Raw genomic sequence first — 64,249 nt, forward strand, 5'->3', positions numbered from 1 at the left:
GTAGGGTAGCTCAACTGCGTTGCACCCATCTTATCTCTTTCCGAAAGTCAATCCCATCTTGACTCCCAGGCAGGATCAAACTATGATTTGAAGTATGATTGGGAAAATGAGTGGTAGAACCTGGTGAACCAGGTGTACGCCACGTGGAATAGGATCCCTCAAAACTAGCAATGTGGGATTGAAGTGTCTAGACTCTTTAAAACATGCGTATAGCCTTATTTTTAAATATTTAATTACAATGAACATTTAATAATTTTATTTTCTTAAGACAACCATTCTTGTAATATTTTAGACTCTTCAAATCATGCGTGGGGCCTTATTTTTGAATATCTAATTACAATGGTTATAATAACGAATGCCATGGGGTAATGTATAAAAGTTCCCACTCCCACTCAATTTTTAATTATTTATAATTAAGGTTTTCAATTCATGATATAATGCATGCAAAACGCCTTGATTTTAATCCAATTAAATTTAGAAAATATCTGGACTTTTAAATGATTGACTAATATTTAATTTGAGGCACACTTTAAAACTAATTTACAAAAATAATTTTTCGTTTCCCCTTGAGTGCCCTATAATTAATTAGTAATCAAATCCAATTAATTTTCATAATTTAATTAATATAAATCAAGTCATTTAAATAAATATCATGGATCCAATGCATGAACAATAATTAATTAATAATTATCTATTCCATGCATTTCATACATCACATAAATATATAAATGACAGATAAAGCAAATAAAATAGCCCATGGATTTAGCTTTTAACATTTAAATATTATTCTTGCTATACGGGCGTCCACCAATAGCTTGTAAACACTTGTAGGAGGCTAGTTACACCTGGAGAAGCAAAACAGTGCTTAGGGCATGCCCGGAAGGTCCTGCATGTGCTGGCACGCACCTCTGAAGGTTCCCAGCGCCTGCCACATGCTCCCACATGCCTGCACCTGCTGGAAGGAGGTTGCAACGTGCTTCCACGTGCCTGCACGTGCTTGAGGTAGCTGGCAGCGCATGGCACTCCTACATTAAATACTGCAATTTCTTATTTTATAAAATCAATTCAAACTCCCACCAATTTTTCCAAAAAAAAAAAAACAATTAAAGCTCACCTATAGACCACTCCTATATTATCGTCAAAGTCTTTGGATTTGAGACTGCTTTAGTTACACTCCGATACTTGATGAATATTTTGTAAATAAATTCATATTCGATAATTCCAATTGATAAGTATTTTATTATTATTATATCAAAAAAGAATAACAAACAATAATTAGAACAAAATTGATAGAAAACGAAAGATAAATAAAATATAAATATAATAATAAGACAAATAAAGAGAAGGAAGAAGAAAATAAGTAACTAATATCTATCCAAAAAAAAAGTAAATAATGATAAGACTATTTTCATAATATATAATATTTATATATGATCAAATTGGATTATATACGTTTAACGTAATATAATATACTATATTATGTCGAATCGAAAAATTATCGAATCAAATTGATCATAATCTATATTTAATTTGTTTAGTTAATGAAATTTTCATTTTAGAACGTTCACGAGTTATCGAATTCAAAGTCATTGGATCAAATTTGGATAAAAATCTGATCTATTAACACATTTAGCTTATTTTCTCATTGAATTTAAATTCCATATATATAATGAAACAATTGTCCTTATAAACTATTATTGAATTATGATGATATCATAGCAATAAATTACACAAAGTCAAATTTTAAATCATCTAAAAACAATCTTCTGTTTTCAAAATTGAAAATTTAAAATTGTGTTATTAAAACTGAATTGAGCAAGCTCGATAACTCTTGCCACTCACTTTAAATCTATGGTCCATTGGTGAAAGGAAGATGATAAAAAATTGGGATTATTATATATAAATAGTGTTAGTGACTCATATTTATCATTTGATGGAGTTAAAGTCTCATAATTTTGAAAAAATAAAGTTGACCAAAATGTTAGCGTGAACATGAAAAAACAGTGTTCATTTGTTTAAAGGTACCACTTTTAGGCACATATGTACCACTTTTGTTTTAGGCATAGAAATACCACTTTTATGCACATAGATACCACTTTTTTGTGCACATAAGTACCGTTTTTTATATACGCATCTACCATTTTTTTGTATAGCATAAAAAATGGTACCTATGTGCCTAAAAGTGGTACCTTTTGACAAATGAACAGTATTTTTCTACGTCTACGTTAGCATTTTAATTAATTTCATTTTTTCGAAATTATGAGACTTTGACTCGATCAAATGATAAATATGGGTCATTAACACCATTTATATGTAATAATCCCTAAAAAGATCTAGTTCTGGCACCATTAATTGATGACGCAATATTGTATTGTCATAATTGATGGCATCATTCATGCTGTCGTTCATACTATTCTAAGTCACATAATTCTTCTAAACCGATGGCACCATTAATTGATGACATCATTCATGAAGTCACTCATACTGTACTAAGTTACACAATTCTTCTAAACCTATGTCACTTTCACCCTTTGCGCCACTCCCGCTCTCACGTTTCGATTCTTTTTCTATATGTCTTAAATTTTGCCGCTCCCTCTCTCACACTCCACACTCCACACGTTCCTTTTTTTTTTTTTTTTTTTTTTTTTTTTGTATGTCTTAAATTTTGCCGCTCACACTCCACACGTTCCTGTTCTTTATTTATTTATTTATTATTATTATTATTTTTTATGTCTATTGTCGCATTCATACTCTTCTCTCATTCTTGTATGACTTTGTATATTTTAAATTTTGTTGCTTTCACTCTGCACATTACGATTTATTTATTTATTTAGTTATTATTATTTTATTTTTTTGTATGTCCACTGCCGCTTTTGTACTCCACTCTTACTCTTGTATGACTTAGGTCATACATATTTCATATGGTACCATACATACTCCTTTGCTTTGTTTACGTAGGTGTATATAAATATATGTATTTATGGGACCCGATCCTCTTCGGTTTCTTATCATGTTTGAGTACATTTTGTGCACTATTAAATGATGTAAATCTTATGCATATGGTGTATATATAGATATTTTTTTTCCTTTGAATATTCGAACTCTTATCATCTATTTTAGAAAGTAAAAGAAATACCATTAGGCCACAAGACTCTTAGTGTCTATATATAGACGAGTTTCCCTTCAACTTACTCATTCAAATTCAACATTTTTCTCAGGCCGCTGTAAAGACAGGTATATCTCTTTGTTCCCCTTATGGATTTGTAGAGGCTCCCTCAAAGTGATTAACACTGGTCAATTTCTATTAGCTTCCCGATAGCCTTTCTTAATTTGATCTCTTTGCATTATATAATACTCTTTTTATATTGTTATTGTGATGATAAACCATGAGAATCAACCCATATACACATATATTATGTCTTACCCATCTTGATCTTGTGCTATTTAAAAGACAGCTTAAGCTTTTATGTCATCATCTATGGAGCTATCGGCCCGCACACTCCAATTACTTATTCAAATAAGAGAGACGGCGAGAAAGAAAAGAAAGAGAGGAACAAGGGTAGAGAGAGAAGGACAATACTTGTCTACTCACCAATGAGCAGAATCATTCTAAAAACCAATTATGTGTTCTAATAATAAGTGGACACATCAGCTTTAATGACAAAATAAAAAAAAAAAAAGTAATTGAAAAAAGAGAATAAAGTTGGATCGATCCGTTTCAATTGGGTAACTGACAACCTGTATTCAAACCCTATTTTTTTTTCTCTCTCTTTCACCTATCCCAATTTCTCCATTGTTATTCTTCTTCTCACAGGTCATCATCAATCAATAGGCCTTGTTATTGTTAATTCTCTTCTATTGCGTCTTCAATAGGTTTGTAGATGTACCTCGGTTGGATTATATAATTGATGTTATTTGTAACATCTAATGTGATATATAAAATATTTTTTTCTGTAAATAAACAAATCAATCAGAATTTTTTTTTTGGGTAATTAATCAACTAGAATTTTTTTACTAACACGATCATAGCAAAAACTTGAGAGCTCTATTTATTTTTCTACCAACAAAGTTATTACATCAATTGCATTCTTGACCTCTAAACATACATACTCAACGATACATATCCAATATACAAACAATTCGTACTAGAAAGCATATATGATCATAATAATAGTGATCAAATAGGATCAGAAGTTTAATTTCTTAGAAAGTCGTGAGAAGAAGCCGAAAAAGTAACCCCACAGCCCACCCTTGCCTATTGAGTGATATGAAGCCCGAGAGATTTTGCAAAAGTGTTCGCCTACTTATTGATGATGTTCCATGAAAGACGAGAGGAAGAAGAATAGTGGAGAGAGGACGGTGGCGTGAATCTGGGAAGGGAGTGAAAGAGAAAAAAAAATACATAGGGCTTAAATATAGCTACCCAATTGAAACGGGTCAATCCTGCTTTATTCTCTTTTTTTATTACTTTTTTTTTTATTTTGTCATTAAAGCTGATGTGTTCACTTATTATTAGAACACATAATCGGAAAGTAGAATAAACCTACTCACCAGTAAGTAAGCAAATATTGTCTGAGAGAGAAATAGATAAGACAGAGTGGGAAAAAAAAAAATTGAAATATTTGTTTTTTTATTTTGATTTATTTGAGTAAGTGTCCTTATTTGTCTAATTTGAAAAATATAGGGGAGTATTTTGGAAGGGATTTTTTGCACAAACTGTATATAGCAAGGGTTTTTTTTACACTTAAAAAGTATGGTGAATCGGTGATGCATATAACAAAAAATTCAAGTTTAAATATTATTATTATTATTATTATTATTACTATATTGGCTAAATTCACACAATTAGGCTAATTGCATAAAACTCCCTTTGACTTGGTTAGTAGGGGTATCTTTAGCAAAAAGTCAAAAAGTTATCCATTGAGGTGCTTTTTTTATTTTATTTTTTATTTATTTATAAAAATGGAGGTCTACTGCAAAATGCTACAAGTTAAGAGGAGTTTATTGCAGTTTTGTCCTTGAGCCCATGTTCAACTCCTGTGTCGGTGTTCGAGTCTCTGTTCGTAATTGTGAAAATTAACCTAATAATTTTATTTTTCCTTTAATCAATAGAAATGTTAATAATTTTATACTGCATATCTCGTAAATCATAACTCATATCATACAATACTACGCACGTAAGTTTTATTTCGAAGCATATATAACTACGAATGTAAGTTACTTGTTGAATGTTATGATGATTAATTCAGTTATTATACACACTTTTTCAAAACTATATATTAATAAATGAAACAAATAATACGAGATGTATCTTTTGGTTAGTTAAAAAATATATCTAAACAAATAAATACACATCTCTATAATTTTTATATAATACTTTTGCAACCTCATCACTCTCTTAGTTTCATTTACTATTGAAATATCATTGAAAAAAAAAAACTATTTATCATATATAAATATATATCTATATATAACTGCTACAGTGTGTTTTACGATATATTTTTTTTATTAGCATTTGTATTATACCTATATACATATATATATATATATATATATATATATATATATACATTTTTATGATTTAATTTTTTTAGGTTAAACATATTTAACAAACAAAAAAAAATAAAAAATAAAAAAGACTCCATCTATTAACACCATTTTAACAACCATCTACGTTAAAAGCTTAAACTGTTAAATTGTTAAAGAGAGTCTAACTCTAATATTTATATCCTTCAACATATATTTGGTTAATGATGCCTTGGGTTTCTTTCTATTAACAGAGATGACTGTCTGCAAGGATGTTGTTATAAAATAAGGATCGAATAAAAGTTTATGAGTACAAGAGAAAATTAATGACAAGAAAAATAAATAGGCACGCACAAACGAGATATGGGTTTATACGTGGTTCACCCTCACAAATAGGGTTACGTCCACTACAAGAAATGTGGGCTTTTACGACATAGTATTTACGGGGCTTCTTTTTTTTCCCTCGTGATTACCACCATTTATGGAGTTTTTAAAAGAATCCTCGTTATAGGACATGCTTTCACGATGATTTAGTAAAATCCTCGTAGAAAAATATTTTTACGGTGTATTAAAAAGCTCGTGAATATTTTGATATATTTACGGCATATTTGTACACCTTTAACGGGATAAATGTTTTTCGTTGATAAAACACTCATTTGAGGCCTTTTTTTCCCCCCGTAAATAAGCAATTAATAAAATTAGTTAAAATATATATATATATATATAAATGAACTTAAGTTCTTTTACGGTGTATTGAAGGGGCCGTGAATAAATTTCACATTTAAGGCGCCTTTTTTGCCCCGTAGATAAGCCAAAAATAATTTACCCCCTTCATGCCATTGGCGGGAAATTTAGAGCCAAATTTTTTTTTACAGTGTATTAAAGAGCCCGTGAATAAATTTCACATTTAAGGCCGTTTTTTTGCCCGTAGATAAGTTTCACATTTAAGGGGGCTTTTATTTCCCCGTAGATAAGCAATACTATTTTACCAAATAAAATTTTTCCCCCTTCGTGCCGCTGGCAGGAATTAACTTAATGCTAAATAAATAATTTTTTTTAATAGAAAACATAATGAAAAATTAGTCTCACCTTATGAAACGATGTAGCTTTTGTCAATAGTGTGTCCAACTCTACACAACTCTGCTCTTTCTCCTCTATCTCTCTCGTCTAAGCCCTAGCTTTCTTTCTCTGCTCTCTCTCTCTCTCTCGCGTCGAAGCCCTAGCTTTCTCTCTTTGCTCTCTCTCTTTAGATGAAAAAGATGCGAACAAAATGATGTTGTAGATTCAATATAGTCTCCCTATTCGAGTTATCTCTCTGGTTCGCCTCTCTATTCGAGTTCTCTCTCTGGTTTGGACACGAGAAACAACCATTTGGAGCCACAATTTCTTTGAATTTCAGACAGCTATACACATCAATTTGGAGCAAAAAATCAACGTTCGTCTATCTCTTTCTATATATATATCTATTAGTTTTGATTTTTTGATTAAGAGTGTTTTATTTAATTTAATTTTTTTTTTTTTTTTTGGATTTTTCTATAGTTTTTTTTTTTTTTTTTTTTTATGCAAATACATATTATAGGGTTTCAAAATTGCAAGTGAAATTGTAGATTTATTGCAAGTGAAATTGTAGATTTGGAAGAACTTAGGAACTAATGAAAAGTTCTGCTTGTTTGTTGTTCTTTCGTTTGCTGATTTTTGGTGTCAGTGTGCAGATGTAGTTCGCTTTCCATAGTTGCTTTCACTTTCTTGAACGGTTATTACCAACTGAGGATAGGTTAGTAAGTTCTTCTTTTTCCTCTTTCCTTGGGTAAAGTTGTCGTCTTTTGCTGTACAAAGTACCTTATCTATATGTCATTGTGTTCCTGCTTTATATGTTTATGAGATTCCAAATTTTAAATTTTTTTTTCTCTTGGTTATATATAATGATATATTTACGCACTCTTCTGTATCTATATAGCATAATATATGGAATCCTAAATGGGAAGAGGTGATATTACTTGGTTTAAGCCTTTGTTATGAAAATTTGTCAATGGAAGTAAAAACATGTATTATATTTTTGTTTTCCTAAACAAATTATTTAATAAAGCAAGATATTTGAATATTCCATTTAGAGAGTTCTGCCTCTTCCCTTTAGTTGTGTCCCTGAGAGGCTTCAGCTCAATCCTTCTCAAGTCAATTTGCGCCAAACCCTTGTATAAGCAAGGATATAAACAATGGAGCTTGAATGAAGCAGCAAACAGCTTATAACAGACTTAGTTTTGCTGCTTCTGTGATACCTCAAATCAAAGGGTATAAATGACAATTTATAATGTCTCAGGCCTTGTACATCCTCTCATAACCTTGCATCTTCTTCACACAGAAGCTTAGATGATAAGCAAATCAATAATTAAATTAAATTCAGTTCCAAAATCTGCTCACAACAGGTTTCTACAGAACCTAAACAAGCTGAGGGTAAAACTGTAATTTTAAGGTTAGACTTCCTTGGATTTAGATCCCACACCACTGAATTAACATATTACACTTACTCAAATCGTAATATCTCAGTTTATAGCAAGGTAATATCAAATTACATATCATAGTGAGATTCACAAGTTGATTTCTAGAGCAACACTGTTCTTAGAGACTGAAGGGTTATTTCTCAGATACATTCTTTTATTTTTGATTTTCTCAGTCATGTAATATCAAATTACCATTACACAGATAAAGAACATAGCAATGAAACAGTTGAATTTTAGTCACAACACTCACAACACACACTCAGTAGGCTTTTTAAACTTAAAACCTTATTTAGTGAGGTTTATGAGGTCAAAACAAGAACAAACCAATTTTCTGGTTTATGTTATAGCAAGATTATATCATGATAAACTCAGTTCCAACAGTATAAACCAGAAAAACAAGTTAAATTGAGGGTTTGAGATATGAGATTCTATACCAGCTTCGATATGTGTTCCCAAATGACTTCAGCTAATATAAACCACCAAGATACACTTGCTCACCCCTTGTTCTAGTTTAAGAAATAGCCACATGAAATTTTCACCTTCTCAGCCTCATTTTTCACCATAAAATCAGCTTCACAGCCCTTTATGGTCTTCATTAGATCAACACCTTTGTATGTTGATTCCAGAGCTCAAACACAGCACAACTCTTCAAAGAATTACTTTAAAATCATCCTAAACTATTAGCTTCCAAGGACCTTTTCATTTTTAGCTCATGAGGTTCATTGTTGGCTCTCAAAAAGTGCACACTCTCAGCTCTAAAGCTTATTTTCAGGTTCTCTCTTGTACACCCTTCTGCTAATGCTATAACAGCATATATATATCAAGAAATTACTGCCCTAGTGTGGATGAGTATTCTCTATCACTGGCCAATTGTAGATATTGATATAATCTGACATTGTAGACACTGAATAGACCAAATAACCCATGTTCAGCCCTAGCTTATATCACACAAACCACCTTTTCTGCAGCCTACATTGTCATTGTACATTGTTGATACATATACAACTAAGAGCTTCATTTTTCTGTCATTATCCTATCACTCTAGGACCACTGTTCACGTGGCTCAATGTAGGGGGTCCTTTATTGCACAATGAAAATACTAGGAAATACCAGAATTGCCCTCAACAAGGATATATATTGCTGCAATGGCTGTGATGTATATATATTGTGGTGTATTGCAGCATATAGTAAGAGTATAACACATACATACTCATGAGTATAATGACTAAAATACCCTTGTGACTGAATTACCCTTGTGATACCAATATAGATAGAATAACCATGAACCCTTTTGGTTAACATTTGACATTAAAAAGGCAAACCTCACTTAGAACCAACAAATACAAGACATTTTCCAATCCTTCCATCCCGAATTCTCCAAGAAAAAGGGGCTCCAATGCATCCATTGAAAATGATGAACTCGAACTGTTACTTGAAACCCCATCCGATCGCTCCAGTAACCTTTGTATCTCTGCCTCAGTGAGCTGTTCCTTGAGCTTTAGTACCTGTTTAAATATCAAGTCTTGTGTTTATTAATTACGAGATTAATGAGTTTAAAAACATAAGAGCTAGGAATTATAACATGGGACCATGAAATGCCATGTGTTGCTCCACCCAGCTACCTTAAAGAACTATGTACGGACTCTTGTGAATTGATGAAACATGTAGAACTGTTTTGCTTTCTAGTGCCTTGGGAAACACTTGTGTTCTTATCAACTTTCCTTTTCTCTTGTTGACTAGTCTACTTTTATAGCAATATTAGCTACCTCAAACAAATATTACTCCATAAAAAATAAAAAATAAAAAAATAAAATAAAATAAAATAAAAAATTATGGTAGGGTCTAGGGAGTGGAGTGCAGGAGGTTTCTTTTATATGCGAATATAAATAATTTTTTTCTAATAATAAATGATATTGCTTTGGTACTAGGAGACCCACTTAATTATTTTTAGTATAATTTTTTATAGGATTATTAAACATTACTATATGGCAGTCCTTTAACTTATAGGCCATGCATGTCTAAACATAGTGTTGTTAATTAATTGTTGTTAATTTATAGTGAATGAAAATCTCTCACAGTTGAACTTGTAGTTTTTGAATAACTGAGAAGTTAATAAAGTATATACCATAAAATTAAGAAATACGAAATTTAAAAATTTAACGAGAAACTGAACCTGTCCTTTTTTTTTTTTTTTTTTTTTAGTGAGTTCAAAAAAATAAAAATGAAAAGAAAAGAAACTTAGAATATGACAAAAAAGTACTCCAGACCACAGCCAATCTGGATCCCATTTCCAAATTATCCCCAACAAAAGGAAAATAGTGCTTTCTTTTCCCATGGTTTCTTTGCATCCAAACGGGGGTACTAGAGGATAATATTATAGAAGTGTAGTAGGGACATGATAGACTTTATCATGAATATAGTTATATATTCTTCTTGCTAGAATTTTGACAATTTTTTTTTATCTTTTGTGATAGGTTACTAGACAAAATAATTAAACAAATGGTGATAGATAAAGAATGGATGCACATGACATACAAGTTATTATATGTAGTGGAGTGTGCTTATAAAAGTTAATATTGTCTACACTAATTTTATGTTTAATTAAATGTTAAAGCTTTAATTTTATAGAGTTGATCCAAAGTATTTAGAAGGAGCACGGAGGTTTGCTAATCAGGTGCAAGCGAATACGGGCCATCCAGAAAAGATTTTATGCCCTTGTAATTATTGTCTAAATGCAAAGCACCAACACTTCAACATGGTTTTTAGGCATTTATTGGAAAATGGAATAGATCAATCATACACGATCTGGTACTTTCACGGGGAAAATCTGAGTGAATCTCCCCAACGTGGAAGTGATGTAAATGATGTTGAAATGCCAGAGACGTATCAGATGTATAAAGATATTTTCTTTGATGGTGGTGATGATGTTTCGGATCCAAACTATGAAATAATAGAGGCTGGGTTTAAAAAGGAGTTAGAATATGCTGAGACCCTTTTATTTCCAAAATGCACAAAGTACACAGTTATGTCTGCAATTATTGCCCTATACAAGCACAAAGCAACAAATAATTTATCCGACACTGGTTTTGATGGACTTCTTCAAATGTTTGGGGATATGCTTCCAAAAAATAACAAACTTCCTAAGAGCTATTATGAAATGAATTTTTTTTTTGAAGACATTTGATTTAGGATATGAGAAAATAGATGCTTGTAAGAATGACTATTGTCTATTTAGAAAAGAGAATAAGCGCATGACTAAATGCCCAAAATGTGGTGCTTCGCGGTGGAAAGAGAATGAGCGTACTAAGAAGGTTCAAAATGGTGTCCAAGCTAAGGTATTGCAGTACTTTCCAATACCAAGGTTTAGAAGAATGTTTTGATCCCCTGAAATAGCAAAACAACTAACGTGGCATTTAACTCATAAAAGTGGGGATAGAAATATGCGACATCCGGTTGACACGCCTGTATGGCATACGATAGATAAAAAATGGCCTTCTTTTGCATCAGATTCATGAAATTTAAGACTTACCCTTTCAACTGATGGGTTTAATCCATTTGGTGACCTTAGTTTGGCATATAGTTGTTGGCCAGTAACATTGGTGGTATATAATCTTTCGCCACTTGAACTCATGTCTAAAGAAAATATGATGTTGACACTACTAATCCCAGGGCCGAGGCAACTAGGGAATGATATAGATGTGTATTTGGAGCCACTTATAGATGATTTGAAAGAGCTATGGGAGAAAGGCGTGAAAATTTATGATGCATTTGCAAAGTCCACATTTAATTTGAAAGTAATCTTGATGTGAACAATTAGTGACTTTCCAGCTTTTAGTAACCTCTCTGGTCATGTTACAAAGGGTAAAAAAGCTTGTCCAACATGTAGTGATGACACATGTTCAAGGAGGTTGAATTGTAGCACCAAGACCGTTTACTTGGGTCACCGTCGATGGCTATTTCCTACTCACCCATTTTGAAAAAAGAAGAATTGGTTTGATGGAAGTGAAGAACATAGGTGGAAGCCTAAAATATTGTCTGGGACTGAAATTCTTCATGCTGTGAAAAATATTAAAAATGATTGGGGTAAAAAAGAGAAGGGAAAATTACATATCAAACCAAAAATTGGAAAGAGGAAACAAAAGACAAAAAAGGACAAAAATGTGGCATGGAAGAAAAAATCCATATTTTTTGAATTACCATACTGAGAGGTAAGTATTTGTAATAGAAAGTTGTTTTTAAAAAAAAAAAAAAATTAAAATATTATTTATTTAAGTTTATAATATGTTTTAAAAAAACTATTATTCCATTATTTGTGTTTTAGGTATTACTCGTTTGCCATAACTTAGATGTCATTGTTGACCTTAAGGATTTCATCCAATGATAATCTAGTTGTTTTGATGATAACAAACCATTAATGATGTTTAAGAACTAATGTTCACATTGAGTGTTATAGATGACTTATATTCAAAGAAGAACCTCAATGAAGATCATAAAGACCATTCCAAGTAATCCATTATTCAAGATCACATCAAGGAAAGAAATTGATACAAAGAAGAGTTGAAGTTGCAAAGAAATATAGCTTGGACTACAATGAGCAAGAAAGCAACTCAAAGGAAGGAAGAAAGCGAGACTACCTCAAAGCCTAAAGATCATGGACAAAGCTTGAAGAAAAGGGTAGATAGGATGGTGAGTGTTTAGGATTCAATGTCAAAGTATCTATGAATCCATTTGAAGCTCATCTCTATAGGACCATGCATATCATATCATCATTCATATGCTCCTATATCCATTAGCAATAAACTATGCACTTCATTCATATATAATTGTCATTTGCTAAAGAGTGAGTTAGTTCAAGCTTGCATAAGCTTTGAAAGAACTCAACACTTGAGCTAAAATGCTAGGACCATGCACATCAATTACATCATTCACTTTGGTCTATAGAAAGTAGAGTCTAAGGCTTAAAACTTAATTACTCATCTCTAAAGCCTTAGTAAAGGACATTAGGACCCTAGTATGCACTTGATGAAAAACTATCTTTCTGGCCAAGTATGAAAAATGGCTAAGTGTGAAAAATAAAATTTTGAAATAATGATTATTTCAAAATAATTTTTCCCAGTAATAACTCTTTATACTTCAAATAGCTTAAACTGATTTTATGGAATTTTTTTCATCAATTCTACATTGGTATACACAAGGATTCATTTTTACGAAAACTGTCAGAAATCCAAATTTGTACTAAAATTGAATTTCTACATTTTGATTTAGTTGGATTTCAATTTTCTAGTATTTTTTATTGAATCCAAATGGGGGGTACTTCCTTATTTACATTGTAAACTTAAAGTAAATGGACATATAAAACTTAAATGTTCTTGTCGGATCTGCAGATTTCAAAATGCAACGGCTCTATTTTCCTTGACCTTTGTGCATTTATCTCCTAACAGCTACATTGAGCTTGCAAACTCTATAAATAGAGTGGGGAAAGCCTGAATAATTAAGAGACATCATTTGAAAGACTTCACATTGCATTAAAGAGAGCTTTTGTTCTCAATCTTCTCTTCATCTCTCTCATTCACTCATATACAAATCTTGAGAGATTTAACTAAGGATTCAAAGGGCTTTTGCTCTAATTCGAATCTTCATAGAGCTTTTGTTCTATTCTACACTTGAGAGATCTTATTGAATTCATTAGAGCTTTTGTTCTTCACTTATATCATCTTCTCTCATTCATATCATTTATAGAGTTTAAGCTTCACTTGTATTCATATATACTATAGTTGAGAGCTAAAAGTTTGTACATCAATCTTTGAGAGATATTTCTTGTGAGCTTGCACTTGTATATCTATATTCAATCTTGTACTTCAATTACAATCTTTTCTACAAACTTGTAAGGGTTGGTGTGACCCAAAAGAAGCCTAGGAGAAGGGTGTTCTCCTAGCAAGGAAAAGAAGCAAGGTCTTGCTTCATGTAAAGGTTTGTTCTCCACCCGTAAGGAGAAGCTCTATTGGATTAGGAAGTCTCAAGAGGGATCTTGAGCCGAGGAGTAGGAGTTTCCGAACCTCACAAAAATTGCCGTGTTATAGTTTGCAATTTCTCTTCCCTTATCTCTTTTACAATTGTGCTATAAATTGTTTACTTTCATATCTTGATTTCATATGTTGATTATTGCACAATAGGTTATATTGTTGATTAGAAATTATATTTCTATAATTTGTGAAATTTGGCCATTGACTCTATTCACCCCCCTCTGGCCATTGACTCTATTCACCCCCCTCTAGAGTCAATTCTTGGGCAACAGTCATGTATATTGAGAAAAATGTTTGTGAAAGTATTATTAGCACCCTATTGACCATAAAACGAAAATCAAAGGATGGACTCAAGTCTCGTATGGATTTGGAGGAAATGGGCATCAGGGGGGATTTGCACCCACAAGATTCAAAAAGGAAACATTTCTTACCACCAGCACCTCATACACTAAAGAAGGAAGAAAAATAGCTTTTTTGTAAGCGATTACAACAATTAAAGCTACCAGACGGCTACAGTTCAAACATTGGGACACATATATCATTGGATGAATACAAGGTTGTAGGGTTGAAATCTCATGATTATCATGTCCTAATGCAACAATTACTACTGGTAACGTTATGGGGAATTCTACCAAAGGGTGTAAAGAATGCCATATTTCGCCTATCTGCATATTTTAATGAAGTATGCCAAAGGGTGATTGATAGGAACTCAATGGAACGACAAGAAAATGAAATTGCTGAGACATTGTCTATGTTAGAAAGATTTTTTCCTCCATCTTTTTTCGACATTATAATTCACTTGACTATTCACATCGCACGCGAAGCTCGTATTTGTGGACCAGTATAATTTCGTTGGATGTACCCATTTGAAAGGTACTAATATCAACTTTTTCTTCTTTTATGTAGTTAGATATTTAATATTTTAACATATATATAATTTTTTGTTTTTATGTGTTTTAGGATGATGAAGGTTTATAAAGGATATGTTAGAAATAGGGTGAGACCCAAAAGATGCATAGCTGAAGGCTATTTGGCTTATGAGTGTATGTAATTTTGTAGTGAGCACATCAAACAAGCTTCTAAAATAGGGGTGAGACATTCTCGAAATGAGGATTTTGAAGGTGAGACAACAATAGATGGCCGTCCAATTTCGAAGGGAATTTTGAAAATCATGTCGAATGACATGTTATAGATTGTTCACCGTTATGTCTTGTTCAATAATGCAGAGCTGGAACTATACACAGGGTAAGTCTGATATCTTCAGGACTTATTAATTTGTTATAGAAATAACAATGAAAACTTACCTATAATGTTTGCCTCACAAAAAACATTTGGAGGAGCTTAAGCAGATGGACAGGCATCTCATAAGGAATGCAAGAGCATTACAAAAGAAACATATGGAGACTTTTTGTTTGTGGTTTGCAAATGAAATTAGTGCAGCTGGTAGTGATGTGTCCAATACACTTATGTGTCTTACAAATGGGCCTAGAAGAGAAGTCATTTCACATTTGGGATATATTGTTAATGGACAACGATTTTACACCAAGGATGTGGAGAGAAGCACACAAGATAGTGGTGTTTCGCTTGAAGCGGAAACTATATGTCAATCTAGTGCAAGAGATACAAATCAAGTTCTAGGAAAAGTATCTTACTATGGTGTTTTAAAAGATATACTTTTGTTAGATTACCACACATTTAAAGTGCTAATCTTTGATTGTGAGTGGGCAAACATTGGAAATGGCATCAAAGTTGAAGATGGATTTGTATTAGTTAACCTCCATGAAGGTCAAAGTCAGTTTCAAAGTGATCCCTTTATTCTTGCTTCACAGGCTAAACAAGTTTTTTATTCAAGGGAAGATGAAACATCTAATTGGTATGTTGTACTTAAAGCGCCGCCAAGAGGTTTTAATGACTTGGAGTCTTTTGAAGAAAATAGTTATGCATCTTCTATGCCATTAGATGTATCAAGATTGGACTCAAATGATGATGATGATGGCAATGAAGAGTATGTGCGGTTGGATTGTGAGGGCATGACCGCGTAGATGTATCAAGATTTACTGGAAGTCATTTTATTTTATTTTATTTTGGAACTTTGTTTATGTAATAGCCTTTTACTGTCTTATGTTACATAAATCAGGTTTTTTGCATTCTATTGTAGTGCTTTATGACATATCTTTTTGTAACTTTACACCTCACTCACTTTTTTTATCTTTTAAATATTACTCCATATAGGCTTTACTTTTGTTTAAATCACTTGTACACATGTTTTGTGGGTCCATCTGAAGGTGTAGAACACCCTCAATATCATCTATATTTGTAAGAACATATATGTATTTTTTATATTTAAACATTCTTATGCATCTTGTATTGTCTGGACCTTGACCAATACACTGATATGTAGGGGAAAAATGACATGTAATGTTATGCTTGAAATATCTATGGCTTGAAATACTTTGTTTTTTTTTTCTGAAACTTTTTGTTTTTAAAAATAGTTCATTCTCATTAAAAGAGCAAAGGAGTAAGAATTAAAGAGGGAAAAAGATAGATAAATTTCAGCATGCGTGGTCCCGCAGAAGTAAGTAATTAATACATCGATTTTAAATTATATTTTTGTTGCCTCATATTAAATTTTAATGGTTTTTCTTATTTTCTTATCTTGCATATGTTCTCATATAAAGTCCTCTAAAGTGGGTGCAAAAAGAGGACTAAGAGAGAGGAATTGTATTGTGGCTGCATTAAGGACTTCGGGAAATGAGGGAATTACTATATCAGATCGAGATTCAAACTCTCCCCATACACAGTTAGGTGGACAATCTAGAGGTTCTAGTGGGGTTCCAATCGATCATGATAGTGGAAGCACCTCGGCAAATGATGCTTCAATAACTCCCTCTACTCACAAGGGTCCTCGTAAGGGTAGAGGTCCATCAATATTAACAAATGCAATAGTAAATGATAACGAGTCACCACTTCCGATTGAATTCAATGAAAGAGGGCAACCAATTGGTGAGAATAGTAAAAAAAAATTTACTGGCATGACATCAGAATAATAGCACGACATAATGTTCCAATTAGCTCAAAAAGTGGAAAGAGGCTTCAGCTGAGAAAGAACGACTCATATGGACATCTATAAAGGTATGTTATTTTCTTTCATTTTATGTGATATATTTGTTTCGTTCTAGGTATTTGTCCTAAGATTCAGTTTTAGAATTATAATTAACATAAAAGTGATGACTAAATTTAATAGCACACACCACTATTTATAATTGGACCTAAGCCATTAATGATAGGAAATTTTCCCAAAAATTACTAATTGTTTGATTTTTACACTAAATGTAGCAAAATTTTGAAGTCCCTGATTTTCATAAAAATGATGCTTTTAGAAGAATGGGAAAGAGTTGGGGTGATTACAGAACATGCCTTATAACCGACATATATAAGTCAAATGGAGATACAGAGGCTATTGATTCATTAAAGCTTGACAGTATACAATCAATCGATGAATGGCAATAGTTTATGAGTAATCGACTTTCTGATGACCACAAAGTAAGTAAAATATTGATCAAATTATTTTCTCTAATAACTTTCTTCTTTAGAAATTAGTAATTATATAATTTGTTTATAGCGAAAGAGAGAAAAATCTCAAGAATTATGAAAAAAGCAAAAGATGCCTCACACAACAAGTCGTAAGGGGTATGCTCGTCTAGAGGGCAAAATGGTAAGTAGAACTGATTATTCCATCTTTCTTTTCTTCTTTCATTCCATGCAAGGATCTTGTTGTTTGATTTTGTACATGTGTCAGACATATTTTGTATCGATATTTTGTATTTAATCATGTACTTTAGAAGCTTAATGGTGCATTATTAGTGGAAATTTGAGGAATATAAGTTATACAACTAGAAAAACAGTAGAGAGAACCCACAATATTTGCAAGGTTTGGCCATAAAGGCCTGTGTCCATGATAGGAAACCAATATTGTTATATTTTAAATCCTCACGACCATACACACCAAGGTGTCAACACACCAATTATAATATACTTCAACTATGCCACAAGATAAGATAGAATTTTCAGCTCAAAGTATACAACACAGGAAATCTTAGCTTCAATTCTCTGCACCAATAGGGATACAACTTTCAAACCATAATGCAGTTTCTCTTGATGCTCAAAATAGATTCCCACAGCCTTGTCTTAGACAAAGAAACTTGCTTGTATGAATTACATAATTAGATAAGCAAGGTAGAACAATGATAGCTCACAAAAGACTTAAACCCTAAAACCAAGGGTAGAAATGTCACTTTATAATTCAGCTTCAATTCAGACCTGTAATGCACTTCCACTACTAGATATATCACCAATGTACACTAGTTTAATAGAAAAGACCAAGTTGAATAGCAAGGTAACACATTATAACCACACAAAAAGTTTCACTTTGATAAACCTTAGCTTATAAGCTTTCAAGGGCAATTCTGTAATGTAGCCTCAAAGACAGTCCAACCTTCACTCCCCCAGTCTTCAGTAGATTAATTACACTTGCATAGTTGATAAGAGCAACATAGATAGCAAGGTAAAGCATTATACAACTGGATACACTCAAAACCCCAAATAAACCCTAGCTTGGTAGCTTGGCAAAGCAATTCTGCAATGTAGCTTCAGTTTGAGCCCATACTCCACTTTCATAGGCTTTAATAGACAGAATATACTTGCTTAATTAAGAATTAAACACAATGAATCAAGCAAGATATAACAATTTCAGATGCACATCAGCCTTAAGAACTATCACAGTCAAGGTTTCAGCCACACAAGGGTTAATCTGTAATTTCTCTAGAATCTTGAGCACAAGAGACTTCCCACAGACATAATATAGGTACCCAATCTTGCTTAGATGAATGTTCACAATGAAGCAGCAAGATATCTGTCAACACAGCTCACAGCAGCAAATTTGAAGATAAAAACCCTTGTATTCAGTTTTGATAAACATAGCCTCTAGAAACTCCAAATACACAACAACCAAAGGATCCCACAGTTTGAAAATTATATTTTAAACTTGGTCAATAGCTGGAACAAACTCTATCAGCAGGAATATAACAATGCAGCACAAACAGCAGCAAAATAAAGACACACAGCAGGTGTATCTACTGCTACTGTAATTTTCTCGATTCTCCTATTCATATAATATTAAACTAGATGTGCTCAGATGAAAATTACGTCAACTACACTCAGGTATGACAGTCACAGCACTCACAGCAGGCCATTAAATTTAAACAAAACCTGATTTGTTAAGTCTATTAGGCCTAAAATTGTAAAGGTTATTTTTTTGATATGTAGCTTAGATTATACAGCTCTGTATCATCATTATAAGCATGATCAAGCAACAATAATGCATGTAACATAAAGATGTATCACTTTCAAGTTCACATACAGCTGCAATGCATCATAAATTAAATATAGAGCAGGTTTGAGATTCGAGAATTGATATCAGCTCTAGATTTATTGTTTTTGTGCTTCTTGCAGATGTAAATCACCAACTTATACTTGCTCAACCCTTATTTCAGCTCCAGAAAAGACCACAGCCAAATCTCACCTTCACAGCCTCTAGATTTACACTAGAAAAATCAGTATACTCTCAGCCCTCTTTGATTATCTTTGAGACCCTCATTTTATACTGAATTTAGGGTTGAATTTCAGCTCAAATGATCATTTAAAATCTCTGTGAACCTCTCTTATTCTTTGGTCTCGAGTCCTCTTTAGCACAGCCTCTCAAATGTAGCTCAAATAGAGCTGAGAATATACATTTCTATCATTTTCTTCTCCCTCTAGGACCACAGTGCACATGGCACACTATAGAGAGTCCTTCATAGCACACTGAAATTCCAGAATTGCCCTCACAATGGACTTGTAATTGCTACAACACTTATCTATGTGTGTACTTACGTATTTGAATATCAACGCTGTAATGAATTTCAGCAAATGGAAGGAGAAAAACACATACACACACAAGAGTATAATGACTGAAATACCCCTGTGACACCAATACAACACTTATCTATGTTTTTTTTTTTTGGTGATATTTTTTTATTAGCAAATTTTACACAAATATTCTACTAACTTGTACAATATTAACATGTTCTATTATCTGTACACAAATATTATTCCTGTGTAGAGAAAAAAAAGTGATGCACTTAACTATATAACAAGAGTTGATGTATAGATCGAAGGTCACATGAGGAAGGGTGGGAAACCTTTGAATGATACGACAGAAGAAGCAGTGGTAACATATCTTTCCTACCTATCTTATATTTTTTAAAATTCCATTTATAAACATGCTTAAATGCATAACAACAAACATGTTTAAAATATGGAATTTCAAAAACAAATGAAAGAGTACACCAAAACCCAACCTAAAGGCACAAGCTCTCTTCGAGATGATGGAGTCACTCATGTACTTAGTCCGGAACATAAAGGCCGAGTTAGAGGCCTTGGTTTAGGAGCAACAATCTCCAAAATTATGGCAAATGGTTTTCAAAGGGTGCAAGCAAAAAGAGTAAAAGAAATAGTTGAAGAAAGAGTAGAACAAATCAAACATGAAATGAGAAATGACAATATGAATGAGATGAAATCTGAAATAATGAATGAGATAAAAGCCTTGTTGGTAAGTGTTACAACAATATATAAACGTATTATTTTCTGCCTATATAGCATTTGAATTTAATGTACTAGTTTTTTTTAATCCATGTTTTTATTAATTGTAGTCCCAAAATGCTAGCGCTGGTTCTCAGTCTAATGCTATGCCAAGTCCTATTATAGAAGATCTACAAGGTTTAAAATGTGAGTTGTTACACTGGAATGGGTCAGGTGTAGTTATTGCAAAGGGGATTGCAACAACGGATCCCAATGCATTAGAAGATCATTTTCCAATTGGTCCAGATTGTTGGAAAGTATGGATTGATGATATCTTGGTCGGCGACTGTCCTTTGTATCGAGCAAGCCTAAATGGGAAATTTTATCTTCGTGATGCTAACACAAGCTCCGTTGTATGGCCTAAGAAATATGTGAAAATTATTCCGGTCAATTAGTCATTCATTAACTTATTATTATATTTCTTAAATTAGTCATATGACCTGATTTTTTATGTATTTGTTGGCATTACATTTTTGAAATATTTTTTCCTGACAGGATTGATTAAAAGCAGAAGAATCAGAATTTCTATGATTCCAGTCTACAACAAAGGTCAAATACTAAGCTTCTTTTATGATTGCACAATTTTAATGCTTTTTATACTCATACTTAGGGGGGTCATGTGCCTTTAAGTGACCAATTTTGTGGTGTATCTTGAACTTTATTACCTTATTGGTACATCAGCCCGTGTGAAGGCCATTTTTATTTCTTATTTTAAAATGTTGAAATCATGGGAGTATGGGATCATCGTATGTGGAGGTTTTAATTGATTGTTGTGGAGGAGAAGTTGTTGATATGTTGTTTATACCTTTACTTAAATTGGAGAACAATATTTGTAGGTAAATTGGAGAATGACTTTTCCATATTCTAATTATTTATGACCCTATACTAATGAGCAGACATATACTACAACCAAAATCCTCTGGTCTAACAAGGATGGCAAATTGGCAAGGTGGGATAGGCACTGGAAGGTACCAAATATGGGTAAAAATCATCTATTGTTTATACTATCCACTTGTTATACAAAAGATTAAAATTGTAAACAACAATTTGTATGAGAGGCTCCTTAGCACTAAGAAAGGGAAATACAATAGAAACTATATATCATTTTTTAATCTGTCAAACAATTTAAAAATTAAGATTAGAACAATGTGAAAACAATTTAAGAGGTTAAGAACTGAAGCAATAACAAACAAGGAATTATCTCTAGGAGGTAATTAATACGTACCTGAAATAACACTTGGGGCTCAATCAACTAACCTTATAAAGTGTGTCCAACATAAGAGATCCAACTATTTACATACACTATCATTTTTCGTTTTACTTCTGACACAAACACAAAACTTGTGCCGATAATAATCTGTTGTTAGGGCCTTATGCAATTATTCACAATGAAATTACCGATCCATAACAATATCATCTATATTAATTGACTTAATTAGTAAAAGGTTGAAGAACTGTTACACGTGATTTTTAAAAAATTACCTTAAACAAAGAAACTTATATAGCAACCTACTAACTCAAGTCCCCTGAAGTAAAAAAAAAATTATTTTCACAACATCAAGAACCATATCGATATATATAAAGAGAAAGAAATACCTAGAGCAATTTAATCTGATATCGATATATATAAAGAGAAAGAAATACCTAGAGCAGTTTAATCTGATGTTGAGTACAAATATTGAACCGAATGTGAGTGAGAGTGAGAGTGAGGTATTAGGGCTTCAACTGGAAACAAAGAGATTGAGAGTGATAGTACACATGAAGCATAACTTTGGCTGTTTGGGTGATTTTTGGTATGCTATGAAATGAATAATTAAAAGATGGAAGGGTAAGACCTATAAAAGAGTAAAACGATCACCTTAGATTCCCGTAACCATCACACTTAAGGTTTGTTGGAAAATTCCTGTAAAAGATGTTCTCTACTTAATTGAAGCACTCATAGCTAAGATTTGGAGTCTTATTTAGAAACTTGAGAACTTTGCTTAGGGAAAAGAAATAAATAAAAATATATAAACTTTGATTAATTAAACTAATATAGACCAACTAAAAACCATGAACAAAGGTTCATTACAATAATTTAGACCAAAATATGACCCATAAATCCTATTACAGCCCAAAAATGAAAAATCTGAAAAATTATGAAAATAGAACATAAAAAGAAAACATATATAAATTAAACTAGCAGCAAACTGAGATATAATATATATATATATATATATATATATATATATATATATATATATATATATATATAAGACTTGACTTGTATTCAAAGTTTCAAATTTGCTCATAATCATTGCACCAAAAACCTACAATGTTTCAGATTTGTTTCAGAATGTTTCAGATTTGCTTCAGAATGTTTCAAATTTGCTCATAAGCATGAGATAAAGAGACTGCATATTATGATATTGTAGTGTTCATGAATATAAAGAGATTATGATATTGTCTGTTATCATACATCCTTGCAAAAATCTAATATTCAATTAAGGAAAATTATCTGCTTGAAATATTTTTGGCAGATCTAAGGAAAAAATTCTTAGCAAAATGTTTGTGTTTGATTCATAAATGATACTCTTGTTATTTCCCTTTTTTTATTAGCATTCTGAATTTGAGACTTGTGTGATACAGCTACTTTCTTGGATTTTGTTCCATGGATTTTGCAGCTACTTCCTTAGATTTTGTACAGTGAAGTGGTTTTTTGACAAGTGCAGACTGAAACTCAAGTGCTAGAAGGTTTATTAATTTTTCAACAGAAGTGTTAAAAAATTGATGATTTTCTTGACAAATGGATGTACTTCCTGTTTTGGAACATTGATAAATGATGAATTGTAAAAATGTTTTAACTCTTTTAATATATTTAATGGGATATGTATGTTTTTTGAATTGAATTATAGCTGAAAGTGATGTGAATTATAAGTAGTGGATGATTAACTAGAATTAATTAAGGGAGCATTATATATATATATATATATATATATATATATATATATATATATATATATATATATATATTAATTATGGGGAGCTTGAAATACCGTAAATAAGTAAAAATTCTCCTTAAATAACTTTTATACGGCATACATGGCAAGTCGTGAAAATGGTTTATATTATTTACGGGTACCTAAAATTTGCCGTAGAAAAGTTTTCTACGGCATGCTTCAATGCCTCGTGAGATTATTTACGGGTAGTTAAAATTCACCTTAGAAAACTTTTCTACGGCATGCTTCTGTACCTCGTCAGATTATTTACAGGTAATTACAATTTGTCGTAGAAAACTTTTCTACGGTACCTCGTGAGATTATTTACGGGTAGTTACACTTCGCCGTAAAAAACTTTTCTACGGCAGGCGATGGTGCCTCGTGAGTTTTTTACGAGTAGTTACAATTCGTCGTAGAAAACTTTTTTACGGTATGCCTTGGCACCTCATAGGTTAAATATTAACGGGAAAATATCCATGTTGTAAATAATTTAATATATATAAACAAAATTATTTTCTACGGCAAATCTATTATTATTTTTTTTTTCCTAAATGGAGAAAATTTTATAAATATAAACAATAAATACAAGAGACACATGAGACATACCCCACATGGGACAACAGCCTAATCAAGGCAAATCAAGACATAAAACAAAACAATTTCAGGCAAACCTCTAGATGAAAAACTAATAAAGAGCTGAAATAACATCTTGGAGGCATACCCCCAAGATATCCATTACTTCCCAGAAAATACTCTTAGCCACTTCAACCGGAGAAACAAAAATTCCATTATACATTCTATCATTCCTTTCTTTCCAAAGAGAATACAATGTGGCAGTGAACAACTTCCTATAAAGCTTTGTTCTCTGAGATCTATTCTAAAACTGCACTGTAAAATCCAAAGCCATGTCTCGGATTGAAGTATATGACTTTAACCTCCAATGACAAAGGTTTGCCAAAGATCCCCAAACCTTCCAAGCAAACTCACAACAGCAGAAGATATGGTCCCTATCCTCCATACCCTTACAACATAATATACATCTCGAAGCTAAGGAATAACTTTTTCCCTGCAAGTAAGTATTTGTGAGTACTGAATTCTGCAACACCAGAACAGCAAAGGTAGACCATCTGTGTCTACCACCAATCCAACAGAGATCACAGCAGTTCACCTCTACCTTCTCATTCGACAAACATTCCATACTGATTTAAAGGTAAACTGTGAACCTTGCCAAGAGATTTTATCCTCTCCACCATGAATAATTTGCTAAAATATGTCTGGCTGCATAACCAGTGGAAACTTATTCACATCCCACTGACCTTCAAAAATAAAATCACCGATGCATCTATTCTTATCTCTACTAAATTAATGTAACACCCTATGACAATATAAATCTGATAAAAATTTTCCATCACACCAAGGATCAAGAAAAAAATTTTATTCCATTGCCATCACCAATAGCATACTTGGTATGAAGTTTCAGAATATCCCTCACTACCACAATACTCCTCCACAATGATGAAGAAGAATCCATTGGAATCACCTTCCAAAATGAAGAATTCTATAAACAATAATTCTTGTACCAGGCCACCCAAATCCTATCTTTTGATAATAGGAAATCCCATGCTAAAACACGTTTAGAAGTAAGGTCAATATCATGTACTCTCCTCAATCCCATCCTTCCTTCTTCTTTAGGAGCAACTAGCTTTTTCCAGTTTAAAACATGCATCTTCCTGGTGGAATCATTATGCCCTCATATGAAATTCCTCATTCTCTTTTCAATAAGATTAATGATAGCAGTTGGGAGAGTATACACTGATGTCTAATACAGAATTAAAGGAGTAACCACTGCTCTGCATAGTTCCACTCTACCAGCCATTGAAATATGCAACCCATTCCATCTAGTTGTTGAATCTATTATTTTTCTACGAGATAGATTTTTTCCCGTAAAAAAAATTGAGTATTTACGGAACCCTCATACACGAGGGCCTAGAATGCGCCGTGAATAGGTTTCTATGGCCTTTTTGGCCCCTTGTAGAAGCCCTTTTTTCTTGTAGTGGTCTATGGGCGATGATAATTCGTATCACTATAAAGAAGAAGATTACAAACTCAATAACGTTTTGGTTCTTCCTCACAATAATCTCTCTTCTCACACCACTCACTCACTAACAAAGAAGACTCACTCAATACTCAAGAAATACCTCAAATAGTATATGGTTTACATAAAGAGAAAAACCCACCCAAAGACAAACTTCAAGTGTCACTTGAAGATTGCACACGCAAAAGGATTTTCTCACACACAAAACCAATAGACTCTCTTAATCCGAATATTGTCTTTTACTCGGATGCTTTTCATCGAATGAGTGCAATGCCATTTATAGCCAAAAATATACTTGGTGTCCAAGTATATTACAAAGCTTCCTTTGGAAGCCATATAACACTTGCTGCCCAAGAATAATTCTTGTTACCCAAGAATTTCAAAGCTTCCTTTGGAAACTAATTTGGAAGCTTCACCATCACACTTCTGTAGCCAATAGATTTTTGCCATGTTATAAATGAATTTTAGACAAATTTCTAACAAATTTCCACCTTGACTAAAATTCTCCACCTTGACAAAAATTTCGAATGAGCCAAAAATGTCAACAAAACTCCAACTTTACCAAAATTTCTCCATCTTAACACAAATGATAAAACAACATCATAAAGAGTCTTTCTTCAACACAATATGAGTAATAACACCATCATCATCTCTAACACAAAACAAATTAATAAAGAATTTTAGTTAAGTTTGAGTCATCCTCAAACTTAACCCTCGGGCTGTCATTCTTCAACCCATGCATGTCTTGTGCAGCCACAAGCATACCTTCAGTATTTCTATCAAACTTTAAGTGCTTACCTTTAGAAAATCTAAGTTTGACATCTTCTTCAGCAACTTTCTCCAATCGCCCACTAACTACCGGTTGGTAATGAAAAGTCATCTTCTCACCCTTGTGGAGAATAGGACGTCCTTGACTTTTCCTCGCATCTCTATTATGACCAACTACTTGTCTCCCACACATCTTAATGGCGCTCGAATGGACTATCTCATTGCCACCAAGATTATTGCAAGTTAATATCACATCTGTCCTCATGGGACTGCCTCCCTGTAAGGATTGCTGAAACTTCGGTTGCCATCTGAAAACAGATTTCATTCTCCCACTATGTTGTGTAATTCCCTCACAACTCTTTTGAGAACTAGGATCGTAACTCCTCTTTCTAACACTTCCTTTGCCAAGAACTTGTTGACTCAGCAAAGCCTACATCTTAATGCGCCAAAAATTGAAACTAATCTTGCTATCAAATTTCTCAATCTTGTATCTAGATGACATCTCAAAAAACTCCCCAAAATTTTTCTTGGTGAAAAGTACCATATTTGTGTATAGTACCGTACGACACGAACCCGAGCTCTTATACTAGTTTGTTATGAAATAAGGATCGAATAGAAGTTTATGAGAACAAAAGAAAATTAATGACAAGAAAATAATAGGCATACACAAACGAGACAAGGATTTATGCATGGTTCACCCTCACAAATAAGGTTACGTCCACGGATAATGATGATTCTTATCACTATAAAGAAGAAGATTACAAACTGAATAACGTTTTAGTTCTTCCTCACAATAATATCTTTTCTCACACCACTCACTCACCAACAAAGAAGACTCACTCAACACTTAAGAAATACCTCAAATAGTATATGGTTTATACAAAGAGAAAAACCCACCCAAAGACAAGCTTCAAGTGTCATTTGAATATTGCATACACAAAAGGATTTTCTCACACACGCAAAACCAATAGACTCTCTTGATCCGAATATTGTCTTTTGCTCGGATACTTTTCATCGAATGAACCAAAAATATACTTGGTGTCCAAGTATATTACAAAGCTTCCTTTGAAAGCCATATAGCACTTGCTGTCCAAGAATAATTCTTGTTGCCCAAAAATTTCAAAGCTTCCTTTGGAAACTAATTTGGAAGCTTCACCATTACACTTCTGTAGCCAATAGATTTTTGCCATGTCATAAATGAATTTTAGACAAATTTCTAACAGATGTTGAGAAATGAATATATGCATTAGTTTCCAATCTGTTTTTGTCTTCTATCTGTTTTTGTCTTCTATTCCTTACCTCGATAGGTCTTGTAGCTGTAAATTGAGACATAAAAAAGGCGCATGTCACTACTTAGCTTCTCTTCCTTAATTTATAGTTTTAGCATTCAGTCTCATTATAATTGCAAATATTATACATATGTATATATATAATCACATATTTAATTCGCAAGAATTTTACATTGTTTTCTTGAAATTAAGATCGTTCACTTGAGGAGGAATCTTTGCTCCAGTCACACATTGATGTCCTCTCAAGCTTGAAGGGAAGGTTGATTAATTAATTGAAACGTTCTCTTGATTGTTGATTGTGTGTATATGTGTGTATATATACGTGGGTTCTAATGTAGGTGCATAAATAATGTGTTGATCATTTTTAAACAGTGATGCTGATGCTAAGGAGTCCCATGTATCTACACGAAAATCTTCAATGCATTCGCTGCAAAACTATTTGGAGATAGAAGCCAAAAAGTTGTCTGGTATGTGTAACTTCTTAAATATTGTTTTTTTCCTTCTTTATAATTATATATGTCTAAAAATGAATGTCTAGGTATGGATGAGGTGCATGCTGTTTTCAAAAATCAATATCAAAAACTACTCACAACTAGATCGTGGGACTTCCTTGGTTTTCCTCAAACAGTAAGAAGAAATTTGAAAATGGAGAGGGACATTATTATTGGTGTACTAGAAATTTTAAACTGATAAGCTTGTTGTGTGTGTGTGTTTGTGTATTCAATTTAATGAAATTTTTTGAAAACTAATAATGCGTGTACATGGGCTGGTCAGGTATCAGTCCAAATTCAGAAAGCTTTAAGGATGATGGATTGGGTCCTCCATCAGTGAGATGGAAAGGAAGTTGTGGCCCCTTTGTTAATTTTGTAGGATGCAACAAGTATAATATTCAAATTCTTAATTATATATTTTATTAACTTTAAAGCACCACTAATCATGTTATTAAATTTTAGTGTTGGTGTTATGTTATAGCAAGCTTATAGGAGCCAAATACTTCAAGGCAGACAAGAAACTCATACCTGAGGAAATATTAAATTTTTTTATTTATTTTAATGTAGGTATATTTAACCCAATGTTTTAAAAAAAAAATAAATAAATAAATAAAAAATAATAATAAAAAAAAAAAAAAAAAATTAGTAGTAATATTAGCCCCCAATTTTAACCCATCCAAACAAGCCCAATATCTAAACCACAATTTTAAAACAAACGCCCAACCAAATAGGCTCAAGCCAAACAAGTCCTAAACAATTACTAAAACAAAGCACAAAGAACTCCTAAATTCCTAGTCTTGCACAAATCAAAGAGCTCATTCCTTCTCTCCCTCTAAAGTCTAACCCTATTTCCTCTCAAATTTTCCAACTCCTTAATCTTTCGATCCCCAATTCCCCCTTGTTTAATATTAGCCCCCCATTAACAATTCATGGATTCGCCCTTGCAAGTGTATATGGACTTGGTAGAGGGACTGCACGCGGAGCAGTGCCGTCAGTGAGATTGGCTATGTACAAGGTGTGCTGGGGTAGATGTGCAATATGGATATTCTTGCGGCCTTGCCGCTATCAGTGATGGTGTTGATATAATATCCCTGTCTGTTGGTCCTTCACCACCGGAATATGACTTGACCATTCAAGGATTGGGTGCATTTTTTGCCATGAGAGCTCGGGTCATCACAGTTGCTTCAGCTGGAAATGATGGACCAAATGCAGGTACAGTGACCAACACTCCACCCTGGATTTTAACCGTGGCAGCTACTGGTATGCAGGGACGGACCCAGCAGGGGACTAGGGGGGGCAGATGCCCCCCCTGAATTTTTAATATTTTCATTTTATACCCTAATGTTTTTAAAATTTATGAAAATGCCCCCCCTAAAATTACAATTCGCCCCCACTGGATTCTTTTTTTTTTAGCATTTTATACTTCAAATTTTGATAATTTATGAAGATGCACCACTATAATTATAATTTGCCCCACTGATTTTTTTTTTTTTTTTCATTTTATACTTAATTTTTTTTAAAATTTATGAAAAAAACCCTACTAAAATTACAAAAATAAACCCATCATATAATTTTGTACATTCAGGAACAAAGTCACTGCTGGTATGGATCGTCAATTCAGGGACAAAGTTGTGTTTGGCAATGGGAAAACCACTTCAGTAAGTACTATATTGGAGTATTTCATTGATTCGTCCAATTACGCTCCAATAACTAAACTGATTAATAAGCTAGCGCCCAATAGTCTTAATCAAATGGGTACTAAAATCAATACATCTACAATGCAGGGAAGGGGAATAAACACATTTGACGCGAAGCAAAAATTGTACCCACTTGTTATTGCTGCCAAAACATGTGAACAAGGACAAGGTAAGGTATACTATTAGTAATTTTGTGCATATATTAAGCATTCGACAAAATAAATTACCTGTGGGTTTCAACAAGGCTTTTTTAGAACTTAATTTGTACTGTTATTATCATATATGTACAGTTATTGTCTTGAAAACTCAATGGACCCTGCCAAGGTGAATGGAAAGCTTGTTTTGTGCAATTATACATCGGAAACATCAGATTCTTATATTAAAAAGTATTGGAGGGATTGGCATTATTCTCAAATATGGCAGCCACCTTGCCCAAGACTACTTATCTTTCGAAACTTTCATGGCACCAGCAACTGCTGTGAATTCCACCGAAGGTGAACCCATAAGTGATTATATACATTCCCAAAGGTAACTATATATATATGATCTAGGCCACCACTGGTTTTAATTAGAAGATTTGTGACCATATACAAGGGTGGATCCAGGATTTCTCAATCGGGTGGGCTAAATCAAAATATATCAACCACAACCAACTGTTGTTTAATTCAATTTTAGTTGATTAACAATGTTTCTTTAGACAATTGACTGATTAAGTCACAGAAAATCCTATTTGGGTAATTAATAAAAAAAAATTATCAATTTATTTCTGAACAATTCACCACTCAGTATCCTATCTCTTCTTTTGACCAATTTACTAATCCTATTTGAGAATCTACTAGTGGAAGCAGAGTGTGAGGTAGTTCATGACAAGCCCCTTCCAACACTATGGAATTTACTCAAAAACAGACTTTTTGTCAGTATTTTAATTTTCAAGAAGTAACTTTAGAGCTTTACCCTATATAACTACTTTGCTTGTCAAAGTTCTTGTTATGATTTTTTTTTTTAGTTCTGAAAAGATTTCCATCTTGAAAAAGCTTGGCATGTTGATAAAAATTGTTTGAGATTCAATCTCTGCAGATTTCTAATCCAATTCAGATTCTTTTTTTTTTTCTTTTTTCTTTTTTCATGCCCAGATTTAAATTTTCTTGTAGACAAAAAAAAAAAAAAAAAAAAAAAAAAAAAAAAAAAAAAAAAAAGTTATAGAAATAAAAAAAAATATACATATTTGTTTTGCTAAAATAAAATTTAGATTACGGTGATTACCTCAAAATGCAATGCAAATTTTGTTACTTTATATTGTAAAAGAAAAATAATAATAAAATATAAAATAAAATAAAATTATATAAAAAAAGATCATAAAAATTTTTACCAAATAGGATTTAGTTTACAAAACAAGAATTACCGACCTTGATTAGTTGATTTAGTAAAAAAAAAATTAAAACAAAACCCATACATACAAGTTAGCAGTTGGAGATAGAGAAGGGGGAAGATTGGGAGTTGAGAGACAACGGCTGAAGCTTGCGAATGGCGAAATCGAACTGAAACAACAGGCGATGGAAACTAAAAGATTGGATTTTGATTTTTTGAGCAATTTGAAATGATATGCCGATATGAGTTTTGATATAAGTAATAAGTTTTCAACTTTTGATTCTTGAATGATGGAGGATATCATGGTAATTTCAATTCCGTTCTTTGCATTAATCATTATTCTTGTTTTTTAATTAGCTATTAGCTATCTTCTACTGATATCAAAATCGAAATCTTTAAAATTGTTTTTTAAAACTGAATTGAGCAAGCTCGATAATTCTTGCCATTGACTGTGATGTCATAATTGATCACGTGATTCATGATGTTGGGATGATTTAGCACAATTATAATAATACATGTCATACGTACATATACTAGTACTGTACTTCTTTGGCTTGTTTATATTAGACCCCACCTAGTGACATTGCCCAATACAATCAATCATGGCATCACATAGATGTGATGTAACGCTAATGCAAAATAATAATAATAATAATAAATAAATAAATAAATAAAAAATCACTTCCCTCCTTTTAGGCCTAATTATAAGCATTATCCTAATGTTTTTAAAATTACAAAAATTTTCTTTAAAGTTAACTCATTTATAACACTTTGCAAAGTAGGTCGATAACAATTTTTAATAATATTAGCCATTTTGAGCATGAAATTACATATTTGCCCTTACTAAAATTGTTCATACCCATCTCTCTCCACTCCCTCTCGAGTCTCTTTTGTTCCCTCTGAGGGCTCCCAGCAAGGACGGATGGAACGTGGACGACAGCGAATTATGAATAACCCAACCCGGCCATTCAAGGTAGACAGGTCCACATATCATGTCCTAAGTTGATTCACTAGTTTAAAAAGAACATTTATATATTCTGAATGTAGATTAATGGATCCCTATGAAGGTGTTATAAATGGAGAGTCCGATCCACCTATATATAATTCTGGGCAGAAAAATTAAAGTATCAAACTTTGCCTATCTTCTTCTTCTTCTCGGCTGAAATGGTTCAGAAAGCCCTTCAAAATTGGCCCAACAACCAATATACATGCATAACAAAAAAAAAAAAATTTAATATAAAAGTAGTCATTATATAGAATTTAAAATGATATATATATATATACACACACACACCAGATTCTGTCAAATGTATATCAATTTAACATATATAAAAGAAGGGGTTAAGTGCAAAAAATACTTCTATATATATCCCTTTCGTTCAAAAAATACCTCTAAATTATGATATTTGTGCAAATAGGTCCTATTTATAAAAATTGAATTAAAATACCCTTAGCAACACATTTTATAATATATATAAATTAATAAAAAAAGGGTTTGGTCGTGGTTGCAAGGGGAAGGGAAGACTGGAGAAGACCAGTCATATGTCAATGACATCTGCCATGCCGTCGCCGCCACCACCTAGTTCCATTCTTTTCGGTGAAGCTCCAAGTACCGAAACCTAGTTCACGTCAACCTATTCCCAAGCGACGAAAAAGCAATGGCGAGCTCCTAATGTCGGCGACATCCGCCATTGCCATTGCCATTGCCGCCACCACCCACACAATTCCAATCCCAACCCAACACCCATCAAAGGATTAGCTCCAAATTGGGACTACCATAATTGGTCATTGCTGGAAGAATATGATGGAAAGCTCTTCATGGAACAGATTGTAAAATATTAAGTTATATATATATATGGATTGAAAGAAAAAATTTCATTAAGATAATTAGATAAATCGGAACGACTGATTTATATACATATGATGGGGTTCTTCTATTTTTTTTACTAATTTATTTAAAAGATTGAGATTTTAAATGATTCAAAACTAAATGATTCAAACCCAGTTAAGCAGTGATGCAATTGTTGAAGTTCAAGAATAGTTTGCAATTGCGAGTTTTAGGGCTAGTATGTGATTTTCTCTGATTTTTACTACTTTGATTTCAAAATCCTGCTTCAGTTCTTCTATTCCATTTTTTATCTGATTTCAAGAAGTCAAACTATGGATAGAATGGTGAAGTCCGCGAAGTTGCCGATGAAGATGAGGAAGTCGGCGAAGTGAATTAGTTTGAGGAGGAGGACGACGATGGGGAAAAAGGCAGTCTAAATTTCAAATTGTTTTTCTCTCCATTGGCACAACTCAACTCATGGGTTTCACAGATCTCTCTATGCAACTCCAATTCTCAATTTCTCTCTCAACATTCTCTCACTAGATATGCGTATGTATATGTTAGTGTGATATCACTGACGACATATGGCTGAGTCGAATTTGGCAGTTTTGGGTTTATTAGTTGTGCTTCTAAGTGCAGCACTCCACAGCAATGAAGAAGGCTTCAATCTCACGAACTTGCTTCGCCCTATGGTTGCAATTTTGGCGTGGAGAGTAAGGTTTGGTAGGAGCATTTTTGGAAAAGTAAAAAAGTAAAATAGACATATTATTAATTGAGGAGTGTTTTCATACAAATTTATAAGAATAAGAGTGTTTTTTGTACACCTTTTTTAAGGGGTAGAAGTACTATGAAAAGCATACTTCAGGAGTGTTTCTTACCCTTATCCCTAAAAAAAGTCATTATATAGAATTAAAAGTTATATATATATATATACACACACACCAGATTACATGAAATGTATATTACATGAGAATGAGATGGATGCAGTTGCAATTAAATGGGTGGGGAGCCTGAAAACGGGCGAAAGTTTTTAAGGCGAAAGTTTTATATTAAAACGGGCCTATTGCTAAATTCAGTTTGGAACTCAATGTTTGCTTTTTAAAATGATTTGGGCTTTATTCATAGGCCTGGACAAACTTGCATCCAGAAAATAAAAATAAAAAACATTGGTGATAACTCGTTTATAGATTGGGCCATTTAAGAAGTTTTATTGTTATTAGTTTTTCATTTGCACTCCATTTTATTGTTGTAAAATGTTTTACATCGATAAATATTTTTCTATGCAATTTTTTATATGAAAGATATTTTTTTTTCATTCTTAATTATCAGAGTTTGGGTTGAAAATTTAAAATTATTTATATGAGATTTAGAGTTCAAGAATTGGTAGAAAAGAAGTGAACAAATAACAAAAACCATTTCTAAGAAAATATTGGTGAAAGATACCTTTCAAAACAAAGAAAAATAAAAACAAAAAGCATGTCTATGTGTAGACATGTTAATTGACTGTTCCGATAGATGAGTTTTAATGCATATTTGGAAATTAGATGACTTGAGAAAGAAATCACAACCAGAGTCATTTTCAAATCTTGCAAACTTCTTTCATTGCTAATTAAAAAAAGTTCATAAAACACTTATATAGACAACAAATAAGAAAAACATTTCTTAAATACTCAATTACCGAAAAAAAACATTTCTTAAATACTCTCTCTAGCTTTTACATCAAAAGAAAAAAAAAAAAATTAATAACGTAAAATATAATATTCACATATTACGAAAGTACTCTTACAATTTGCTTACTTACTTTTCAAAAAATGTAAATAAAAAAAGAAAAGAATTAAAACTCAAAGTTGTCTAAAATTTATTAGAAATAATTAAATGAAATGAAGCGTGAAAATACTTTTTTGGAGTGAAAAATCAAAATCCACTATTACTATATTTTCACTACCTTTATATCCAATATATATATATATATATATATATATATATATATATATATATATATATTTATCAATGGTAAAGCTTATTATAATTAAAGCTTGCGTAATTACAAAGATAGTTTATTTAATTAGAATATTTTATAGGGTCAAGACTGGAGTCCCACTGGACCACCAGCAAATAGAAAGAACAAACGTGGAGACATGTCACTTCTCCTTGTCTGTATCAGTATTATATAGTCGAGTAAATGGATCCTCCACTAACTTCACAATCCACAAATTTTTTCTTTTATATATATATATATATATATTTATTTATCAATGGTAAAGCTTATTATAATTAAAGCTTGCGTAATTACAAAGATAGTTTATTTAATTAGAATATTTTATAGGGTCAAGACTGGAGTCCCACTGGACCACCAGCAAATAGAAAGAACAAACGTGGAGACATGTCACTTCTCCTTGTCTGTATCAGTATTATATAGTCGAGTAAATGGATCCTCCACTAACTTCACAATCCACAAATTTTTTCTTCTGGTTCATTCGGGATCATATAGCTTTGCATACCACTGTGAGTGAGGGGGCCAAAAAAGAAGAAGAAAACAGAAAGACATAAAAGGCATATTCACTTTTTAATTATTTATTTTTTATCTAACCAAATTATATGGAGGGAGTTCGATGTTTTAATAATTAAATTTGATGTTATAATTTAATTACCCGTGGATAGGGAAAGATCGTTAAAGTAACGCGCTATTTCATAAGATTGAGATAGGCTCTACAGACTAAGATAAGGACTACGACTAAGATAAGGATTACAGATTACGATAAGAATTACAGAATACGATAAGGATTAGGCCAACAGATTATGATAAGGATTAAGGACGACGTGGATGCTACGTAACATCCTGACCCAAGTCCTATAAATAGGGAGGGCTAATCGACGTTTGGAGATAGGCAAAAAACCCTAACTCAATATCTCGATTTTTCCAGAGAGATTATCATTCACACTGACTTGTTCGTCGGAGCCTACTCCACCGGTAACACACCGGTGTTTGTAGGATCACTTTTTCTTCTCTTTATTCAGGAAGTCAGATCAGATCTGGGTTGCGCAGAATCCATCTTCAACAGTTGGCGCCATCTGTGGGAACTTATTTTTGTTCTCTAAACAAAGCATGGTTCTATTGCGATCTAGTCTGGCTGCTGGCGAGGGCAAAGGGTTGCAGGCTTCTGATGCAGGGACTTTAACGGGGCAACCCCCCGTCGTCCCAAATGATCAGGAACGCGTCGCAGCGTTGGAACAACTGGTGAACCAGTTAGTCCAGCAAAATGCGATGATTCTGCAATGCTTAGCCGCCCCCAACGAGGAGAGAAACAGTGAAGTACCCAACGATGACTCCCGTAGGGTTAACAACGATGTTGAGCTTAGTCAAATAGGGGGTCAACAGAGGAGCCATCACCATCAGTCCCCCGAACGGAATACCACCAGGCTCCATGGAGATACTTCTAGTTATGTTGGAGACAAGACTGAGGACGCCACTCAGTTCGATCTAGAGTTGCAAGATCTGAAAGCCAAGGTTGACGATGTCATGCAAGCGATGAAAGGGAAGGGCCAGGCTGCAGTGAACGATATGATACAAAAGACTAACCTAGCTTTTAGCCCAGCTGTTATGAGTTGTCCTCTACCTAGCAAATTCAAGATGCCAACTCTTGAGAGCTTCGATGGGACGCGGGACCCTCTCGACCATTTGGAGACCTACAAAACTTTTATGTATTTGCAAGCCGTACCGGACGAGATTATGTGCAGGGCTTTCCCTACTACACTCAAGGGTTGGGCTCGTCTCTGGTTTAATAAATTAAAGCCAGGCTCCATTGAAAACTTTGAAGAGTTAAGCAAACAATTCATAGGACACTTCATCGCTTGGCAGAAGCACATGAGACCAGCAACACATTTACTTAATGTGAAGCAGCAGAAGGGAGAGTCCCTTCATGATTACATAAGTCGTTTTAACACTGAAATGCTGCAAGTTGAAGAGGTGGACGACAAGGTTGCCCTCACAGCCTTTATGGGAGGACTGCAGACTTCTAAGTTCCTATTTTCCTTATCAAAGGAAGCCCCTACAAGCATGACAGAGTTGATGGTTAGAGCGCGGAAGCACATGAACGCTGACGATGCTATGAATGCACGAAAAAACAAAGATGGTGAAAATAAGAGGTCGGATAAGAAGAGGCCAGCACCTAGCACTAGGGAGGAAAGGGAATTGAAGTACAAGAAATTCTCAAACAACCAGGCTGACAGATTGTTTCGCCGCCCAGCGAGCCCAGGCAGGTATAATAACTATACCCCCCTAAATACATCTGTAGAGCAAGTCTTTCTGCAGATTCAAAATGACGCATCATTGAAATGGCCACCAAAGCTAAAAGCTGATCCAACAAAGAGGCCTCGAGATAAATACTGTAGGTTTCACCGGGACCATGGACATAACACAGAGGATTGTTTCGACCTCAAAAACCAGATTGAGAACCTTGTTCGTAAAGGTCATTTACGCAAATTCACAACTAGAAATGGAAAATGAGGCTCCAACCCAGCCCAGGAGGGCCGAGATGATCGCCCTCCTCAACACCAACCAATGGGTGAGATCAAAGTTATATCGGGTGGCTTCGCTGGTGGTGGTGAGACGAGTTCAGCTCGGAAGGCTCATGCTAGGAGAATTCGAAGTTTTTCAGAGGTGAATGAAGTTGGAATAACAAGTCCTCCAACCAAATTACCTCGAGTTGAGGAGCCGGTCATAACCTTTTCTGAAGAAGATAACAAGGGAATTCACCAGCCCCATGATGACCCTCTGGTAGTTTCCATGGTCGTTGCTAATTTCACTGTTCGACGAATACTAATAGACAATGGTAGCTCGGCTGACATACTATTTCTTAGGGCGTACGAGAAATTGAAAATTGGCCGAGAAAAGCTCCGACCCATGAAGTCACCACTGGTGGGATGTTCAGGCGACAAAGTATATCCACTGGGGGCAGTTACCCTTCCAGTTACTGTAGGAGCCAATCCAAAGCAGGTCACTGTAATTGTGGACTTTGGAGTGGTGGACTGCCCATCATCATATAATATTATCCTGGAGAAAACGACATTGAATACTATGAAAGTAATCACGTCCACTTACCATCTCCTGATGCGTTTCCCAATTGAATATGGTATGGGAGAGATAAGAGGGGACCAAACAATGGCTCGCGAATGTTATGTCGCCTCTCTCAGAAAAATAAAATCGCAAGAGGCATTTACGATTGAAGGGCTGGAAGGGAAAGATAGACCTGACTTTCATAGAGCGGAACCTACAGAGGAGCTAGAAGAGGTCATCCTTGGTGAGCCCAAGAAAAAAGTGAGTATAGGGTCTTTACTCCCCCCAGGTATCAAAGATGAACTTACTCAATTCCTCAGGAAGAATCAAGACGTATTTGCATGGGTACATGAAGACATGTCGGGTATAGACCCCACTATCATGGAGCACCGCCTAAATGTAAATCCTGGCTTCAAACCTGTCAGACAAAAGAGGAGGACTTTTGCTCCAGAAAGGAATCAGGCTATATCAGAAGAGGTGGAAAAGCTCTTAAAAGCTGACTTTATTCAAGAGGTGTACTACCCCGACTGGCTGGCAAATGTGGTCCTAGTGAAGAAGGCAAATGGAAAATGGAGGTTATGTGTGGATTTCACCGACTTTAACAAAGCTTGCCCGAAAGACAGCTTTCCTCTCCCAAGAATCGATATGCTCATTGAGGGAACGGCTGGACACGAACTATTAAGTTTCATGGATGCATATTCTGGATACAACCAGATATCTATGTACACCTCAGATAGAGAAAAAATGGCCTTCATCACTGATAGAGGTTTGTACTGTTACAAAGTAATGCCGTTTGGGCTCAAAAACGCTGGTGCAACATACCAGAGGCTAGTGAATGTAATGTTTAAACATCAAATTGGTAGAAACATGGAGGTATATGTTGATGACATGTTGGTGAAAAGCTTAAAAGCTGAAGACCATTTGACTGACCTGCAGGAGACCTTCGAGGTACTTAGGAGTCATAAGATGAAACTCAACCCCAGCAAGTGTGCCTTTGGGGTTTCCTCAGGAAAGTTCTTGGGATATATGGTAAGCAGAAGAGGAATTGAGGCCAATCCAGAGAAGATCCGAGCAGTCATTGACATGAGATCGCCAAGATCAACCAAGGATCTACAACGACTAACAGGGAAGATTGCTGCCTTGAGTAGGCTAATCTCTCGGTCAACTGATAGGTGTTTACCTTTCTTTTGTGTGCTAAGGAAGGCTTTTGAATGGACCCTAGAATGTGAGCAGGCATTCAAAGAACTAAAGCAATACCTTAGTTCTCCCCCACTACTGTCTCGAACCATACCGGGAGAGGAACTATACATATACCTTGCAGTCTCCACGACAGCTGTCAGTTCAGCTCTGATACGAGAAGAAAAAGGGGTTCAAAGACCAATATACTTTGTGAGCAAAGCACTTAGGGGTGCGGAGGAAAGATATCCAAGGATGGAACAGTTAACCTTTGCTTTAATTGTGTCCGCCAGGAAACTGAGACCATACTTTCAAGCGTATACGATAGTGGTCCTAACAGATCAACCCCTTCGACAGGTCCTACATAAGCCAGAAAGCTCTGGTCGACTGATGAAGTGGTCAGTAGAGTTAGGGGAGTTCGACATTCAGTATAAGCCAAGAACAACAGTAAAGGCTCAGGTGTTGGCTGATTTCTTAGTTGAGTTTACCCCTCCAAAAGAGGAGAAACAACCCCAATTTTTGACAGAACCAAGTTGAAGTGAGCAGATGGGCCCAGAAGTAGTCTGGGACTTGTTCGTGGATGGGTCATCTACTGCTCAGGCTAGCGGAGCCGGGCTTGTTCTTGTCTCCCCAGAGTACAGTACGCACTTCGGTTTGGTTTCAAAGCAACCAACAACGAAGCAGAGTACAAAGCCTTGATAGCAGGATTAAAAGTGGCAAATGCCCTAGGGGTTGAGCAATTAAAGGTGTACACTGACTCCCAGCTGGTCGCTGGACAAATTCAAGCGGAATATTAGGCACGAGACGAGAAGATGAAGAGTTATCTACAAAAGGTGAAGGAATTAAATAATCACTTCCAAAGATTCTCAATTCATCAAATACCACGAGAAGAGAATGGGAAAGCAGACGCTTTAGCCCGGCTAGATACTGCATTAGAACCTGAGATCAATAAGAATATACCACTGGAATATTTGGATGAACCATCTATATCTCAGGAGAGACAAATTGAAGTGAAACAAGCGATATTGAGTGTGGAATGGGCAGATCCTATCATCAGATATATCAAGGATGGGGTGCTACCAACAGACCGAGCAAAAGCTCGAAAGGTCAAGATGCGGGCAGTTAGGTATACGCTTATCAAAGGGGTGCTCTACAAGAGAAGCTTCTCCATGCCGTATTTACGATGCGTTTCTAGCGAGGAAGCTGACTACATTTTGAGGGAGATCCACCTAGTAGTTTGTGGAAACCATGCTGGGGGTAGGTCACTTGCAAACAAGGCCATCCAACAAGGATACTATTGGCCCACCATGCAGAAAGATGCACTTGACTTTGTTAAAAAGTGCGACAAGTGTCAACGATTTGCCAACATCCCGAGACAACCGTCAGAGGAGATGACTCCCATGTCAGGACCATGGCCATTTGCTCAATGGGGAATGGACTTGATTGGCCCTCTCATCAAAGGCAAAGGGCAGACTAAGTATGCCATTGTTATGGTTGATTACTTCACTAAATGGGTAGAAGCTAAGCCTCTAGCCAAGATCACAGAGAACAATATAAGGAAGTTCGTATGGAAATCAATAGTTTACAGATTTGGGATTCCTAAAGTGATTGTCACAGACAATACAAAACAGTTCGATAACTCTGACTTCAAAAATTTTTGTTCCGAGCTCGGGATTCAAATTCATTTCTCATCGCCAGGACATCCCCAGGCGAATGGACAGGCCGAAGTCACTAACAGAACAATCCTTCAGATGATCAAGACTCGACTTGATGCTGCAAAGGGACTGTGGCCTGAGCAGCTGCCGAGTGTACTGTGGGCTTACCGTACTACTGCAAGGACTCCCACAAGGGAAACCCCTTTTCTTTTAGCGTTTGGAAGTGAGGCAGTAGTACCTGTAGAGATTGGCCTAACAAACTTTAGGACGGAGCACTACGAGCCCAAGCAGAACGAAAGGGAGTTGGAAGTAAGCTTGGACCTAATCGAAGAAAGGAGATACCTAGCCCAGATTAGGATGGCTACCTATCAATAGAAGGTTTCCAAGTATTACAATGCTCGGGTCAAGCCTATGAGGTTCTCAGTAGGAGATTTAGTACTCCGCAAAGTTACTCAGGCAACTAAGGATTCAACCATAGGGAAACTAGGTCCCAAATGGGAAGGGCCTTACAAAGTTACGTGATGTCAGCGACCAGGAACATACTGGTTGGAGGACTTAAAGGGAAAGCCACTGCCTCACCCATGGAATGTTGAGCATCTAAAGAAATATTATCAGTAAACAATTTCAGTTTAGTCTCAATTTATTATTTATTTTTGCTAATACTTCTTGTTGCAATAATTACTTCATTTTCTACGAATGAATGTCTTCAATAGCCTTGTTATCAACTTTGGCTTTAATAAAGTATTCCCTACTTGGATCAGTTGTTTCAAATAATTCATTATCATTTTGATATGTTAAGATATTCATGTTAAATGGGTGAGCTGGGTGAAGCTCATAATAATCTACTTCCCTTGTTAAAGGGTGAGCTGGGTGAAGCTCATAATAATCTACTTCCCTTGTTAAAGGGTGAGCTGGGTGAAGCTCATAGCAATCTACTTCCCTTGTTAAAGGGTGAGCTGGGTGAAGCTCATAATAATCTACTTCCCTTGTTAAAGGGTGAGCTGGGTGAAGCTCATAATAATCTACTTCCCTTGTTAAAGGGTGAGCTGGGTGAAGCTCATAATAATCTACTTCCCTTGTTAAAGGGTGAGTTGGGTGAAGCTCATAGCAATCTACTTCCTTTGTTAAAGGGTGAGTTAGGTGAACCTCATAACAATCTACTTCCCTTATTAAAGGGTGAGCTGAGTGAAGCTTATAGTAATCTACTTCCCTTGTTAAAGGGGGAGCTGAGTGAAGCTCGTATACATCTACTTACCTCATTACATAGACGAGCTGAGTAAAACTCGTCTTAATCTACTTTCCTTATCAAAGGGATGAGCCGACCAAAGATGTCAATAAAATAACATAATGCGGCAGTCGCAATGGCAAAACATAACTGTCCTTTCTACTTATCAACCCTACAAATATAAATGGAAACTGATTGTAAAGAAAGAGAAGTTTCAAGCACAAAGAGAAACATGGGAGCAAATAAATGAATGGCTACACATCTATCCTATTCGGAATCACTCGCTTCATCTACTTGAATGACAGAGAAGTCTTGGTCTGCAAATTCAAAAGCAGCACGATTCCGAAAATCTTCGAAGCCGTCAAAGTAGGCCTTCGACATAATCTCCTTGAAGGTGGGTGAGGCTTTAAACTCACCCACTGCATTGGCTCTTTCCACCATTAGTTTCTGGGACATCTCCTTGTTGAGTTTTTACACATAAGATGCATGACAAGCTCGTTCTGTTTCTAACTCAACACGCATTGCTTGTAGAGCGACCTCATGTTTATCACGTTCCACTTGTAAATCAGCTTGGTGTTGGGAGCGAGTAGAAGCCAACATATTGGTGTAACGCTCTCCTCCTTTTACAGCTAGACACGACAAGTAATACGTGTGTGTATTCACCTGTACGCACGTGGGAATAAAAAGTTACAATGAAGAGGAAAAGAAAAGCTAAATAAAAACAGAGGATGGTGCGAGAGTTAACCCGTGCGAGATTATGCATGAGTCGGTCTACAATCTCAGTTGGAGGGCGTGAATTCAGATACATCATATCCTCCTTCGACAAAGACTCGCTTATCTTCTTAAAAACAAGTTGAGCATTGCCTAGAACAGATGCTGCTGAAGAGTAGGGATCTGAGGGGAGTACCGCTGCTTCAGTAAGGAGTGGCATAGTCCCATCCACAAGCTGATGAGGGAATTGCGAGTCGGATTCGTGTGGAGAAACAACTGAAACAGGTAAGACCCTTTGTGCTGTAATAGTAGGCTTCTTTTTTTTCCTCTTAGCGGGGAAAGTAGGTGGGAAGTCACTTGAGCCTTCTTTGAACTGAGCTAGAAGCCTCTTATTAAGTTTTCGGGATATAGTTACAGAGGACTTGCCAACTGGCTGAGGACCAATCCCATGGGTAAACAAAGTCTGAGGTGTCACGAGTGAAGACCAGTCCCTCACTGGGTAGTTAAAGGCTTCCTTTATTTGCTGGAGATCATCAGATGAAACGGCAATCTCTTTAACGCCTGAAAGAACAACAACTCTGTTAATAACTCAAACAAAATTTACTTTGAGTTTTAAAACATAGGAGGGTATCATTATGGACAACTCACCGGTGGAATTCTGATTACACCACGCACGAGGAATGGAAGTCCCTATTTGTAGGAAAACACTTTCTTCAGGAAAGAACTCCCAGCCATCACCAGAAACGAAAAAGAAACTATTTTTCCATGGTTTGTGCTTAAGGGGAATTCCAGAGATAAGAATTCTGTCCCGTGGGGAGAAGTACAGCCAGTCACCCCTTTTGGGAATGTAGCAATGAAGAAACTCTTGGATAGTGAGCGAGGTATTACAACAAGCTCGCCACAGAACTAAACAACCCATCATTGTTTTCCAGGCATTCGGGGAGAGTTGAGTCAGAGCAAGATTAAGGTGACGCAACAGTTCCCTAATAAAAAGAGGGATTGGAAAACGCAAACCGGCAATGAAAGCAGACTCATAGAAACAAATCCCAGTTGGGTAAAAGGAGGACGCTCTATCATCAAGTGAAGGAAGTCTAAGAGCAACACTGTCTGGAATTGAATAAGTTTGCCTGATCTGATCCAGATCCTGTGAGGTAAGGGAGCCTGCTATATCCTGTACCAGATGTGTCTCTGACGGAGCCGAATCAGACTGGCGGTGTTCCTCGTTTGACATAGTGTTAGATTCTGGGTAAAACATGCTGGCAGTAACACTCGCTACTGTATGCAAGAGCCTAGCTTCACAGTGACCTATAAAATTTTCTAACTTTGGTCTTGGTATACTGAGTTGGAGGAAAAAGCAACAATGAATTAAATATAAGCAGGAAGAAAACGAGGGCATGGAACTTACCACATCACTACGACTGGCACTACCTGGCTTTCTGGATGATGGAAATAATTTGAATGAATTTTACTCGAACCATTTCGGTTTATAGCAGAAGAACGTAAACAGATAAGGAAAGTATTTCTGGTGGAATTCTAATAGAAATCTGTTTCGTGAGGGACAAGCAGCTCTCAGCGGGCTATTTTGCGGGCTATTTTACTTTTACAAGGTAGAATAGGATTCGGAGTTCGAATAGGACAACCACACTGGCAGCCCTGCATGAGTTACCTATGTGCCAAAAGGTAGGCTGCCAGCATGGCAGCCTGCCATATATACAAACTGTCAATGTGGCACTACGGTCCTGCCAATGAGGCACTACGACAAATATTTCAAAGGCAACTACGGTCCTACAAAAAAAAACTTATCCGCAAAGTGGCAATCTAAGTCAAGTTAATGGATAAGGCTCTACTATTTCATAATCAAACCAACTTATTGTAGAAATACAGGGTGAACGGTTCTACAATTCCAGCTATTTGTTATTATGTCATATTTGGGAATTAACGTTCTGGTGGTTTGACAAGCAATCCTCCGAAACGGGGGGCCACTGATGATTATAATTTAATTACCCGTGGATAGGGGAAGATCGTTAAAGTAACGCGCTATCTCATAAGATTGAGATAGGCTCTACAGACTAAGATAAGGACTACGACTAAGATAAGGGTGAATTGCAGAATACGATAAGGATTAGGCCAACAGATTATGATAAGGATTAAGGACGACGTGGACGCTACGTAACATCCTGACCCAAGTCTTATAAATAGGGAGGGCTAATCGACGTTTGGAGGTAGGCAAAAAACCCTAACTCAATATCTCGATTTCTCCAGAAAGATTATCATTCACACTGACTTGTTCGTCGGAGCCTACTCCACCGGTAACACACCGGTGTTTGTAGGATCACTTTTTCTTCTCTTTATTCAGGAAGTCAAATCAGATCCGGGTTGCGCAGAATCCATCTTCAACAAAATTATTGGATAATATTTATAAGACTATATATATTCATACTATAGTTCGCAGTAGCAGTATCGATTGCAATCACGGTATGACAAATTCAGATAAAATTAGTGTGAATTGATCGAATCGGTCAGTATGAGACCCTTAAAAAAAAGTCGCTTATTGACGAATCATACATGATTCACACTAGTATTTAAATTAAAGCTCATGTAACTACAGACCATTACTACAATAAATTTTTTTTTAATTTTAATTTTTATTTCTTGGGTAAGTCACCACTGCATTGGTTATAAGGCCACATAAACACTACTTCTAGGATTAACATATGGTCCAAATAGCAACAAAGGTTCCAATTTATTATTATTATTTTATTTATTATTATTATTTTTTCCCAGTGAGAATATCAATGTAGTTATTTACAAAAAAAAAAAAGTGATAAAGTGCATGAAGCTTTAGAATTGAAATTAGTATCATAAAGTTACGTTCAACGGTGTGTAATTGAAGTTTTAGAATTGAAATTAGTAAAATTGAAAAAATTTAGTTCAATTTTGTGATTTTTTTCTAATTTTACCATTTTCAATTCTAAAACTTCAGTTCCATCTTGCCCATAAAAATTATTCAAAGAAATTCCCCGCAAAAAATTTCCCACTCTAGCAGTTCAATTTTACAACTAAATTATATTAAATCAAATGGTCAAACCCCATAAAATCAAATAAAACTCTAATATGATATAAATTCTTTCGATCCACATGATATGATGATTGATGAATCAGGTAAGTCCAATAAATTTGTTTGAGAAGATAGTGAAACTCGCCTGTAGACGATTCCTAGATTATTATGTGGTCCCAATTAAACAATCATAGTACGATACTACTTCTGGATGGCATATTGGCATGTAACACGTAGGGACAAGTCATGGGACACAACGCAAAATCTCATTGACTCAAAGCCCTTAGTTTGCTTCCATATTTTTCATCTTCCTCACCTCGTGCCAGAATTTGCATTATTGAGGTCAGTAATTCATAGGCAAACAAAAGAATATACCGTGGTTAAATCATATATGGCACCATTAGCAATGGTTTCATGATTTTTTATGGCCTAAAATTACAAAATATCTTGTGCCATAAAAAAGTACTGTTGTGTTGACGTCATAATGATATTTTATAATTATAATAATACATGTCATCGATATAAGATCCATATCCTAAGTCTCCCTTCCCATTCAATTGCACTATCAAATCTGTAATGCATCATAATGTAACATGTTAATTCAATACCTTGCTGTCCTTCTCATGCATTGTCCCAAAAATTGGACCATAAAAAAATTTAAATAAACTTAAGCCATGATACTTGAGGAGTAGTAGGTCTATGTGAGAGTCAAATTCTAAATAAGATCAACTAATTGCAAGAGTTTTTCTTTTACTTTATTACGTCGATCATGCGAGAGTCACAAACTAGTTCCATTCCTCCAACTAACTGGGTTCGGGTTGCACTACATAATTATTAAATATTTTTAATCATCACATTAATGGCATAGACAGTTGGTAGTATCATGAGAAGATTACGATCCTATGTTGTCAATGAATCTTGATGTACCCATATTGTAGTGCAAAAAAGTATTTTTTCACCCCCAATATCACTTCTCTTGATGATTAAAGGCATATATACACACATTTCAAAAATTAAAACTCACCTGTAGACCCTCTTACATTATCATCCCCATGTATGAAGGGACATGTCTTGGGACACAACCAAAGCCCCTTGTTTCCTTCCATATTTTTCATCCACTAATCACACTCACCTAGTACCACCATTTGCGATATTTATCATATATGGCTTCTAAATGGAGACCAATGTTCTCTTTTGTCATATATCGTTTATGCGAATGAATATGTAATGAACTAAAATGATGATAAAGTAGTATTGGTGTGTGGCTTTAGACAATTTGGAGAGTCAATTTTATTTTTTATTTTTTATTTTTTATTTTTTATCTGTGATGGTGATTCATAATGGCCGCATTAATCAAAATAATTGTATCGGACAATTTGTATGCTCCTACGGCCTTGTTGGTTCATTTTTTGTAATGTTGTGACTTATAATAATAATATCTCGTATCTTCAACCATCGCCACATAGATTTAATGTTTTGGCCACTTTCGAAGGGCATGGAAGATGGAACAAAATAGATAAGAATGAATATATTAATAATCTAAAATGACGATAAAGTAGTATTGGTGTGTGGCTTTAGACCCCTCTTACATTATCATCCCCATGTATGAAGGGACAAGTCTTGGGACACAACCAAAGCCCTTGTTTCCTTCCATATTTTTCATCCACTCATTCACACCCTCACCTAGTACCACCATTGTGTTATTGAGGTCAATAATTCATCAGAAAACCAGAGATAACAAAATGATCTAGTGCTCGCACCACACCATCAATAGTGTATGCATGTTTAGTTTCATGATAATTTTGGAGACTTAAAATTTACAAATTTTTTATTATTAAAACATTATTGTGATGTCACGTCATTCATGTGACATTCCACAATTATAATAATATATACATTTAATGCATACTTTTTGTAGATTGTCCATATAAAATTTATGTCAATTTCATTCATATATGATTAAGGCAATGATGATCCTCTCCTGTTCTTTGATTAATCTCATTCAGTGTCATGTTGTGTACTATTAAAATTATATTGCAACATACTGTATTTGATCGATCTCATTCACTGTCATCTTGTGTACTACTAAAATTATATTGCAACATACTAAATTATAATACAAATCAATGTTATAATGATATAACACTCATGCAATAAATCTATATCCAAAATGCAACATCAATACAACATGTTTTCTTTGTATTATAACGCTACAACACTATTAAATATAAAATTCAACACCGTTAGCTAATTATTGCATTTTTAATTTAAAATTATTGTGTGTCAATTTAAATTCACTGGACGATACAAGTCCTACCATTCTAGAAGAGAAAATCTTGAACTGTCTATATAACTTATAGGATTAAATATAAATTTGATATACATGAAAATTAGTCTTAGAAAAATAATATAAATTTTGACCCACACTCATTAGACAGGTCCATCAATCAACATTAGTGCTAGTCTGCTAGAAAAATAATGTACATTTTGGTCAACAGGTCCATCAATCAATATGTAAGTTAATTCATTAGATTATAAAATAATCTTTTGTGTAAAATTATTGTGTATTTTATATAACATTCTTACACAGTCACAGTATATTTCTTTTCTCCTCTTTTTTTTCTCATTCCATTAACCAATCAACTCTATATTAAGTAGGTTTGTAAAAATTATGTAAGGTCCAGACATGATATTAGTTGATTGTTATCGGGAATGTATTAAAAATATATATAAAGATGCTCATAGTCTACTAGTTTGGAAGTAATATTTATTTATACATTCTCAATTTTGATTGGACCATCACAAGATGTTGTAAACAGAGAGTCCGGGCCACCTATATATATATATAATTCTGGGCTTAGAAATTAAATTATCATTTCTTTTGCCTATCCATTTTTGTGTTGATGTTAGCTTGGGTTTCTTGCTGTTAAAAGGGCAGACTAGCAGCAAGCTGCATGTCGAAAGATGGATATATCCATTACTTTTCTTGTCTTCTTTCTCTTACCATGACAGGTCTTGCAACTGTTAATGGAGATCTGAAAAAGGTGCATATCACTACTTAAACTTCTCTTCCTTAATCCATATCATGTTTAGCGTTCCAGAATTCATGATGATTTTGGACACTAAAAATTTACGAATTCTCCACCGCAATAATTAAAACACTATTGTGATGTCAGTTGATGACATCATTCATGATGTTGCAATAACATTCCATAAATATAATAATGCATCTTGTGCATATTTTTTTGGATTGTTCATATAAAACAGGAACTCTTTATATCAATTTTATTCATATAGATTTAAGGCAATATTTCTCTCGTGTTCCTGTCATCTCGTGTACTATTAAAATAATATTGCAACACACTATATTATAATGCAATGCAGTATTATAATGATGCAACACTCCTGCAACAAATCTATATTCAAGATGCAACATCAATGTAATATATTCAAGCACAAATCTTTGAAGGACTCAGTATGTCCCCACTGAAATTTTTTATTATTATATTTTATACTCCTAAATTTATACTTCTTTATATTTATACTGATAAAAATTTTAAAATAATTTTGAAATTACCCTCACTAAAATTATGAAAAGACCTCTTTATATAAATCCCCCCATATGAATTACTAAATCTGTCCCTGAATAAATTTCATTGTGTTAATTATGCTGCAACACTATTAAATATAAAATTCAATTTTCAATTAAAAATTGTTTTGTGTACATTTTTAGAAGAGTGAATCCTGATCTGTCTATATAAGTTTATCTCTCAACTTACTCATTCCTCATTCCGCATATTCATCAATTTACTTGGCCCACTCTAAAGATCAGTAAATCTCTCCCCCTCTCTCCCTCAAAGTGATCTAACACTAGTCAATTCCTCATTCCCGCATATTTTGTATGAGTAGTATAATATAATTTGAATTTATTATATTTTGTGTGAGTAGTAGTATATTGCAAAATTTAATACTACACTTGATCTTAGCCAAAAGGCCAAGAATGTGTGATTATTATTTCTTTAACTCTATAGTTTTATAAGAGACTTTTATGTAATTCTTTTTACTTAAAACCAATGTAGGACTTTGTAATTTGAATTAAATTCTTTTTATATTTTGTTAATTTGAATTAATTTTAATTTTATTAGGTAATTTTGAGTTTTATAGAATTTATATCGTGGGATATAATTATTAATGAGAGTTCTTTATTGTGAATTAAACTCTTTTATATTTTGTTAATTTGAATTTTATTAGATAATTTTGAGTTTTATATAATTTATATCAATTAATAAATAAATACTGAAACTCTTTGTACAAAGGCCGAGAAAGTAGTATTATACTAGATCTTAGCCAAAAACCGAGAAAGGTTAGCTAAAAGGCCGACCCAAAAAAATTTAGAACTACACTTTATCTTAGTCAAAAGGCCGAGAAGGTATAATTATTATTTCTTTAATTCTATAGTTTTATAAGAGGTTTCCATGTAATCCTTTTTACTTAAAACCAATGTGGGACTTTGTAATTTGAATTAAACTCTTTTTATATTTTGTTATTTTGAATTAATTTTAATTTTATTAGATAATTTTGAGTTTTATAGAATTTATAGTAATTAATTAATAAATACTGAAACTCTTTGTATAAAGGCCGAGAAAGTAATATTACACTTGATCTTAGCTAAAAGACCAAGAAAGGTTAGCTAAAAAGCCAACCCAAAAAAATTTAGTACTACACTTGATCTTAGCCAAAAGGCCGAGAAAGTATAATTGTTATTTCTTTAGTTCTATAGTTTTATATGAAATTTTCATGTAATCTTTTTTACTTCAAACTAATGTGGGACTTTGTAATTTGAATTAAACTCTCTTTATATTTTGTTAATTTGAATTAATATTAATTTTATTAAATAATTTAGAATTTTATAAAATTTATATCAATTAATACAGAAATACTGAAACACTGATACACTTTGCACATTAAATAATAATATAAATATAGATATAGATATATATATTTACGGGACCGATCCTCTTGTCTCTTTGTGGGTGTGTGTATATATATATTTAAGGGACCCAATCCTCTTCTGTCTCTTATCAGGTTTGAGTACATTTTGTGCACTATTAATGATGTAAATCCTATACATACGGTGTATTATATAGATTTTTTTTTTTTTTTTTTAATTAGAAAAAAATTTACACACATTACTCATATACTCATTTACCCTTTTGAATATTCGAATTCTTATCATCTATTTTGATAAAAAAAAAAAAAAAAATCATTAGGACACAAAACTCTTGGTGTCTATATAAAGACGAGTTTCCCTTCAACTAACTCATTCAGATTCAACATTTTTCTCGGGCCGCTGCAAAGACAGGTATATCTCTATGTTCCCCTTCTGGATTTGTAGAGGCTCCCTCAAAGTGATAAACACTGGTCAATTTCTATTAGCTTCCCGATAGCCTTAATTTGATCTCTTTGCATTATATAATACTCTCTTTATATTGTTATTGTGATGATAAACCATGAGAATCAACCCACATGCACATATATTATGTCTTAACCATCTTCATCTTGTGCTATTTGAAAGACAGTTTAAGCGCCTACGTCATCATCCATGGAGCTCTCGGCCGGCATACTCCAATTACTTATTCAAATAAGGAATGCTCAATTTCTTCTTTCTGATTTTGAAAAGATGACGTCTAATAGTATTTCTAGAACAATAATTATACGATTAAACTATTATATATTTGACACAACAATTCAACCACAATAACAGTTAATTACCTAGATAAACCGGTGGCCACCAACTACACAAAAATCAAGCCACCAAACACCACCGGTTCACTACTGCTTGTCCCCACCGATTTTCAACCATTGAATCCGGCCACCAAACACCACCCAAAAAAATACGTATTTTTTTTATAAAAAAAAAAAAAAAATCCATATATATGAGAAGTTTGAGAACCCATTAATTCTATATTACAATTAAATTAGGAGATAAGATGCAGCATCAATGAAATTGTGATTTTTCACTTATTTGCAGAAATTCTGTGTGGATTGGGACCAACTCAACGATTGATTCCGCGTCCCAAAAGGCTCTGATGTGATATAGTGTAAAAGAAAATCATTGGCAACTGGATATCTTGGGTTTGCAGGAGTTTAGATTTGAGTATGATAAAAAGGAATTTGTATATATATGCGCTAAATTATTATTATTATTATTATTATTATTATATTTTTTTTAAAGCTGAGTGTTACCCACTGATGAGAGATAGAAGAGAGATCGCGAGAGAGAGAGAGAGAATAAAGACAGGAACAGGGGTAGAGAGAGAGAGAAAAATATTAAAAAAATAAAAACTGAAAATTTTGTTTTGTTTTTGTTTTTTTTTTTTTTTTGTTTTATATTTTGATTTCTATTTTGATTTAAGGGTAATTTAGGTATTTCAATCTTCAATTTGAGTAATTGTCCTCATTTGCCAATTTGAAAAATATAAGGGAGTATTTTCAACAACAATGGGCTCTTTGCACAAACTGTATATAGCAATGAATTTTTTTTGCACTTAACCCATAAAAGTATGGTGAATCTGTGATACATAAAACAAAAAATTTCAAGTTCAAATATTACTATATATATATGAAGAATATATATATATGTTGGCTAAATTCAAGCAATTTATATCTTCCGCAAAAGGTCAAAAAGTTACTATTGCTTTGTTGGCAACTACTTTTTTTTTTAAAATGGAGGTCTACTGTAAAATGTTAAAAGGCAAAAGGATTTTAATGCAGTTTTGTCCTTGGGGCCATGTTCAACTCCATGTGCCCGTGTTTGAGTGCTGCCTCTTCTTCGTATTTGTTAATAATTTTACAATTTATTTTTCCATTAATCAATAGAAATGTTATTAATTTTATACTATATATCTCGTAAATCGTAACTGATATCATACAATACTACGAAAACGTAAATTTTATTTCGAAGCATATATAACTACGAATGTAAGTTGCTTGTTGAATGTTACGATGATTAATTCAATTATTATACATAGTTTTTTAAAACTATATATTAATAAATGAAATAAATAATACAAGATGTATCTTTTGGTTAGTTAAAAATATATATCTAAACAAATAAATACACAGCTCTATAATTTTTATATAATTCTTTTGCAACTTCATCACTCTCTTAGTTTCATTTACTATTGAAAAAAAAAAAAAAACCTAATTATCATATATAAAAAAAACATTATATAACTGCTACTGTATGTTTTACGATATATTTTTTATTAGCATTTGTATTATACCCATATACATATATATATATATACATATATATATATATATATATATATATATATTTGTACAATTTACTTTTTTTATGCCTAATTTTTAAACGTATTTAAAAAAAAAAAAAAAAAAAAAAAAAAAAAAAAAAAAAAAACAAACAAACATCATTTTAACAACCATTTATGTTAACAACCATCTACATCAAAAGTTTAAACTGTTAAATTATTAAAGAGAGTATAACTTTAATATTTATATCCTTTAACATTTATTTGGTTAACAATGCCTTGGGTTTCTTTTTATTAACAGAGTGGATTGTCTGCAAGGATGTTGAGAAATGAATATATGCATTACTTTCCAATCTGTTTTTGTCTTCTCTTCCTTACCTTGATAGGTCTTGTAGCTGTAAATGGAGATCTAAAAAAGGTGCATGTCACTACTAAGCTTCTCTTCCTTAATTTATAGTTTTAGCATTCGATCTCATTATCATTGCAAATATTATATATACGTATATAATCACATATTTAACTTGCAGGAATTTTACATTGTTTTCTTGAATGATCGTCCACTTGAGGAGGAATCTTTGTTTCAGTCACACATTGATGTCCTCTCAGCCTTGAAGGGAAGGTTGATTAATTGATTGAAACGTTCTCTTGATTGTTGATTGTATGTATAGGTGCAAAAATAATGTGTTGATCATTTTTAAACAGTCATGCTGATGCTAAGGAGTCCCATGTATATAGCTACACGAAAATCTTCAATGCATTTGCTGCAAAACTATCGGGAGATGAAGCCAAAAAGTTATCCAGTATGTGTAACAACTTGTTAATTATTCTTCTTTCTAATGTTTAATTATTATTTTATAATTATATATGTCTAAAAATGAATGTCTAGGCATGGATGAGGTGCATGCTGTTTTCAAAAATCAATATCGAAAGCTACATACAACTCGATCGTGGGACTTCCTTGGTTTTCCTCAAACAGTAAGAAGAAATTTGAAAATGGAGAGGGACATTATTATTGGTGTACTAGATTCAGGTTAGAAATGTTGTGTGTGTATGTGTGTTTGTGTATTCAATTTAATGATTTTTTTTGAAAACTAATAATGTGTGTATGTGCCCTGGTCAGGTATCACTCCAAATTCAGAAAGCTTTAAGGACGATGGATTGGGTCCTCCACCAGTGAGATGGAAAGGAAGTTGTGGCCCCTTTGTTCATTTTTTAGGATGCAACAAGTATAATAGATATTCAAATCCTTAATTATATATGGAGTATTTCATTAACTTTAAAGCACGTACCACTAATCATCTTATTAATTTTTAATGTTGGTGTTATGTTACAGCAAGCTTATAGGAGCCAAATACTTCAAGGCAGACCAAGAACTCTTCCCTGGGGAAATATTCTCGCCAGTAGATGTGAGTGGCCACGGGACTCATGTATCATCAACAGCTGTGGGACGTCTTGTAGCAAATGCAAGCGTATATGGACTTGGTAGAGGGACTGCACGCGGAGCAATGCCCTCGGCGAGATTGGCTATGTACAAGGTGTGCTGGGGCGCCAATATTCTTTGTGCAGATATGGACATTCTTGCTGGCGTTGAAGCCGCTATCAGTGATGGTGTTGATATACTGTCCATGTCTCTTGGTGGTCAATCGCAAGATTTCTTGGACGTTGTAGGAGTGGCTTCATTTTTTGCCATGAGAGCTGGGGTCATCACAGTTGCTGCTGCTGGAAATGATGGACCAACTGCCGGTACGGTCGCCAACCATGCACCCTGGATTTTAACTGTGGCATCTACTGGTATTGATCGCCAATTCAGGAGCAAAGTTGTGTTAGGCAATGGAAAAACCACTTCAGTAAGTCACTGATTGACTGATTGATCTAAGCTCGAATAGCTAGCTAGTTAGCTGCTCCATCTGCTCAACCCAACTTACTTGTTGCGAATTAATTAAAACATCTGCAGGGAAGGGGAGTAAACGCATTCAATCCTAAGCGAAAAATGTACCCACTTGTTATGGGGGCTGATGCAGCCAAAACATCTTCGAGCAAGTTAAATGCAAGGTGTATATACTACTTGTGTGTATATGAATCCATTAATTAAGCATTCAAGAAAATCATATATAGTATCTGCTTAAAGATCGAAGGCTAGCTAATTACTTATTTACAACTTATTTTATAGTGTGGTTTCTATACAGTTATTGTATTGAAAACTCAATAGACCCTGTCAAGGTGAAAGGAAAACTTGTCTTGTGCAAATTAGTGTCGGGACTACCTGATTCTTATATCAAAAGCATTGGAGGGATCGGCACTATCATCAATACTGATTATAACATTAGTCTTATCACTGACCCAATTTACATGGCACCAGCAACCACAGTGAATTCCACCGAAGCTGAACCCATTCGTGACTACTATTTACACTCTGTAAGGTATATCTATATTCTATTACGAGGCCACTGCTATATATATTATATTACAAGATTTATGAATGATATAAAATGTTTGATTATTTAATAGAAGAAGAAATGATTGGGTGCTTTTATCCCATTCAGATCACCATCTGCAGTGATATACAAGTCACAAGAAGTTAAAATTCCAGCTCCATTTATGTCTGTTTTCTCTTCTCGAGGTCCAAGTCCAGCATCAGAATACATTCTCAAGGTTTATGTGTGTGTGTTAGTGTTAATTATAAGGGTTTTGCACCTTCTTCCATGTATAATAGGGCCTAGTACTCAACTAAACTTGCTCATTTGATGTATAATGGAACAGCCTGATATTGCAGCTCCGGGTGATGGTATTTTGGCAGCATACACCCCTCTGGCGACACTTACCAAGCGTAAAGGTGATACCCAACATTCGAAATTCTCATTCATAAGTGGAACTTCTATGGCATGTCCACACGTTAGTGGTGTAGCTGCCTATGTAAAGTCATTTCACCCGGATTGGCCCTCAGCCGTAATAAAATCTGCTATAATGACAACTGGTAAGACCAACCTCATATCTTCTCATTTCTTCTTTTGATTTTTAACTAAGTTGATTATCACCAATTTTTTTTAGGACTTGAATTACTTATATCACAATGTAAATTCAGAAGTTTCCAAGCAATTTAAATAAGAATTACTTACAATAAAGTTTTCACTATAATATAATTCCTTTGTATAATCCTCATAAATTTGTTTATAGTTTGCTGAGAGGCTTGTGTACTTAGCTTAGCCCTTTTTATATAATTTTCATGCATCCTCTTAATTAAACTTTCTTGAAATATTTGTCAAAGCAACACCTTTGAGCCCAAGAGTGGATAGTGATGCTGAATTTGGCTACGGTGCTGGCCAAATGAACCCAACCAAAGCAGTGAATCCCGGCCTAGTCTACAACATTGATTCCATAGAGGATTACATTCCATTTCTTTGCCGAGAGGGCTACAGTGGATCCATTCTTGCCTTATTATTCAGTTATAATGTGAATTGCTCGGATTATCCTCCTCCAACAAGTCATGATGCTCTTAACTATCCTACTATGCAACTTCATTTGAAAAACACTCAACGCCCAACCACAGTTGTTTTCCAAAGGACGGTAACTAATGTTGGTCCTTCTCCATCCATTTACAATGCCACCATTACAGCACCCAAAGGAGTGGAGATCACTGTCAAGCCTATGAGTCTCTCCTTCTCTACTGCCATCCAGGAGCAGAACTTCAAGGTCGTGGTGAAAGCGAAACCCATGTCTAAGGGTGTAAAAATAATTTCAGCGTCGCTCTCATGGAGAAGCGCTAGACATGTTGTCAGGAGTCCAATTGTTATTTATCAATGAGAAGATCGACCTACCCTGCAATGGATGTCGTGTAATGAAAATGCACAAAGGATGAAATGCATGATCAAAAATAAAAATGGAAGATAATCCGATATACGTACATGATTTAGGTGTACTATGTGCGTGTGTCATTTTGTATGTGTATTGCAACTCGATCATTCATATGAATGTTGTTCATGAAGTTGAAGGTATGGTAAAGCTGAGATGTAAGCTTTGTTTGAGTTGCATTAATCTTTACTTGCATCAAGAGAAATGCTAGGAATTGGAATTTTTTTTTATATTTATATATTTTTTTATTTTTTTGTGACGCATGAATATTCATTGCCAATTCATCTAATTGAACGTTGATATATGAAGATCATTTACATAACATAATGAGAACGAGAGTATTGTTACGATTTATCATTGTCAATATTGAGGGATTTTTAGATGGGAATCAAGATTTTTCGATTGTCTTCGTATCCCGTGAAACTAATAGTATTGTTCATTATTTAGCTTGGTAGGCTTTAAAAAGTAAACTAAAAAAGCTTTATACTTTGGAGATTTCCTTGCGCATTTGAAGTTGTATTGCTTTAGATTCATCTATAAACTGCTAATGTTCTTGTTCTCTTCCCAATTTATCAACGAAATTTCTTGTCTTTTCATCAAAAAAAAAAAAAAAATTTAATTATTATAAAAATAACTTTTATAGAAAAATCTAATAAGTTTAATTTAGGATTTTATTTTATTATTATTATTTTTTTTTCTACATTAGCCACAAATATCTTTTTTGATTCAAAAATCTAATAAGTTGGTGTTTTATATTATTATTTATCATTATTTACACTTTATAGAATATTTGAAATTCAAAAGAAATTATACATCGACTTGGTTTCGACTCGATCATTAGTTGAAAATGCATTAGATTTGTATTAGCTTTATTTGTTAATTTGTTTACATATTAATTAGTGATTGATCGGGATTAAAATATCCGAAACCATGTATCATTAGTTGAAATTGCATCAAATTTATGTTAGTTTTATTTATCATTTTATTTACATATGTTGGGACTAAAAAATCCGAAACAATGTAACAATTTTTTAAAATTCTGAATCAAGCTCTATCATTTTGATGGGTAGGACATGTAAGTATTGCTTGAGATCTTACCAAAATTAAAACAAAAGGTGAAAGACACTAAAGTTAAAACATAAAAAAAAATAAAGCTCACCTGTCGACCCTTCCTCCTACATGATTATAATTATACCAAAATTAAAACAAAAGGTGAAAGACACTAAAGTTAAAACATAAAGAAAAATAAAGCTCACCTGTGGACCCCTGCTTTCCGTACTTTTCATCCACTCACTCATTCATACATCACTCCACCACAGACTACCACAATATGCATTATTGGGTTCAATAATTCATAGGAAAACCAAATAATATACAGTGATTGAACCATATATGACACATTATATTGTTCATAATTAAGTTGTGCTGTCAGTTTATTAACTTTCTTTTGAATTTAAATGTCATATATAATGAAGCAATCGTCCTTAACATGAACTACTCTTGATTCTTGAATGATGGAGGATATCATGGTAATTTCTATTCCGTTCTTTGCATTAATCATTAATTTAAAGTTGGAAAATTACATATAAACTTGGGCAAATTGTGAAATTATACATGGACTTGATTTTGACTCGATCCTTAGTTGAAAATGCATAAGATTTGTGTAAGTTTTATTTATCAATTTGTTTACATATTAATTAGTGATTGATCGGGATTAAAAAACTCAAAACCATGTATCATTAGTTAAAAATGCATCAAATTTATATTAATTTTATTTATCATTTTATTTACATGTGAGAACTAAAAAATCCAAAACCATGTAACAAATTTTCAAAATTCTGAGTCTAGCTCTATCATTTGATGGGTCGGTCATGTAAATCTTGCGTGAGATCTTACAGAAACTAAAACAGAAGGTGAAATATACTTTCAACCCATTATCCCTCTGGATGATTCAAGTTAAAGACAAAAACGTACACTTATAAAAATAAAGCTCATCTGTAGACCCCCTCCCTCCTACATTTTCATTATAGGACATTCTACTTTTGGATGGCATTTAAAATGAAGGGACAAGTCTCGGGTCGAATCTCTCATTACTCAAAAGATGAAAGTTAAGGCCCTGTTTGGGGCATGTTCCATCTTGTTCTATGCCCTTTCCTACAGTACAAATGGGCACTATTGAGCAAACTTGGTTGTTTGGTGTGGGCTGTATTATGTCCAACAGTTGTAGAACAAATTCAGTTTTTGGGCCAACTTCCGGAACAAAAAAATTATGTTCCAAAGTGTTCTCAAATTGTGCAAGGCCCACTTTTCACTGTATTATTTAGAACAATAGCCCAACCGGTTGGAACACTGAGAACACAATACATCAATTCGGTCCATCTTGTTCTAGGGTTCTCTCTGCGACTGAGGCGATTCACAGTGTACCCTTGGGAGGTACTGAAGCTTTTCCGAGATCTTGGGTTGAAATCGACACCATTGATGTAAATACGAAGCTTCTCGACAACGTCTTCATCTCACCGGTGAGTTCCAAACATGCATCTTCGTCATTGAAACGAGTCTGCAAGTTCTGTCTAAATTTACTCACATGTATAATCAAGATCGGACTTGTCGGTGTTCCACTGTGTATGCAGATCTGAAGATAAACTTCCCCTTTGTGAGCTCTGCGTTTTCCGGCGAACCAAGCTTCGCCGCTGCTCTCTGCACTCTCGGATTCACAGGCGATTCTCGGTCTATTTACCTTCATCGTCGACACCAGGTGAGTTAATTTATTGTTTGCCTGAAAAAAAAAATTATATGGCTAGGACCTTGTTGCCTGATTTGTAAAGCTCTGCCGTCTTGTATCTCTATTTATACTGTACTGTGGCTTCGGCGGACCATCAAACTGCCAACCCTCTTGTATCAAGCTTCTAACTCGCTTTGATTTGGTAAATTTTTTTTTTTTTTTTCCCTTCCTTAGCTAAATCTTAGCATGCATCTCTCCCCGGTACAAATTATAGAGGGCCGAAGCCCTGTAACCCAACAATTTAAAGTTACACTACTATAACTTATCCGATGGGCATCAAAAGTGCAGAAAATCCGATGGGAGAGGTTGGAGGCGTTTGAATACTTCCCTAATGAAAAATAAATAAATAATGTAGGGGCACATGTATACATGTATGAAAGGGTAGATTAGAATCACACTTTTCATATTTTGTGTTAATTATTGGTAGATTGCTAGTTTGAAAAAATCTACACATACAGAAACACTCCTGATAAAATTATCCGTGAACAAGTTGTGTTTTGGCCTTCATCTTACAATAATTTTAAGTGACAAGTAACAACTTCCATTTACAACTTAGTTCTCAGAGAAGCAAAAACACTTGTTCGATTCTATAAATTTGTAGAACCAAATCCCAAATGACATAAATAAAATCGTCCATAAAAAGATAAGGTACCATACAAAAAGTCCAGCTGAGTAGTTGTACATAAATATAAAGTCGAAATGGATTAAAAATTCTGTTCCTGCAGACGATAGGTTGCAATGACCAATGATATACCCTTGTAGATCGAGATGCATCAAGGATCATCACACCTCACCCACCACCTGTATAAATTTCATAACCAAACATGAAAGGAATGCTTCATCATAACATGACTACTAACAGTCACTAGTTTTAACCCCTATTACTTTGCTTATTTGCAGTCATCACTAACCAACCACAACTATACCTTACCTCAAGTAAACCATGCTCCAATAATTCAAGAGAGTGGCCCAAGAACCGTATTGATATGCCAAGGACTTGTACCCTATTTTTGAGGAATTCGCAATTGTTTGCATATTTATGGTGTACTGTGGCTTCACTGGACCTAATGGTTGTATCTCTATACTTTGTTTTGTTCTTGCCTGATTTGTTGACGATTTTGTGGTGGAATGTTCAAAAAATTGCCACTGGACTGTTGAAGGAACAGATTATAAAAATCTTATTTGTTTTCTGTAATTTCTCTATTTATTTCTCTATTTATTTATTTTTCAATCCATGAGATTTTTCTTTGACTGAATATGTAAACATAGGACTGAGAAATATCATGCGTTCAAACCGGTTGGACCATGTCTATATGACAACTCATGGGTTGCTTTGAATGATAACATATTTTTGTCTGGAATGCATATTATATAATTAATGATTCTATAGGCACAGATTCATACCTGTTTTGAATTTACTTGAATACTTCATAAAAAAAATTGTTGTCTTCAAAGCAACATTCGTCTCTCTCTCTGTATATCTATATATCTATATAGCTACTAACAAAACAAGTGTGAAATGACTAATGAGTGTGTTCAATTGTGTCATTATTTTAGTAAGAAGAATTTACTGACCGACAATAAAAGATGAGATGTTATCATGGACCAAGCTCGCAAAAATAAAAAAATATTATCATTCTTAATTAGTGGACATAACACATATGATTAATGATTGTAAAACTTTTTCACGAGGTCATAAAGAGAAAACTATAGATGACCTGGGGAAAAAGAAATGTTTGATTAAAAATAAGGAATGAACTGAAATAAGGATTATGAAAAACATGATTCGTAGATCCAATCCCTTGTATAATGTTTTTGGATTCTATCTTATACACTTTAACAATGAAAGATCAATTTTTTTTTTTTTGCTTTTGGAGTAGTTGTATAACTTGAGGTTCGAGTCTCGGCCTAGACAAAAAGGCATATATCTTTGCTTTAATGTTGAGATAAATATGAAAGAAAAATGGTATATCCGATGACATCATTCCCAACTTACGTGAGTATAATACAATGTATCTAATTATCGGACTATGTCAGTATCACAACTCAAATTGTTTTTTCATTTAATGGCGTCATGATAATTGTGTAGTTAAGACGATGTTATTGCCTAAGATTACAGTTGTTAATGACCCTTTTAACACATTTTTATTAAAATTAGATGGATATCAATGCTGACAATGTGGTGGACTCAGAAATAGAGGACCTTACAGAGAATACCGATGATGGAAAACTAGTATGGGATGCCACCCATCTTGAAGCTTTCATCATCTGTATGGAGGAAGAAGTTTATGGCGGTAATCGGAATAACACAACTTTTACTCCAAATGGTTGGAAGAATATACGGAAAGGCTTGAGTAGGCGTACAGGCAAGAACTATGAACTGAAAAAACTTAAGAGCAAATTCAACCACCTGAGGGTAGACTACAGAGCCTTTATGAGTTTGTTAGGAGAAACAGGCGTGGGATATGATGCTGAGACGGGCATGGTTGTAGTTGAAAATGAAAGATGGACTAGATTGATCAAGGTTAGTTTTTTAAATAAATTATGTTGATTTTACAAAAAATTATACTTCAATTAATATTAATAGTAATTTAATAATTTGTAGGTGAATTCCCAATATGGTAAGTATCGAAAGAAGCCATGCAATCATTTTGATAAGCTCACAACCGTATTTGGAGGCACACACGCTACAGGTGCACATGTGCATACTTCCTACAGTCCACCCATTCTCAACCAAACCCCCGCACACCATGAAGGCACACAATCGTCATTTGACCTTAATGATGATTTTGCTGAGTTAGGCGGTCATGAGTTCAGTCCTTCTCCTGACCCTCGTGGGAAGAAACTAAGGAGAGAGAGTTTTGCCTCCACAATGGATCGTGTCATGGAGAAAATGAACGAGGCTAGTAGAGAGAAAACAGAGCGAATTGAAAGGGCCATAGTCGCTTCTTCATCATCGAATATGAAAACAGGGCAGGAAGCTGGGCAGGTTAAAGTAAATTCTCCAGATAAGACAAAGGGTGATTTTAAATTATGTTGTTACATTCTTAATAAGTTGGAGGGCGTTGATATGAAACAATATGCTAAGGTCACCCAGATGTTACGTAATGATGAACTTTGGAGGGATTTCTTTCTTAATGACCTTCCGGATGAGAAGAGGGTTGGTTGGATCAATGGAGTATGAGTTGGCGTGTTGGTTTTATTATGAATTTGGATGACTGTATTACTACATATTATGACTTTCTGTGCGTCGCTTTTATTTGTTATTATCTTTTGCTATGACTTTGGGTGATTGTAATATTAAGTACATTCGTTGATATGTTATTTAGTTTCAGTGTAATGACAATATGAATATTTCGCTTGTTCTGATTTTAGTTGTTGCATTGCCCTAATAATTTTTATTTTGTTTAACAAAGCTTGAGATTATTGTAATTTATAATGTGTGTTAAATGTTGTACTATACAGATGGATATTAGGACAATAATTGACTTGTATGATGATGGTGATGAGGAGAATGAGTGTGTCATCATAATGGCATGCATGTTGGACTATTATAATAAACATTACGAGAAACGACCTTGTAGGGATTCACTTTTAACCGGGGAAGCATATATAATGGAGATATTGCATGGACATGAAAATAGATGTTTTGAAAATTTCAGGATGTCCACCCCTGTTTTTTTGAAGTTGTGTGGGGAGCTTAAGTCATTAGGGTTGAAAGACTCAACAGGTGTAAGTGTTTATGAACAAGTTGGCATATTGTTGCTTACTTTAGCTCATAATGAAAGGAATCGTGTGGTCGCAGAAAGATTTCAACACTCTACGTATACAATTTCAAAATACTTCCATGCGGTTTTACAAAAAATCTGTGATTTAGGGAAACAGATAATTGTCGCCCCAGATTTTACCAAAGTTCCTAACCATATAAGGAAATCAAAAAAATACCACCCTTTTTTTAAGGGTTGCGTTGGGGCAATTGATGGAACTCATGTCCATGCGAACGTGCCTGTGGACCAGCAAATACCATTTCGTGGTAGGAAGGGGGATACCACACAAAATGTAATGGCTGTTTGTGATTTTGATATGATGTTCACGTACGTCGTAGCTGGATGGGAGGGGTCTGCTAATGATTCTAAGATACTGAACGAGACAATTAATAATGAGGATTTGCATTTCCCAATGCCTCCAGAAGGTATATGTCATTTATCTAATAATTTTGCAATA

The 64,249-nt window shown here is 34.1% G+C and overlaps 1 protein-coding gene and 1 pseudogene across 3 annotated transcripts; one reads left to right on the forward strand and one right to left on the reverse strand.

Moving 5' to 3' along the window:
* The first annotated feature begins 3,181 nt into the window (after nucleotides 1-3,181).
* LOC132276594 (subtilisin-like protease SBT4.14) lies at nucleotides 3,182-57,502 on the forward strand. Of its 3 annotated transcripts, none has more exons than XM_059778085.1 (12): nucleotides 3,182-3,234; nucleotides 53,696-53,812; nucleotides 53,922-54,013; nucleotides 54,097-54,194; nucleotides 54,281-54,424; nucleotides 54,515-54,620; nucleotides 54,728-55,241; nucleotides 55,349-55,446; nucleotides 55,581-55,814; nucleotides 55,938-56,046; nucleotides 56,155-56,368; nucleotides 56,660-57,502. In XM_059778085.1, exons 2-12 carry the CDS (start codon nucleotides 53,714-53,716, stop codon nucleotides 57,193-57,195), a joined length of 2,244 nt encoding a protein of 747 aa, XP_059634068.1. In that variant the 5' UTR covers nucleotides 3,182-3,234; nucleotides 53,696-53,713; the 3' UTR covers nucleotides 57,196-57,502. The 3 variants fall into 3 exon arrangements, with proteins under 3 accessions (XP_059634068.1, XP_059634069.1, XP_059634067.1); XM_059778086.1 differs by lacking the exon at nucleotides 3,182-3,234 and adding an exon at nucleotides 51,373-51,482; XM_059778084.1 differs by lacking the exon at nucleotides 3,182-3,234 and adding an exon at nucleotides 51,425-52,277.
* On the reverse strand, nucleotides 50,802-50,875 carry LOC132280256 (U2 spliceosomal RNA; annotated as a pseudogene).
* Nucleotides 57,503-64,249: the final 6,747 nt, after the last annotated feature.

The sequence above is a fragment of the Cornus florida genome, unplaced genomic scaffold (assembly GCF_030987335.1).
Source record: "Cornus florida cultivar Cherokee Brave unplaced genomic scaffold, ASM3098733v1 CherokeeBrave_3.0.0_Hap2_Chr10, whole genome shotgun sequence".
NCBI classification, from domain to species: domain Eukaryota; kingdom Viridiplantae; phylum Streptophyta; class Magnoliopsida; order Cornales; family Cornaceae; genus Cornus; species Cornus florida.

Excerpts from the sequence above, each read along its gene's own strand:
- LOC132276594 (XM_059778085.1), top strand. The coding sequence starts at position 53,714 with ATGTTGAGAAATGAATATATGCATTACTTTCCAATCTGTTTTTGTCTT. Across the intron at positions 55,815-55,937 it reads TACTATTTACACTCTGTAAG|ATCACCATCTGCAGTGATAT; the intron begins GTATATCTATAT and ends TATCCCATTCAG. Across the intron at positions 56,047-56,154 it reads CATCAGAATACATTCTCAAG|CCTGATATTGCAGCTCCGGG; the intron begins GTTTATGTGTGT and ends ATAATGGAACAG.